Below are 72,089 nucleotides of genomic sequence, written 5' to 3'. Positions count from 1 at the left end.
GTAAAATAAACAATGTCTTGAATCTGCAATTGTACTGTAGTGCTGAAACTGTGGTAACAGGGGGATGATTCTTCTAAAGGTATCAAAGAAGGCATACTGTCAAAAAAGTTGAAAATAAAGAATTTATATTTGGCACGATACAAATTTGACTGAATTTGTTTTGTTTTTTTCGTACCGTTGTGTTATTAAGATTTATTGCCTGTAAGTGAACTTCCAAGTGCAATAACTGAAGTTTTGTTGGATCACCAAAACAATAAGATGCTAATGATACCGAAAGATTACATGTACAAGTGTAAGGCTTAAAACATTAGGAAGAATTAAGAATGCTATAACATCCACTGCACAATTACTTATGCACTGAAACAGACTTGGCAAACAGAATTCTTAATCAATTATGAACTAAATGAGTACTGTACAAAAAATTTAATTCATGGGTTTTAGGCAATCTGATTATGAGGTACGCCATAGTGGGGGTCTCCGGAATAGTTTGGACCACCTGGGCTTCTTTAATGTGCACCTAAATCTAAGTACACGGGTGTTATCGCATTTCACCTCCATCGAAATGCAGCCACCGTGACCGGGATTCAATCCCACAACCTTGTCCTTAGCAGCCAATCACCAAAGTACTACTATGGACCACTACGTATAAAGGAATGCCTACATCAGACAATGAAAAGGCCCTGAAACAGAATATTAACCCCAACAAACTCCAAGGAAGAACCTAGAAGTAATATATACATGAGCCTAGCAGAAAAAGATTTTTAAAAAATATTGTGTGCAAAAAAATATGCCATGGAAGGGACCAGTCACAAAGATGCCCCGAATAAACAGTAACATCGCTTATCGTCAAGTTGGTAGACGGTGGGGGTCACATGACACACTCCGTCCAACAGTGGCACACAGCTAGAGAGAGAAAGAGGGAAACAAAGTGTTATCAGCAATGAACAGAATCTGAAGCATAATTATCAGACCCACAGACACTGCTAAACACAATCAAGTTGTGAGCTGCATTTTAATTTTGAGAGTAAGAGAGTAACAACTAGTTCATGGTTTAATGGTGGCTATATAGTTGTTTTCCGAGCTATTCACAATACAAGACACAGCAAAGTAATACTTCTGTGTGCAACATGTGGCGACCTGATACAGCGTTTCCTGAAACTGGTTTCTGCTTGCACTGTACATATCTCTGCCCGTAATCTAAACACACAACCAAGATCAATGGTCAAATGCTGCTGTAGCATTATTTCCCTATCTTCTTATAATTTGAGCTGTTTCACGATGAGACATCATGTATTGCTAAGTCTAAAGATGTCAATGACCTTAACAAATGCATTCATAAATAATGTAAACTGAAGAAAAATATTACGCTAATCTCGCAGAGAAACTAAGCCCAAAATGTCTTCTTGCAGTGTAGAATCTGGCTCAGCTCAGTGCAAGCATCGCACTCAGTTGATTCTGGGGAATGCACCCAATAATATGTCACAGTATGCTATTGCCCTGTTACCCTCCCAAAAAATGCAACACCACAGGCATTGTCGAGACTAATGTAAACTACGTGTGAGTTGTTCGTCTGGAAATCCATCATCTCTCTCAATGTGCAACTGGGCTGATTAAGGAGAGATGCAAACTGGAAAATGACACTTTTGTTCTGCGAAATAATGTTTCTAGATTTTGATTCTGTATTTATGCTTCAACGTTCTACTTTTATGTGCAAGAATGTTAAGACATTGCTCGAGCAAGAATACTGCGAAAAATTATTCTAATGGGGGAACGGTAGGTTGAGGAGCTTCATAATTTCATACATGCTCTACAGATGAGGCTCACAACGAACACAACTACTGCCCACATCTCGAGCTTTCCTGGTGTAACAACAAGCGAGCACTAGTACTGGCAGAGTCGACAACAGTTGATTCTTCACTTTTCACTACTGCTCAGGCAAAGGCTGTGCTTCCTAAATGTGAGAGGCTGACGGGCAAAAACCTGCTATTTTGCTGCATTTAGGGCAAACCACAATATTTGGCAGACGCTTGCAGCAACAAGATTTCGTCGCTGTGGCACAAGCAATTGGCTTCACGCTATGGAGATAGCCACTTCTAAAGCCATACTGTTCTGCAACATTGGCAGGATAACCAACTCCTGTATAACCTCCTCAAAGCCAACTCAGGAATTGTTAGATCTGAGCAACTAGAGAAGGATTGAAAGAGTCTTGAACTCGCAGAGCTGAAGCTAAATTCTTATTATCAGAGTGCAGCAAAGAAAGCCTGGCTGGAAAGGCAAGTTCACAAGGGTTATCAGGATACTACTGACACAGCAGGAGAATGCTCACCTGGAAAAGACTGTTCTGCATTCTCTGCAAATTTCATGCAAACAGATCATATGCAACCAGTAGTACCATGTTATGAACTTTCAGCTTCATTTTCCTCTTTCTTTTCAACCTTACACTGTTTTTACTGGTATTTGTGCAATAAAAGTGGTTGTAGCTAGTGTGGCTCAATCTCAGCCAAATTTGGTGTGCACATGCACAGGAATTCAAAGGATGCAAGTGTCCTGGCATTATTGTAATTTGCGGCAATTTTGTTAGTGTGCATGGATGCCTGTTACCATAATAACATTTATCATTCAATTTGTTATTTAAGTGATACAGCATGAATAAATGCTTTTATTTTGCTTATATTTAAACATTTTTTATAAACTGTATAGCCTATCTTATAGCTCTCTCCCAGGCTTCATCTTAACCCCAAGCCTTGCACACTTTCCCCACTTCAAGGGACCACAAAAAAATAATCAGACAAAATATTGCAAAAATAATACTATGTTTAAAAAAAGAATAAGTTCTCTCTTGTGCATGGATTCAATCCAATTACTTTCATTCATACCAAAAACAAATGTTTGAGGCATTTCAAAGAAATATTACTAGAGAGAAATTATATGCCAGTGTCAGCAGAACTGTCAGTACCATAGCCGTTGCAATGTAGAAATGAAGTAAGCTCATGGATCCTAACGCTTTGCTAAAACCTTAAATTGCTGATAAGTGTCTGTCATAGGAAGTGCATTCAATGACAATAACAAACAAACTTTCCAGTGCCATCATACAACTTCTCTTGGAGTCGCCAATGGGATAAATGGCTAAACATGCTATAAGTGCAAGCATGGAAATACAGTAAGCCCTCATTAACTTGAACTTTGATATCTCGAAATATTGGTTAAGTTAAAATTTTTCCCTGCCTTGGTGTCAACACAACGTATTTAGCATATTGACACGTGTACATATTTATCTTTCTTGGGTGAACACGTTTCACCACTTAACAATTGTTAAGTGATAGCATTTAAATGCTATCATGCAGCACAGGACGCACCTGCATGTATAGGAAGTTTCTGGAATGTTATCAATGGTTCCATCCGCTGTCTGTCACTGAACGTTGTGTAATCTGATTGCATCTATACGCTACGTGAATAGCGTAGAAGTTTGTGGAAGACACGCGGGTCCCAGCGGTTCCTCTGGAACATTCGACGGCTGATCTATAAAAGCTGACGTGCTTGACCCACTGATCAGATTTTCGCCGATCGCCGACCGTGTTCGCCACTATCGTTGTGCGATAAGTGTAGCCTGTTTTTGTGGGCACAGGTTCACCCAATAAAAGTTAGTTTTGTATTTCACAGTATTGCTACTGTGTTCTTCAACGTCACCACCATGTGGCAATATCATCTCAGGAAATGCTCTAGTGCTATGCTCAGGTGAGGTATCTCAGTCTTTAAGTTAACAGGCCTTACTGTATCAACCATAACAAACAATGCACATTCATCAAACATGAGCATTTATTTCATGCACTAAAACAGGTTAAGCTAACTGAATTTTTATTCCCATCTATGAACAATAAATTACCACCAAGAAATGCTATGTACGCAAATGTAATGAAATGGCTGAAACAGAATAATACTGAAAAAAAGGTTTAAAAAATACACCCACGCAAGGAACTAGAAGCAATGAGAACATCAGCCTGATCGAAATAGCTCAGATCTCATTGTGTGCCAAACAACACTACCACAGGTAGCAATCAAACAGATGATGATCTGTGGCGTTTGATGGCACAAGGGCTATCTAACACTTCTTCCACGTGTGGCAAAGAGCGCCATGACAAATGGCAATGTTAGATCAAGTGTTGATGCCGTGGTCAATGTATTCTTCATGGCAGATGTGGCATGGCTGTAAAAGGGCATAAAAAAGTCTGTCGCTGCTAATAGCATAAAAGATAAAGCTACTAAAATAATGACACTGAATAGTTAGTGACATGGGGTATTGCAATTGCATTTCATGAAAACATAATGTAACAAATTTTCCTTTTTTTCTTTTGTAACATTTTTATATTATTTTTAACTTCCCTTGCCCGCTTTCCCCAGCAAAGGGTTGCCAGCCAGTCTGAGAACTGGCTAACACCACCACCACCACCACAGACTGGCTAACCTCCCTGTCTTCCCGTCTATTCTTGCTTTCTTCCTTCCTAATGCGAGAAAATGTAAGAGTGACACCAGAGCTTGAAAAGAGCTCTTGCATACAGGGGCTGTTAATGACACGCTAAAATTACCTGGATAAATGATTTTCAGAGTGTCTGTTTCAATTAAAACTCAAAGACGATTTGCAGATTAAAGAAAGGTTCATTGTTAAGAAAAAATGAAAGGTGTACAGCTATGTTGTTGCACTATGCACAAGTAAAATACTTTTTGCTTTCTGCTTCTACTGCAGGGCATTGAATAAGTACGTGGAGGACTTGGTTATCATTGCCGCACTTACAAGTTGAAGGATCCCTCCCAGTCAATAGGTAAGAATGAGTGCGGTAAGTGCGTCCTCTTATGAATTGGCAAACAAGTATTTCCTTGTACCATGGTGTTTTCTCATTTATCCATCTAGTTCTCCATAGGGGTCAGTCATGTGCCTGTAGACTTCTTAAGTTCGAATTATCTGGCGAAAGCTAAGCTTAGGGCCGAAATAACAGAATCTTGAACGCATAGAAATGCATGACCGCTGGTATGGATTCTCGGCAGGGATCAAATTAACCCCAAAAATTGAATTAAACAGAGTTGAATTAACGGAAGTCTACTGTATTTGAGAACAAGTCTCCAGAACTCGAACCTAATATTTTATTTCTAAACAGAATGACACGTAGCTTGCCTGGAATCGGCCTCCTAAAAGAAAGGCTTATGGACTGCATTTACATGGCTTAATTACAGACATATCTAAATGCATGCAACATTCTTTGCAAACTGACATACACTCCACTGCAGAGCTTGTAAATGAAAACAAACTGCCTTAAGTTACTTCGTGCACTGTGACAATGTCAGCAATGAATTATATGGAGAGCATGTCACCAGATGCACGTAGAATGTTGAGTTTCTTCAAGGAGAGAAGAGCAATGCCATAGCACTGCATATTATTTTGAAGGGGCAACACCATGGTGCAATTGGCTAAATAATTGCTTTGCATATGTCGAACCACAAATTTGCATACATTCTGCTAAAAGTGAGGCATGCAGAATGAACCAGTGGAAACCATTTGGCCAAATTTATATCTGCAATGTACATTCACTCAGGAACTGGTGCCACAACTGCAGCTCCCCTGCAGAAGTGTCATTTGGGACGGTACTGATTTTCATTGTTCTCTGTCAATTAAGACTCCAATAAGTAAAGTTCTTTACGTATTCAAGAGAAGTGAATATTATAAACTGTCATATCGAGACTTCTCAAATGGAATGCGAAAGGAGAAGCAGCAACTATTTGATTTCCGTTCGAAGTTCGAAATATTTACACGGCGCATCTCTAACATAATCTAGCATATTCAAAGTCACACTGCTGCCCAGTGTCAGGCATGCAGAGCATTAAGGAATGTGCTGATCCATTGATTACACTGCCATACTCAAGTCTAGAAAGGGTGGGCAAATGAAACATCTATTCTATGAACATCCAGTCAGAGGGCAAGTGTTTATTAGATAGTACTTAATTATGTAATTATGGAATTATGTTTGGCGATTGCAGCCATTGAGAAAAAATTGATATTTCCTAAATGCATAAAAAAAAAGGTTGCCTGGGTACATTATAAGCAAGTTTGGGAATATAAGAACACCAGACAGATCAAGCTTGCAGAACACTACTACGTGTCATAATGGTATTGTCACAAAAGACGACAACACGCCAAGCACGCTGACGGTGCGATAGTGGTGGAATTGGCGAAATCAGGATTCTGCCTGATTGAGCTGGATCGACTAAAATATAATTTGTGGACACCAGGCGCAAGCGTCTGTCTGGTTTTTCTTTGCCCACAAAATGGTGACTCGAGATCTCGTGTCATCGCTCTCAGCTCTGGGTGCCTCAGCTGCTTCACCGGAACTACCATCGCAAGGAGTTGCAGCCCCGTTGTCTTCGTAATCTGCCTTTATATCTTTATATCTTTATATAAATTTATATCTGCAACGTGCATTCACTCAGGAACTGGTGCCACAACTGCAGCTCCCCTGCAGAAGTGTCATTCGGAACGGAACTAATTTTCATTCTTCTCTGTCAATTAAGACTCCAATAAGTGAAGTTGTTATTTACATATTCATGAGAAGTGAATATTATAAGCTTTCATTTAGTGACTTCTCAAATGGAATACGAAAGGAAAAGGAACAACTATTTAATTTGCGTTCGAAATTATAAATATTTGCATGGCACATCTTTGACATAATCTAGCATATTCAATGCCACACTGCTGCCCAGTGTTAGGCATGCAGAGCATAAAGGAATGTGCTGATCCATTCATTACACTGCCACGGTCAAGTCTAGAAAGGGTGAGCGAATAACACAACTATTCCACACACATCCAGTCAAAGGGCAAGTGCTTGTTAGATAGTACTTAATTATGTAATTATAGAATTATGTTTGGCTATTGCAGCCGATGAGAACAAATTGATATTTCATGAATGCATCAAAAGAAAGGATGCTTTGAAACATTATAGGCAAGTTTAGGAATATGAGATCACCTGGCAGATTACATATTAAGCTTGTAGCACACTACTATGTGCCATAATGGTGCAGTCACAAAATACGACAAGAACATGCCCAGCACGCTGACGGTGTGAGAGTAATGGACTCGGCGAAATCAGGGTTCAGCCAAATTGAGCTGGCTCGACTAAAATATAATTTGTGGACGCCAGGGGCAAACGTTTGGTTTTTCTTCCACCACAAATTGGTGACTTGGGATCTAGTGTCATCGCTCTTGTCTCTGGGTGCCTCAGGCGCTTCGCTGGAGGAACAACTACTACTACTGCAAGGAGCTTGAGCCCCGTTGTCTTCGTCATCTGCCTTCTATGCAGTCAGCCATGGTCTCAAATTCTCCCGATCAGGTACTGCTGCCAGTGCTACTACCACGCGATACCAAGGTCTCCACTCTTAAGCTCCCAGAGTTCTGGTCATCGGACTCAGAACTTTGGTTTGTTACAATCGAATCCTTGTTTCGTAGCCACCGCCCGAGTTCACAGTTGGAGTACTTTCACCTACTACTGCTACGATTGTTCCCGATGTTCTAAACTCTCCGCTTGTCTACCGCCCCTATGACCATTAAGGTGGCGATCATCCAGCACACCTCTGAAAACGGAGCAGCATTGATTACAGCAACTTCTTACAGTGGAGGTGCTCGGTGACCGCAACCCTACCGACTTATTGTGTTGCATGAAAGCTTTGGCTGTAGACCTGGCTCCTTCAACTGACAGCACACTTCTCCGGGAACTTTTCCTGCAGCGCCTTGAACTGTAGGTGCACATGATCCTGACTGCATCTTCATTCTCAACACTGGAATCTCTGGCCCAATTGGCCGACAAGATCATGGATGTTCAACCTCCCTCCATAGCCACAGTACATTGTCGTCCTGACGCTCCGTCCCACGGCCCAGCCGCTGGCAACAGCTATGCACGTCTCTTCGAAGTTAACAAGGAGCTCTCACAGCAAGTAGCCCGACAGGTGAGGTCGCTGGCATCCCAACACGCTGGCCACGTTTTTCGTGATGGCCTTGCCGCCCCAGCCCCGGTCACTTTAACGATATTCTCCTCCTCCCGTTAGGCTTTGCTGGTACCACCGTCGCTATGGCTCTAGCGCAAACCAGTGCCACCAGCCCTGCTGCTACGTGGGAAACGGTTAGGTCGAAACCTGAAAGTCACCACTGTTCCCGGCCCCAGATCAAGCCACCTTTCACATGTCACCGACCATGTCAGAAAAATTCGCTATCTTGTCGACACTGGCGCCAAGATTTGCATCCTTCCTCTTATGTTGGCTGAGCGCCGCCATCCTCCCAACTCGCCTTCTCTTACCACTGTCAACAGATCGACCGTCCGGACCTATGGACAAAAGTCGGCAACTCTTGACATAGGCCTCAGACAGACCTTTCCCTGGATCTTCGTCATAGAAGCCATACGCCAGCCCATCATCGGAGCCAACTTTCTTTGGCACTACTATCTCACCGTCGACTTGCGGCGCAGCTGCATCTTGGACTCTTGAGATGAGCTTAGCCGTCAAAGGAGCTTCCTCTTGCACTCCACCACTTCGGCTTCTCCAAGCACACAGCTAATCACAACCCTTGGTCAAACGTCCATGCCGAGTTTCCAGATGTCTTCCGACCCCCCTCCTTTCAGTACTCGGTCGCTCACAGCATGACACATCATATTGTCATGACTGGCACTCCCATGTCACCTCAGGCTCATCGCCTCTTGCCAGATCATCAAACTCTTGCCAAAGAGGAGTTTGAACACATGCTTGACGTTGGCTTCATTCGTCCCTCCTCCAATCCTTGGGCCTCGCCACTCCATATGGTGGCCAAGGATACCTGTGACTGGCGCCCCTGAGGCAATTACCGTGCTCTCAACAAGGCCACTGTCCCGGACCAGTACCATATACCTCACACTCAGGGCTTTATGTCGGCACTGGATGGTTGCACCATTTTTAGCAAGGTCAACCTGGTGAGAGCCTACCAGATGAATTCTGCAGAACCCTCAGATATTCACAAGACCTCAATTAGAACACCCTTTAGCCTGTTCGAATATTTTTGGATGCCTTTCAGTCTTCGTAACGTGGCCCAGACCTTTCAGCATTTCATTGACCAAGCATCACGCGGCTTGACGTCCTGCTTTGCTTATCTTCACGACATCCTCGTCTACAGCACCCTTGTTCAAAGCTCCATCTGCATCAATGGCTCGCAAGACTCAGCAAGCTTGGCCTTGTCGTTAAGGGTCCAAAGACTGAATTCGGCATTAAGAGTTGGATTTCTTCAGCCATCACATCAACGCACATAGCATTTGTCCACTCCTGACCCGCATCACATCTACCCACGAGTTTCCTCAGCCATCCACCACCAGGCAACTGTGCGAATTCCTTGGCCTCTCGAACTATTACCGCAGCTTCATTCCTTTGTGCCAATACACTGCAGCCTCTACAAGACCTTCTCTCGGGACTCAAAACACCGAATACTCCCTGGAATGACGCTGCTGAATGCACGTTCAGAGGCATGAAAGAAGCTATTGCCGGTACGACGCTCCTCGTCCACACCAAAATGCGATGCCCCAACATTTTTTATGGTTGACCTATTACGCACTGCAATCAATGCAGTCTTGCAGCAGTTCGTTCCTAGTGCTTGGCAGCCCATCGCCTTCTTTTCCAAAAAGCTTGCACCCTGTGAGCGCCGCTACAGCACATTCGCCAGACAGTTGCACACCATCTATTTAGCTGTGAAGCATTCTTAACATATTCCTGAGGGACGCTCCTTCCATGACCTTACCGACCATAAGTAAACCGCTTACTACCACCAAAGCTACCAGTAGCACCTACTATGGTCCCCGCAATATCAGACAGCTCGCCTACATTTCTGAATTCATCAGCGCAATTCATCACGTCAGCGGAAAATCCAACGCCGTTGTCGACAGACTTTCTAGGTCGCGCCGCTCCCCATGCAACGGACCACGGCCGAGCTGTAAACGACTTCAAGGCCATGGCTACCGGCCAGAGTGTTGACACCGAGCTCCAGCTGCTTCACATGATATCAGCTTCGTCACTGCGTCGTGCTCCTTGTTTGTGATACGTGGACCGGACGTGTTTGTGATTACGTGCCTCACCCATACCAACAGGCCATCTTTGATGCCGTCCATTCTTTGGCTCATCCTGGCCTTCACCCAACTCATTGACGTGTCACTTCTCATTATGTGTTGCGCAGTGTCAACGTAGACGTTCGCAACTGGTCTTGCGTGTGCCTCAGCTGCCAACGGTACAATGTGCATCGCCACACTACAACTCCTGTGGGCACACTCCCGCCCCAGGACGCCTGCTTCAGCCATCTGCATGTCGATATTGTTGGCCCCCTTCCTCCCTGTGAGAACCATCTACCTGTCAACCTGCATTGACAGATTCACCAGATGGCCTGAAGCGATACCCCTGCTGGACAGAACGGCAGAGTCGATAGCTCGAGCATTCATTACACTCTGGATTAGACGCTACTGTGTCCCTTCCACCATTACGACGGGCCGTGGTCATCAATTTGACTCAACCTTATCTACCAATCTATCTCGTCTACTCGGCGGCAATCACATCAAGACAACCACTGACTACCCTATATAAAATGTGATCATCGAACGTTTCCATTGCCAGCTGAAGGCTTCGCTTATGGCTTCAACTTAATCCTTTATCATGGATTGAGCACCTTCCTTTCGTTATGCTTGGCATTTGCACTGCTCTTCGCAGTGGTTCATCCACCAACGCAGCCGAGCTTACATTTGGTACAACTCTACGAATCCCTGCCAAATTCATCGGCGACTCACCCAGTGAACCTGCTGGCGTTTCCGACTATGCCTACCGTCTACGCAATGCTATGTGTACTTTTCTCCCTCCCCCCAAATAACATTATTCCTGACGTGTATACGTCAACGCTGGATTTGAGAACTGCACGCACATCTTTGTGAGCCATGACACACAGCATCCTCCCTTACGACCTCCGTGTGATGGTCCGATCAAAGTACTCAAGCGTGTACCTAAAAACTTTCTTTCGCTCATCAACGGCCTGGAAAATGTGGTCTCCCTCGATAGTCTGAAGCCTGCCTACTTGGACTCGAACGCTTTAGCCACTTCTGCTGTCACATTTTCTCCCAACCAGCCCAGTCCTACTTTCCGTGTACATTTCGCACCACCGCCATCTGCGCTTGGCCACTCGTCCAAGCTTACGGCTTCCTCACTAGAAGATGGGCCCTGTAGTGCACTACTACCTGCCACAATGGTCCAGTCACAAAAGACGACGATGACACGCCCAGCATGCCGATGGTGCGCGAGCAGTGGAATCTGCAGATTCAGACTTCCGTTTGATTGAGCGAGTTCAACTAAAAATAGAATTCATGGACACCAGGCATCAGCATCTGTCTGGTTTTTCTTTACTCCAAAGCTATTTTTAGCCCTCAAGGTTATTTGCTATAATTGGGTCTGACTAGAGCCTAGGAATCGCAAAGTGAGATAAGATGGTGTGTACCGTTCGTGCATACTGCCACTACTGCCAAGTGTAATGTTTCCGGTAATGTTTCCATGACGTAGTTGATATTTTCCAGATAAAGGTATGCTTGTAAACAGATTGCAACAAAGTAATACACATTACTGTCACTTGCTTAACATATTTATTTTCTTATATCTCAAGCTTCTTCACACATTGCAAGGAGGCCATTTTCGCACATATTTTTTGTAGTTTATGCCCATGCCTATTTTTCGTTGTTTTGTGGTCTTCAGGAAAACGAATGCCACAGGGCAACAGCAATATAACAAAAAGTGCCCTTATCAGAAGCACACAGCACCCATTGTTCCCAACACAACACAAAATCAAGCACTCTGCAAGTCTAAGCCTCTGAATAACATAGTTATGGGCCCACACAAATATATGCACAAGGTGCCCTCTTTGCTTTTACCACGCACGAGTGAGTCCTCCTTCCACAGAAAATGTGATATTATGCATCCCGGGCAATTTTCGAGTATTGTCTGCTGTCAATAATTTTTGTTGCTCAGTTGGACCGCAAGCACGGCACACTACTTATATGACAGGTGCAAAATGCATATTTAGTACTGGTAGTATGACTGATCGGAGTTTATTGGTGCAAAGGCCAGATGTGGCCTAAGAGCACCAAGCCTATGATAATGGACTGCCATTGGAAAATGAATAATGAACATCGAGATGTGGATGAAACACGGCTGTATAGAGTCTTAAAAATATTTGTTAGAAAGTGTGCAAATATGTTCGTAATAAAACCAGACTATGATACATATGCTATGTATAAATGACATACTGCGAAGAGGTGATGCATTAAAAATTTTCCTACAAGGAGCACTACTGCCTCACGAAGGCCATTAATAACGAGGGCCTGGAGGCATGTTACATACAGGTCACTACTATCGCAGCATCAGCCTCTCGTAAGAGGGTGTGGTACGAATATCGTGGGTTTATAATGGACAATAAATCGACATCTTGAAAAAATTTGAAAATGATTTATTATCAAAAATTGGTTCTGCTTGAATAAACAATACCGGATGAAAGGGAATGTGGAATCTGTATACTAGACGAAAGTGCTAGTTTCGTTGAACTTCTGCTTCCCAACACTCCACCAAGATGTTAAAAACGGTCAGCCTCTCACCACACCTACTACAGAGGGAAGCTTGACTACCCGTCAGCAGACTAATATGAGTACCATATGCGTGTCCTATTCTCAGTCGACAGAACATGACATCAGTTTGTCGTACTTTTGTTCTCGAAGGCCAGTTTTGTATGTGCGGCTTAATTAAATGAAGTTTATTAGAGGTTTCACGGTCCAAGATGAATTGCCAAAAGTTTCGCACTGTTCTGTGCAAGATAGGCTTGAAGTCTGTGGGAGGGATAGCTATGGCTGTGTTACAGGCTCTCATTGTTATGGATGTATCAAGTTCATCTGCAAGCATATTGCCCACTATGCCTCTGTGGCCTGGCCCCCAACATGCTACAATGTGTTGGTTAGATGCATACATAGTAGTACTCAGGCATGAGTAAAGGTCATTGACTACTGGATTTTTATATTTCTGTAAAGACATTAAAGCTCTTACTCCACTTGGGAAGTCTGTAAATATTACAGCTTTTTATAGTTTTAATGCCTTTATGTGTTTTACAGCTGAGAGCAATGCCTAAGCCTCTGCCATAAAGATGCGCATTTCAGCGTGCAGAATTATTGAATTCCAAGAAGGATGGCCCAACTGCATGTAAGATACACAATTAGGTGAATTTTATGCGGCGGTATAAAATTCTGGACAGAAGTACTTTGACAGGAGTTCCAGAAAGTGCATACGGATATGCATCTCTGGAGCATGCTTTGCAAGTTTGACAAATCATGTGTCGCATTCTATGAGTTGCCACAGCCACGGTGGCAACAATCTTGTGGGGTGCACATGTAGTGGGATGTTTATTTCCTTGCTCAGCTTCCTCACGTGTAGTGAAAAAGGTTTTCTCATTGAAGGTCGGTTTTGTAGTGCGGCAGACGTCAAATTATTGATGGTTTTATAACAACAGTGTTCAGGATTAGATTTCACTTTGAGGAAGTAGGTGAATCTTATCTATGTTCTTTGCAGGTGGAGTGACCATTCATTAGATTCTATGTATAAACTCTGTATAAGACTCGTTATGAAGGTGGCTGTGGCCCGGCGAATACCTAAATGGTGAATGGGGTCCAAAATCTTCAATGCACTTGGAGTGGCAGATTGATATACCGCAGAACCATAGTCCAGACGTGACAGTATGAGGTTCCTGTACAGGTTAATTAGGCAGCCTCTGTCATCGTACCATGTCTGCGGCTGGCAGTGACTGTAATTTCATCCTCATATAGCCTGAAACACAGCAACCTACACTTTGAAAGTGATATGCTCATAGACAGAGCATATGAATGGAGCAAGACTCATGGCTTTGCATCATGGCTCTGGTAGTGGCCTGCATAACGCACTTTCCTAGGAGTTCCTTGGTCTCAGCAACGCGGTCATCAGTCAAACAGGATTCATCAAACCCATAGCTGTCAAACATGTCTCGCCCTGGTGTCGCCACACTCTGTCCGAAGCAACTGTGGGCCCCAAGAAGCGATTCGTCGCAGTAGGGCAGGAAAGGCTGGTTGGTCACTTCCCCCTCTGGCCAATCATAAGAGTACGTACGTGCAGCTATTCAATTAACCTTCCACATAGACATGGGTCACTGTAGGTGCGCGACTGGGTAGGTACTGCTGTTTGAAGAATGCCAGCTCGATGCCAACTTGGAGACCTGGGTATGTACCACTAGCTCAGTAATGGTCTTGAATGAATCTTTTTGATGCAAACTATGTTCACTAGGTATATGCCTATAGGCGTGTCCTTTTTCCTTTTTAATAATCCTTTTTCAGAAGGTTCCACAACGAAGCCAGCATCATTGCCATGCACGGCAGCAAATTGCTCTAAGTGAACAGACCAATGTATGAGTGCAGCTTGCTCACATTTTTCTGACTTGGCGCTTTCATCACAGCTTCCAATGGATGAAGTTTGTAGCTGGTGATCTTGTGTCCCAGATACGATACCTTCGGCTTCATGAAGGAACACTTATCCTTCCACATTTTGATGCCACATTCACAGAAATGCTGGAGCACTGCCTTGAGATTCATCCACTGTTGCGTTTCTCTTCCACCCCCAGGAAGTCATCCATATATGCTTGTATGCCTGTTGGAATGCCAAACATATTTTCCATGGTGTACTGGAACATAGCTGGAGCGAATGGCACTCCAGAAGTTCGGTGGTTGAAGGAAAGCAACCCTTTGTGGATATTGATGGTCATTAACTTCTTTCGCTTTTCATCCAATGGAATGTGGTCATAGGCATCGTGCAAGTCTACAGTGCTGAAGACGTCTCCCTTGCGCAGCGCAGCAAAAATACCATTGATGACTGGAAGCAGATTCTGTTGTGACGCATGCTGCATTCAGAGTTAGCTTGTAGTTGCCACAGATCCGTCTCTCTTGAGCACTGGCACAATTGGCATAGCCCATTCTTAGTGAGCGACAGGAGAAAACACACCTGATTTCACAAGCCTTTCCAACTTTTCAGTCACCTTGTTTCACATTGCATACAACAGTGGCCTCACCTTGACAAAGTTAGAAACGGCTCGTCCTTTGACATAGAAGAGAACGAGCGGAGCCCTGAACAGGCCTTGTTCTGGCTGGAAGACCTTTTGACACATTTCTCCGAGGTCCTTGCCATCTTGTCTGCTGGTACTGCTCAGGATCAGGACTGTAGCACCTGGTCTGTTTAGGGCTCGAATAAGGTTGCGACCACATAAACATGGCCCTGAATGATCAATTATGGTCATGAAGACCACATCTTGCAATTGCAGGAAACTGTAGGCGTAACCTTTCCAGCAATAGACAAAGTCCCCAGAAGCAAGATAACCTCAAGTCTGTCTTCTAGGTTTCAGGCAACATTGCGCAGTGTGTATTGTAGACATCACAGGGAATGACACATAATGGTGCACCAAAGTTTATTTTCATTCATGCCTCCACAGAAGAACATGTGCTGCACGGGACATATAAATTCGTTATTCAGCACCGATGCTCGACTTTTGGCAATAACGAACAGCTGAGAAGAACACGCCTCGATTCTGTTCAGGTTTCTAATTAAAGCGAAGGTGTTCCGATTCTTGCCACTTAGCCTACACAGATTACAATCCCCTTCCTGTCACACTCGTAGTGCTTTGCATTCTTGAACTTGCAAGCTTGTTCCAAGTGTTTTGTTTCCGTGCCTTCTCCACTCTTTACTTTCTTGCGTATTTGTGCTTCATGCTGGTTGCCTGTCTATCAGCTTACGCAGTTTGGTTCAGTCTTGACATCAACAGTCTTCACGAGCATGATGGCTTTACCCACAACTCCTACTGCCAGCACCATTCCCTCAGCTTCCTTCAACGTCAAACTCCCAAGAGAAACCATTGCTTCCTGTAACATATTTTTTTATTTATTTATTTACAAATACTGCAGGCCCTATTCAGGCCCAAGCAGGAGTGGGTACATACAACAACGTAATTTACAACTGCCAATTAGCAATTAAGAACACAAGAAAACATGTACATACATCATTGTAACACTATACGTAACAGAAATAAACATGAACTTACAGCAGTGCAATACGTAAACAAAATAACAATGAAAAAGCGTAACGCAAAAGAAACTGCTTTGATTGCGGCAATTTAGAGGTCAAAGAAAAGGTTATTTGAAAGATGAACAAACGATTCTGTTGTATTAGCGTTAACTACTTCTTCAGGTAATTTATTCCATAGTGAAATTGCATGGGGAAAAAGAGAATATTAATGGATGTTAAGGTTACTAAATGGTTGCTTAATTGTTTTGTTGTGGTTTGTACGAGCAGAGTGCATGGGGGGCTCAGGTAAATAACATTCACGCGGTATTTTGTAGTGACCATGGTACAGCTGATATAAAAATTTGATGCGAGATACAATTCTGCGATGAGCTAGTTTTTTTCATTTTCGCTCTGTCGCAAAGAACGGACAGGCTAGAAAAACGCGAGTATGTGGACTATATAAACCGCAAAGCTAAATTTTGCACTCTTTCTATTTTCTTGATTAAATATTTTCGATGAGGGCTCCAGATCAAATCCGCATAGTCTAATTTTGGCTTGACAAGGGCGTTGTATGCTGTTAACTTAACAGTCGATGAAGTATGGCGCAATTTTCGTTTCAAGAATGCCAGCTTTTTTAGCGCGTTGCTGCAAACATTTTCTATATGGGGTTCCCAACTTAAATTGCTTGTGAGCGTAACACCTAAATACTTCACTTGGTGGGTTTTATGTATATAAGAATTATTAATAATATAAGCATAATCTAAGGGTTCTTTCTTGTTGGTAAATGTAATAGCTGACGTCTTCGAAGTGTTTAGCTTAAGTCCCCATGTTTCACACAAGACGCTAATTGAGTGCAATGCATCATTAAGTCTTACATGGTCAGAGTGATGATTTACATTCGTATAAATAACACAATCATCCGCAAACAAACGGATCATCACAGGCGATTGAGTAGATAAATAGATGTCATTGATATAAACTAAGATTAAAAAGGGACTGAGAACTGACCCCTGTGGCACCCCTGAGTGCACTGCCAGTGTACCAGAAACGCAGTCTTTAACAGCAACGTATTGTTTTCTTGAGGACAAATAAGATTCTATCCAACAGATGATATTGCGTTCAATGCCCATTGAGAGCAGTTTAGTTACTAAATCGGCATGCGGAACTACATCGAATGCCTTGGAAAAGTCCAGAAATACTGCATTGATTTGACCCCTCATATTCAGTGCATTCATAAAATCATCCATTATCTCAGCTGTGTTATTGTGGATAAACCAGCCCTAAATGCATGTTGATTTGCATGAAGTAAATGATTATTCTCTATATGTGTTATAATCGCTTTAAATAAAATGTGTTCTAGCAGTTTACAAGTTGTGGATGTTAAGGAAACTGGTCTGTAATTATTTAGTTCTAAAGGGGATCCAGATTTGTGAATCGGAACTATTCTTGCAAAGCTCCAGTCATCTGGTATCACACAGGATTCTAACGATGTTTTATATACTACATATAAGTACTCTGCTACCCAGATAGCGTATCTATTGAGGAAAACATTAGATATTTTGTCCGGACCTGAAGACTTTTTTATGTCTAGATTACGCAAAAGACTAAGGATGCCGTTTTTGCTTAAATCTACTTCGGGCATCGGATTACGAAGCGTGTAACGTTGCAAGTGCGCGTGCGATGCGTTTATGGTAAGCACCGGTTGAAAAAAGGCATTAAATTCATTAGCAATAGTCAAAGGATCGTCAATGCTTGTGCCAGTTGCTCTGATCTCTGTGATGCCGCTTTTATCTTTAGATAAATATTGCCAGAATTTCCTTGGTTGCTCCGACATGAAAGAAGTCAATGTGGAAGAAAAGAACTAATCTCTTGCAGCGCGCACTTTATCTTTGAAATTGCGCATTAGACTTGCTAGTTGTTTCCTGTCACCACGTTTTCAAGAGCGTTTTATTTTGTGTTTCAGATGTATCAGATTACGATCCACTGCTATTGCTACACCATGACCGAGGGCTGAGAACGCAGTATCCAAGACACAGCAAACGTAGGCTGCCAGAGCAAGGATCATTTATTTTGTGGCAGTTGTCTCTTAATAGCCAACCATCAAAATTAGGCAAACAAATAGAATCAAGTAAAACTCGACGCATGCATAAACAAGCACTACCACGGACTAGCACGAATCTATTCACGCGTACTGGCAGCATAGTTTGCATTGTAAAAGTTTACTAGATGCATAAAAATACTCAAGTAGTAATGATGAAGGCATCCCACAGCTTGATATTTGTCTAACACAACCTCTTTAACCCTTGCAAAGGGCTCTTGAATGAGAAAAAAAATGTGCTGTTTCTAAAAAAGATCTCAAAGCAGAGGTAGCATTGAAAGGGTCACTTGCCCTTGTGATGCCTCAGGTGATTAGTTAGGTTGCTTCTATATGCATAGGTTTTACGGCATAACTGGCACTGAAATGGCCTCTCGCCTGTGTGAGTGCGGAGATGATTTCTCAGAGTGCACTTTAGCGAGAAGCTCTGAGGGCATGAAGGGCACTGAAATGGCCTCTCGCCTGTATGGATACGCAGGTGATCAGTAAGAGCGCGCTTAAGTGAGAAGTCTCGAGGGCATGAAGGGCACTGATATGGCCTCTCGCCTGTATGAATGCGGAGGTGTACATTGAGATGAGTCTTTTGTTGGAAGCTCCGAAGGCATGAAGGGCACTGAAATGGCCTCTCCCCTCTGTGAGTACGCAAGTGTACCTTGAGATCGTACTTTCGTGAGAATCTCTGAGGGCACAAATGGCATTCAAACGGCCGCTCGCCTGTATGGAGCATAGTGTGTCCTTTCAGATGAGACATACTATCAGTCTTATAGTCACAGAAGTTACAGTGGTGACGGAGTCCCTCATGTGACTTGTCACTTTTCGTAGTTGCAGCTTGACAGCTGGAGGGCCTTGATGCTGCGAAAACAAATTAGAACAGGTTACCATAGTAATGCTTTTACTTTGAAAACAAAATTGTAATTATGAAATGCCAATGAAAAAACACAACATACTAATACTGACAAGTGCTTTTTTCTTCACTGAAGAAATACTGATCATAATTTCAGATTAGACCAAACATTTGCTGAATATGAATTTTCCAGTGTATAAGTCACTTTTCTATAAATCGCACCCCCCTCAAAACGGCAGTTTTTCTGAACAATATAGTATATGAGTTGCACCGGTGTATAAGATGCACCAGTTCAGTTGGTAAGCGACTTAAATAAAAAAACAATATGATGACATTTCACTTCCTGAATGCAGGTCATGCGCAAGCATGATATTTTACGTATTTCTGCCATCATGGTCGCTGCGATCTACTGTATGAAGTCCAAGGGCAATAACATCGTCCCCGTGCGCTATCTATGCTGTATGTGCGACAAAGTGTGCGACAGTGAGCCAAATTGTGCACAAAGGTGGAAAGCAGGAAAGCGGACAAAGGAGGAAGGCATGTACTGTGGTAGCAACTGTGTAGATTGTGCAACGACTTCGGAGTCGGTTGACACAATCAAATGCTAAAGGTGCCAAAAGATCACATCTTACAAGTGCAAGAATTAAAACATCATCAAAAATGAAGATGCACATACATTCAACAGACACTGCAACTTTAAACTGAAGCAAATTCACCAAACTGAATTTCTAATCAAGATTAAACAGTGAATACTATTGAAAGAAATGCTTACATGCAAACATAATGAAAAGGCTGAAACAGTATAATAAACAAAGAAAGTGCCAAGGAAGAACCTACAGGAAAAGAATACGTGAGTGTAGCAGAAGAATATCGATCATATTGTGTAGATCAGTAACACTACTGGAGGCACCAGTCACAAAGAAGCAGGAAGGTTTACAATGTACAGCCACGAATAAAAAGTAACATTGCATATTATCAAGATGGTAGATGGTAGGGGCCACAACATGACGCTCTTCATCCATCAGTGACATACACCTAGAGAGAAAAAGAGGACGGCAAAGTGTTATCAACAATGAAAAGAAGCTCAGGCATAGTTACCAGGCCAAGAAACATTACAACACACAATGCAGTTGTGAGCTGCATAATTACAACTAGTTCATGGTTTAATATGGTGGTTAAATAGTTGTTTGCTGAGCTATTTACTATATAACACATAGCAAAGTAAATTTCTGTATGCAACACATGGTAACCTGTCCCAGCGTTTTTCTGAAACTGGTTTCTACTTGCACTGTACACACCCCAAATCTAAACGCACAACCAAGCTCAATGGCAAGATGCTGCAATACTGTTCATGTACATTTTCACAACTTGAGCTGTTTCAACACGAGACATCTTGTATTACTAAGCACAAACAATGTCAATGACGTTAACAGATGCATTCATAAATGAGGTAAACTGAAGAAATAAATTATGCTAACCTCGCACAGAAGCTAAGTTCAACATCTTTTCTTGCATTGCTTGCATGACCTGGCTTAGCTCAGTGCAAGTACCGCGATCAGTAAATTCTGGAGAATGCAACTAATCATCTGCCACAGTATGCTATTGCCCTGTTACCCCTCAACAAGTACAAGATGGGAGGCATTGTACAGCTTAATGTAGACTATGTGCAAGGTGTTCATCTGGAACTCCATCGTCTATCTCATTGTGGGACTTGGCTGATTAAGGAGAGGTGCAAGCCGAAAAACTATCTTTGTTTAAATATTTAATGTTTCTAGATTTTTATTGTATATTTATGCTTCAACATCGTATTTCTACATGCAAGAATGCTAAGACATTTCCCCAGCAAGAATATTGTGAAAAATGAATCTAATGGGGGCATCGCAGCTGTAGGAGCTTCATATTTCCATTCATGCCCTACAAATGAGGTTCGCAACAACCACAGATATATTGGCGAGATCACAAGCTTTCCTGGTGCAACAACAAACGAGCACTGGCACTGGCTGAGTCGACACCAGCGGATTCTTCACTTTTCACCAGTGCTTAAGCAAAGGCTGTGCTTCTTACATATGAGAGGATGATGAGCAAGAATGTGGTGCTTTGTTGTATACTGCACAAGCTCCAAAACACGACAAATAATTTCAACCACCAGCAATTGCCTTCATGCTGTGGAGACAGTCACTTATAAAGCCATACTGTTGTACAACATAAGTTTTCAGGAGGTTCTACAGGAGTTGGTAATCATGCCAACTCGGCAACTATTAGCTCTGGGAAGCCAAAGAGACAAGAACCAAATAATTTGGTGGAATGCATGTTATCGCTAAATTCTTTCATCAAAGTACAGCAAAGAAAGCCCGCTTGAAGAGCGAAGCTCACAAGGGTTATCAGGATACCACCGACACAGCAGGAAAATGTTAAACTGCAATAGACTGTTCTGCGTTCTCGGCAAATTTCATGCAATGGATCACATGCAACAGTAATACCAAGTTTATGAGCTTTCACCTTCATTTTCATCTTTCTTTTCAATCTTTGTTGCTTCAATCATTCATTATTTTTACGAGTACTTGTGAACAAAAGATGTTGGTCGTTAGCAAGGCCCAATCGAAGCCAAATTTTGCGTGCACATGTACAAGAATTCCGAGGATGCACGTGTCTTGCAATCATTGCATTGTTTAAAGATACCAATTATGAATGCTCTTGACAACTACATGTATGATTAAATGTTTTACTTAGACGATACAGTTAGAAGAAAAGGATTTTCTTGGCTGATTTTAAATATTCTTTATTAAACTGCATATAGAAATTATCAAAAATCTCTACTAGGCTCCATTTTCAGCCAGAACCTTGCACACTTTTCCATTCCAGGGAGCACACAAAAATAATGTTCAAGTTGATGTCAGGTTCTTATGAAGCTGTATAGGTTCAGATTTGTGTTAAAATGATAAATCCTTGTTTGTGTGTCCCTTTTATTGGCTGCCTAGTAGTAAGGAAAGCATTACTGTGGATTTGCAGGCTGCAACAGAAGCTTTAAATGAAGTGTTTATGGTCGTCTCTAAAGTCTTTATTCACCAAAATATTACTAGTGCTAGCGCAAACTTCAACATTATGGCATCAGTGCAACAGCTAATAAAATGTTAATGATATGGGATTCTTACTCCTTTTATTAAATGGTACAGACACGAACCTGCAAGAAGAAAATACCAGAAGGGGTGTTTATGAATTTACATAGATATGCTCAGTCTATGGGCATCTTGCGCTGGAGTTTGAGGTATAGTAGCGGTGCCTGGTGGCGGCGCACTAAACATTATCTGGGTAGTATCGGCTTGGGTAGTATTAAGCTCTGGCTGTTGCGAAGCACGTTTCTAGCCTGAGTTTTGCGTCGATTCGCACTTTTTTCTGCCCTGTTGTGAGTGCGAAAAGGCTCGTCACTTCTCACAGACCTCACCGATCACGCTGCGAGCTAGCAAAAGCCTATAGTTTAACGAAAACGGACTCTCCGTGAGACGTAATGCTGGAAGCAGAAGGAATCGGCGACACCGATCCGGAGAGACCTAGATCAGCCTTGAAAAAGCGTCACCATCGTTACTTCTGCGTCGTGGGCTCCCATGAACAAAAAGGCCTGAATCCCAATACAGATTCTACCATTTTCCTTCTAGGCCTCGCGAAACGGAGTGTCGGGCGCGCTGGATAGCTGCAGTTCGTCGCGCTGGATAAGCAAAACTTCGTGCCATGCTGACTGTTTCGCCTGTCTCGAAGCTTGCTTGATTATCTGCGTTCTAAAATTCGGTCTTTTGCACCTACAGTCCCGACGGCAGACCAACATAGCAGCAGGCATGGCTCGTGATTCACGATTCGAGACCTGGCCACAGTGGCAATTAACAATTCGACTAGTGCGAAGTGGTGAAGTGACCAGGTGTGTGCAAATGACCACAAATGGTTGGGCTGATTCGGTGGCAATTCGCTACCCCACTACGAGCAGCACAGGTTAGATAGTTAAATGTGCTCATCCTTGACCTCAAGCCAGCACGTTGAGGCAGCGCAGTAAGGTAGTATTGATTGCAGCACATCGATGTTCGAGCGCTGTCATTAAAAGCTTCATCAAGCGAGCAGTGCACGAGCTCGTGCTGCAGCGCGATTTGCGCATACGTTACTGCGAGCTCATCAGTTATTTGTCAGTTGCTAAAGGGACAGATCGCCGCTACTACATTTCAGGCATAACTACTTGTATAGCACATGCAGTCAACAAAGATTGCAGGAGGCCCACCGTTTCGTGGCATGTTGAAAGACCGCTACCATCGCAGCGCTTATGATGCTGCCCTCGAGCAGTTTGTACATCGCGGCATGCTGAAAGACCGCTGCCGTCACGGCTTGTACCGTCGTGCGCTCGAGCAGTTCCGTACACATGATATCTGCTTATCGCTGCTGTGAATTCATTTATAGCAAGAGTTTCCTCGCATTTGTGAGCCTGAATCTAGCACAAATGCACAAACACCTGAAGTTCAACTTCGTACGCGACTCGCTTCACTTGTGATTGACACCGCGCTAAGACCTCGCCGCTTATTTCTTAAACAGCGTTACATAATTTATTGCCTTTACGCAGCGTGCCACCCCTGAAAAAATCTTCGGGGCGCGATATTCGCTGCAAGCCATGGTACAACAAAACCGAAAGTGGCTAGTCCATATTGTAAATGTGCTTTCCGAAGCAGACGACAGAGCTTGGTACTACCCAGCTCAGGACAGAGGGCGCTTTTTAGCACCATTTTCGCAGTATCCCCTGGGCAGTGCAAGAGGCCCATGCATGTATTACGAAGTGTAAGTGATGACTGTTCTGTGTTGCGAAATGAACAGTATGCAATAGTTGCCTGCAGTGCTAACAGTAATATACTGCAATAAAAACACATACACGGAAGAAATAATGCTTGTGCTCAATTCGTACCATTCCAGGGAGCACACAGAAATAATCAGATAAAACGTTGAGAACCTATTATCATATCTTTAAAAAAAGAATAAATTTTCTCTTGTGCATGAATTCCATCTAATTAATTGTAATAAAAAAACTACTATTTTATGTATTTCAGGGAAATATTAGCAGAGAAAGATGACGCGCCAGCACCAGCAGTACTGTCAGTAGTGTAGTTGTACCAATGTAGAAAAGGAGTAGGCATATGCCCATTAACACCTGTCTAGAAACTTAAATTGCTAATAAATATTTGTCATAGCAAAACTTAAATTGCTCATTAATAGTTGTTATACCAAGTGCATTCAATGGCAATAACAAGCAAACTTCCAAGTGCAATCGCTCAGATTCTCTTGGAGCAGTCAACAGGGCAAAACAGCATACGAAACTGAATAAGTTGATTACATGCTATAAGTCCAAGCATGGAAATATAGTAAGCCATCATTAACTGGAACACTGATACCTCAAAATATCGGCTAAGTTGAAAATTTTCTTTGGCTTGGTGTCAACCCCATGTTTTTTTTCAGTTCTTCTCTAGAGATCCTCTTGTGTAATACTCTGGAGAGGTATCTCGAATCTCTGAGTTAACAGGGTTTTACTGTATCAACAAGAATAAACAATGCAAAGTCATCAAACACGATAATTTATTTAGTGCACTAAAATAGGTTTAGCTAACTGAATTTGTATTCTAGGATATGAACAACCAATTACAACAAAGAAAAGCTAGGTGCAAAAAGATAATGACATACTGCCGATTCATTTGGCAGTAGTTGCCCGATTTTACCATGGCCCCAATTCAAATGGATGCACACTTTCTATGTTTGCAAAGTAGAACACGGACGTAGAAATGACATTAAAGCTCCTTAAGAAAGGAGAAATCTAATGCGTGCCCAATTTTTTGGTAAGAAAAATTGGTGCACAATGGTGCCCAGTTTCTCCAAGTGGGCTTCGCCACGCAGTTTCATACAGTTATCTTTGCAGCAATACGGCCACGTTTTGTGGTAAAACATACAAATGTTGCAAATGCAGTTTTGGTTTATTGCGCGATTGCAGCGTGCAGGCAATTTTCGGCTCATAATTTTATTCTCAAGAATGAAGGTAGGCACGCATCAGAATCGGCTAATTACTGTATTAGGGCATTGTGAGCTAGGCTTATTGCTTGACAATTTTCCTGGAGAGAGAAAAAAAGTGGCACTTTCGACTAGCGATGACGTGTGTTCAAAGCAACAATTTCCTCATAAGCTCCGTCAAGACAGACGCTCCTACTAAAGGGGTCATTATTGGGATCTAAGTAGGGGTCAGTCGCCTGCCTGTTCACTTGTCAAGTTTGAATTATCTGGCAAAAGCTAACCCTAGGATCGAAATAATGGAACTTTGGTAGCATAGAAATGCATGGACGTTGGTCAGGACTCTCGGCAGGGTTAGAAATAACCAAAAATTGAATGAACCGGAGTAGAATTAAGCCTGTCCATTGTGTTCAAGAAACCAATCTCAAGAAATCAAATCTAATATTTTATTTGTAAACACAATGAACTATAGCTTGCTTCGAGCTCAGTTTAAAAAAAAAAAAGGCTTATAGATTGTATTTACATGGCTCAACTATAGACATATCTAAATGCATGTAACATTGTTAGCAAACCAACATACATCCCACTGCAGAGATTGTAAATGGAAACCAACTGCTTTAAGTTATTTTGTGCACTGTGACTATGCCAGGAATGAATAACAGAACAGCATGTCACCCAATGCACATAGAATGTCGAATTCGTTCAAGAAGACGAGCAATGCTATAGCTCTGCATATTGTTTTAAAGGAGCAAGACCATCGTGTGATTGGGCAAATAATAAATTGTTTTGCCTACGTCGAGACCACGAATTTGCATACAGGTTGCCTAAAAGTGAGGCATGCATAATGAACCACAAGGAACAATTGGACAGAAATTATATCTGCAACGTGCATTCAATCAGGAAGTGGTGCAGCAACTGCAGCTCCCCTACAGAAGTGTCATTAAGAACGCCGCTCAATTTAATTGTTTTTTATCGATTAAGACTCCAATAAGTGATGTTTTCCAGATATTCAAGAGAAGTGAATATTCAAACTTTGCAATAGTGGCTTCTCAAACAATACGAAAGAAAAAAAAGCAACAACTATTTGATTTGCATTAAAAAATTTTGAATATTTACATGGGAGTAATAAATATCTTTGAAGTATTCTCCCATTTTTCAAGTCAAACTGCTGCCCAGTGCCAGGCATGTAGAATGTGAAAGAATGTGCTGATCAATTGATTACACTACCACAGTCCAGTCTAGAAAGGGCGACCAAATGAAACATCTATTCCATGCACATCCAGCCATAGCCCAAGTGTTTGTTGGGCAAGAGTTTGAGTATGTTCGGCGATTGCAGCCATTAACCCTTTGAGGGTCAATGAAGTAAATATACGGCGCCGCGAACAAGTCTAAAAATGGTCGATGCCGTATATTTATGGTGCCGTCTGTATGTTTAAGAAGCACACCAATTTTCTTAACTTTTTCTTTTCTATCATGTGCTGCCACTGTGTGGGAATACAGCGAATTTTTCGTTTTCTCAGTTCTCAGTTTTTGTTGCATGGTTTTAGAGCTAGTTTGCTGCAGCACATCTATATTGACACGTGAACTCATTTAGCTTTTACGGGTGAGCGCTTTTACCGTCTAAGAAATGTCATCTCTCGGCGCAGGACGGGTCTACATGTATCGGAAGTTTCTAGAATGTTATCGATGCTTCTATTCGCTGCCTGTTGTCGACGAACCTTGTGTAATTTGATTGCATGCATGCACGATGCGAATGGTGTAGAACTTTGTGGAAGTCACGTGGATCCCAGCGATTACTCTGGAACATTCGACGACTGATCTATAAAAGCCGACCCACTTGTCTCGCTGATCAAATTTTTGATGATTGCTGATCGCGTTCGCCGCTGTAGCCATTCTTTAAGTGTAGCCTGTTTTTGACGGCACAAGATTGCCCAATAAAACTTTCGTCTTTCCCAATTTGGCAGCTTTCTTCACCATCACTACCATGTGACATCTGGTGGATGTGCTTTGTGTTCATGTACTGGACGCCCCCACAAAGCCGTGACCCAAGCCTGAATGTGGAAGACAAGACCAACGTCGCCAAGAACCAGCGAGGTAGCCGCAGGCTGCAAGGACTGTCCCCAGAGCACGGACTTTTGCCTGAGACGACCAGGAAGATCGTTGCCCAGTCAGCCCCAATGGCAGCCCCAACGTCCCCCATCATGCTGCAGCAGCCAAGGCAGCCTCCGACGTTCCGCGGTTCAACATTCGAGAACCCGGAAACCTGGCTTATGACGTATGAGAGGGTCGCTGCATTTAACAGTTGGAACAGTGACGACAAACTTCAACATGTCTTTTTCGCATCGGAAGACGCCCCCAGGATGTGGTTCGAGAACCGAGAACCCGCCTTAATGACATGGGACCTGTTCCGAAGCGGCTTCTTGCAGACATTCACAAGCGTCGTATGCTGAGAACGAGCCCAAGCACTACTAGAAACCCAAGTGCAGCTGCCTAATAAGACCACCGCGATTTTACAGAAGAAATTAGCCACCTATTGCGCCATGCCGACCTGGAAATGTCCGAGGAGAAGAAAGTCCGCTACTGATGCGTAGTGTAAAGGAGGAACTTTTAGACGGAATGGTATGAAGCCCACCGAAGACAGTCAACGAGTTTCTTCGCGAGGCCACCAGCACTGAGAAGACACTGGAAATGCAAAACCGGCAATTCAACCGCCACACGAACTCGACAAACTATGCTGGAGTTCAGTCACTTGCCACCGACGATCTGGTCGAGACTATCTGAGCGGTTGCACGGGAGGAGCTACAGAAGCTGTTCCCTTCAACACAGCCTCAAGAGGCTTCAATTGCTGACGCTGTCCGTGAGGAGCTCCAACAACAACTCGGAGTAGCCCCTGAATTGCCGCAGCCTCAGCTGCAAGCAATGACATACGCCGCTATAGCCCGCCATCATGTTCTGCCTCCATGCCCATATGGCAGGGCCCAGTGACGAGACAGTTCCGTCGTCCGCCACCACCCCCACCGCCAGCACGCCAACCCTTCACCTCACGCAGCGGTCCAAGGAAGACTAACGTTTGGCGCACCCCCGACCACCATCCACTGTGCTACCACTGCAGAGAAGCGGGTCACATCTACCGTCGATGCCTATACCGGGAGATGGGACTCCGAGGGTTCGCCGTCAAGGAACTGAGACCACAGCTTGGTGAACGACCTCGCAATATTGCCGACTACCTCGCCACCACTCAGCGGAGCCCTCGATGACCGCCCCGTTCGCCATGACCAGGCCGCTACCAGTCACCGCAGCGCTGACCATACACTGGCCCAGCCCGGAGCCGCTCTGCGAGCCCATATCCAGAAAACTAATAGCAGCAACCGATGGAGGGTGCGGTTACTGTTTGTCGAACTGAAGATCCTCCGCCACCGACGAAGACGCCAAAGAGACTACCTCGACGACATGACACACCACTGTCCTGATGAAGTCCCGAAGCAAAGAATACGCCAATGAAAGGCAACCTGACTACGCCACGTACCAGCCACAGGTCAATGCGACGCAGCTGTGATCCGATGCCAAGACCTAACTGTAACGCAAAACAAAGAACCACCGAATTCGATGTGCTTCTGGACGGCCACGCCGTCAACGCCTTAGTAGACACAGGAGCAGATTACTCCGTCATGAGTGGAACCATCGCCACCCAGTTGAAGAAAGTTAGGACTGCACGGGAAGGAAGGCCCTCAAATTTGGACCGCTGGAGGACACCTCATCACGCTGACTGGAATCTGCACGGCAAAAATTACTGTTCATGACCGGACTTACCCTGTCACCTTCGTTATCCTCCAACAATGTTCACGCGATGTCATTCTCGGCATGGACTTCCTTAACCAACACGGCGCAGTCATCGACCATAAGTCAAAGTCGATAACCCTGTCGGAAGATCAAGCGATACCACCGGAGAGCTCTGGTAGCCACCATGCCTTGATCGTGCTCGAAAATCAAGTCAGCATCCCGCCCCGCTCCAGTATTGTCATTTCCAAAAGACCTGCCGACGCAGAAGGGGTCATCGAGAGTGACCAACAACTACTGCTAGACAATGAATTTTGCGTCACAAGAGGGATGGCTTGACTGCACGGAGGAAAAACAAAAGTGTTGCTGACAAACTTCAGCCAGGAGTTCAAGCACATCAACAAGGGCACGACGATCGCGTACGTCAAGGAACTTCTCAAAACCAGCAAAGCGTTTGTCCTTTCGGATTCTGCCGCTACTACCCCGACGACCATAGTTCCTGAACCAGACTTCAACGTAAATCCAGGTCTCACCATAAGTAAACAGCAACAGCTCAGATGTCTTCTCCAACGATACAAAGACTGCTTTTCCACATCATCGAGGATTCGACAAACACCAGTTGCAAAGCATCACATAATAACCGAAGAGTGCACTCGACCACTCCACCAGAGCCCTTACCGAGTTTTGATGCGAGAATGTGAAGCTATTAGGGATCAAGTCGACGAAATGCTGCGCGACAACATCATCCAGCCATTGAAAAGTCCGTTGGCATCTCCTGTACTCCTGGTGAAGAAAAAGGACAGAACTCTACATTTCTGCATCGATTATCGTCGATTGAACAGGATCACGAAGAACAATGTACACCCCCTTCCACGTATAGACGATGCATTCGATCGGCTCTGCAACGCTAAATACTTCTCGTCGATGGACCTCAAGTCTGGCTACTGGCAAATAGAAGTCGACGAGAGAGATAGCGAAAAGACCGCCTTCATCACGAGAGACGGCCTCTACGAGTTCAAGGTCATGCCATTTGGACTATGCTCGGTGCTTGCAGTGTTTCAGTGCATCATGGACACGGTGTTAGCAGGATTGAAGTGGCAGACGTGTCTTGTTTACTTGGACAACGTCGTTGTCTCCGCCAGAAATTTGAACGATCGCCTTAGGCGGCTTGCGACAATATTAGAGGCCATCAAGCCATCAGGGCTCACTCTGAAGCTAGAAAAGTGCTGCTTTGCTTACGGTGAGCTTCTGTTTCTAGGCCACGCCATCAGCAAATCTGGAGTACGCCCCAACCCGCAGAAGACAGCTGCCATCGCAAAGTTCTTGCAGCCCACCGACAAGAAGGCAGTGCGTAGATTCCTTGGCATGTGCGCCTACTACAGGCGCTTTGTCAAGGACTTTTCTCACATCGCTGAGCCACTAACACATCTAGCCAAATGTGATGTCGTGTTCAAGTGTGAAACACCTCAGACAAATGCATTTCAAATGACACATGCAGACACCGCCGGTACTTGCACACTTCGATGAAGACGCTGATACCGAAATCCATACTGACGCCAGTAGCCTAGGCCTTGGTGCCGTCCTAGTCCAGAGGAAAGACGGCCTTGAACGGGTGAGAACTTATGCTAGCCGGTCACAGTCAAAAGCGGAAGGCAATTATTCTACGACTGAAAAGGATTGCCTCGCGATCATTTGGGCTACAGCAAAATTCCGCCCTTACCTATACGGCAGGCCATTCAATGTTGTCAGCGACCATCACGCGTTGTGTTGGCTAGCTAAGTTAAAGGACTCTTTAGGACGGCTGGCGGGGTGGAGCCTCAGACTGCAAGAATATGACGTCACGGTAATCTACAAGTCCGGACGAAAACGCTGACGCCGACTGCCTATCATGCGCCCCCATCGATCCCCTGCCGCAAGACGATGAGTACAAAGACGCCTTCCTCAGAATAATAAGCGCGGAAGCCTTCACTAAACAGCAATGAGCAGACCTGGAGCTAAAAGGCCTCGTTGAGTATTTCGAAGGAAACAACGACGTTGTCCCTAGAGCATTTGAGCACGGACTGTCTTCAGTCACGCTAAAAAAAAACCTGCTCGTGAAGAACTTCTCACCAGTCCACGCCAGCTACCTTCTTGCTGTTCCATCAGCACTGCATCCAGAAGTACTCCATGCCATACATGACGATCCGACCGCTGGGCACCACAGATTCTCCCGGACGCTGTCGAGGATACAGGAAAGGTATTACTGGCCGCGTCTGACTGCCAACGTTGCCCGTTACTTCAAGACATGCCGAGACTGTCAGCGACGCAAGACACCACCGACATGGCCAGCAGGATTACTACAGCCGATCGGGATGAATTTGCTAGGACTGTTTCCAACGTCAACATCCGGAAATAAGTGGATCATCGTGGCGACGAGCTATCTCACCCACTTCCCTGAAACTAAAGCTCTCCCGAAAGGCAGCAAAGACGAAGTGGCGAAATTTTTCGTCGAGAACATCCTGCTGCAACATGGTGCCCTAGAAGTCCTCATCACCGAGAGACGAACGGCCTTTACAGCAGAGATAACCTAAGTCATTCTGCAATACAGCCAGACAAGCCACAGGAGGACAACTGCCTACCACCCGCAGATTAATGGTCTCATGAAGGGCCTGAACAAAACCCTCGCCGACATGCTAGAAATGTACGTCGACGTCGAACACAAGAACTGGGATGCCGTCCTGCGGTATGTAATTTTCGCTTACAACACGGCGGTGCAAGGAACAACACAGATCAGGCAGTTCAAGCTGGTTTTGGCAGGAATCTGACGACTACTTTTGACACCATGCTGCCGCACATCTGCGACAAAGAGATTCTTGACGTCGCCACCTATCTCCAGCGCCCTAAAGAAGCCAAACACCTCGCCTGCCTGCGAATCAAGAACCAGCAGAGGAGCGACAGCCAACACTACAACCTTCAACGACACTACGTTGAGTACCAGCCCGGCAAACGTGTTTGGGTTTGGACTCCTATACACCGACGAGGACTGAGCGAGAAGCTTTTACGCCGCTATTTCGGACCATACAAGATCATCCGACGCATTGGCGCACTCGACTACGAGCTCATGCCAGATGGCATTTCACTTAAACAGCGGCGCCGCTCACGACCTGAAGTAGTTCATATGTTGCGACTTCAGCCGTTCCACCAGCACTAACGAACTTTGGGGACGTCGCATAGCTGAACTTTGGACTTCTTTTTGGACTGTGTCACCTTAGACTTTGTTTCTTTGTTGTTTTGTTACTTTGATTAAAAAGTGCCCTTTTTTTGTTTCACCTCCCCTTATGTTTGTAGCAGCGGGACGTTGCCTTTTGAGAGGGAGGAATTGACACAGGAACTCGTTTATCTTTTATGGGTGAGCGCTTTTGCCGGTCTAAGAAATGTTATCGCTCAGCGCAGGACGCGTCTACATGTATCGGAAGTTTCTAGACTGTTATCAATGCTTCTATTCGCTGTCGTCGCCAAACCTTGTGTAATCTGATTGCATGCATGCGCAATGCGAATGGCGTAGAAATATGTGGAAGGCACGCGGGTCCCAGAGATTACTCTGGAACATTCGACGACTTATCTATAAAAGCCGACGCGCTTGACTCGCTCATCAGATTTTCGATGATCACTGATCGTGTTTGGCGCTGTCGCCATTCTTTGAGTGTAGCCTGTTTTTTAGGGCACAAGTTTGCGCAATAAAACGCCGGTTTCATCTTTCCCAGTTTGGCTGCTTTCTTCGCCATCACTACCACGTGAGAATATACTACCGCTCGTGCGAGTAGGCAGCGGTGTGGCTTTTGTTTCGCAGGCGGTTTCGGCTTCTTTCGCTCGCAAAACTGATGGCTATCTCGTTACTAATCACTCAAAGGGCTACCGCTTCTTTCTTGCTCGTTTAGTGCTCACAAGGGTGTGCACAGGAAGGATGCAAAGGATGTGCATAGGAAGGATGCATGCACAAGGGTGCATGTGTTTCCGTTGTTTTGTTTTTTTTGGGGGGGACACTCACGAAAACTAATTGCCTCTGGTTGGTGATAGGATGAAAATTAGCGGAAGTTTGTCACGTTTTGCTTTTTTGACGGGCACACAACCATAGTTTTCTTGAGTGTGCACACCTACGCAGTTCGATTACGCTATGGATGCACATATTAGTTTAGAGCAGGAACATTTGAGTCTTGCGAAATATTCTCACATGTGCATTTTCAAAGCCTTGAACAATGTGAATAACAAGGAATCAAATTTTTCATTCTTATAAGTTTATTTCCTTTCTTATTGTTCTTATTCATGAATGAAGAGTACATATATACCAATGCAAAATACTTTTTTCTGACTTTATGGTCACCCTAAAAAATATTACGGTAACTTTTTATAAAAATAAGTTTCTAAAAAGAATCGGAATCTGCAATAAAAAAACATCGACCCTGGGTAGTCACATTTGGCGAAAAAAGATCGCCCCCCAAAGGGTTAAGAACAAATCAGTATTTTAGAATCGCATAACAAAAAAAGCTTATCTGGGTACGTTATAGGCGAGTTTGTGCATATCGAATCACCTGATAGGTCAAGCTATTTAAGGTTGTTCGCTATAATGGGTTTTGGCTGTATATTTAAAAAAAAATGGCTAAGGTTCAGTTCTTGTAAACCTAGTCATCACGAGCAAAACGTCTGGTTGGCTTCGTTTTGCCAAAACTATGCATATAGTGTTTTCGTAAAGTTAGGCCGCAGTCTTTCACACACGTTCCTATGGGTGGAAAGCATAACCTGGACGAAAGACGAGAGGAAGTACACAATATGCTCATATTGCGCTCGTACTGTGTACTTCCTCTCGTCTTTCATCCGGGTTGTGCTGCCCGCCCATAGAAACCTGTTCCATCACCAACTCGCCCAGCTTGCCATGTTAATTCTTTCACACACGTTACACACATTGCGGAACAGGTTGTCCGTAAAGTCAGTGAAACCTGGTAATCGCAGTCAAGCTTCCTGGGTGCCATTGCTGAAATTGATGGCTTCGTCTCCTTCTCCTTATTTTTCGTTGTGTTGCTGAACTGCGGTGGCAATTTCAGTACCTTTGATCTTGGTACACTTATGGGCTTGGCAAGATTCTCTATAACAAGCTACTCAGGCTTCCTTTTGCACCAGAGTTTCAGCAGGCAACTTAGCATTTGCTAAAAAAAATTGCAAAGCGATTTGTGCTCTAAAATTGCAAAGCGAGTTGAGTTGGTGTGTAGCATTCGGCCATACAGCCACTACTGCAAAGTGTAATGTTTCCACTAATGTTTTGATGACACACTTCATATTTTCCAGATAAAGGTATGCTTGTTTACGCACTGCAACAAAGCAGTCTACATTACTGCCAGTTGCTTAGCATATTTATTTTCTTATATCACAAACTTGACAAAAACTGTCTGCATCCAATGTTGGCACAAGTTATCTGTAGTTTACGCCTGAGCTCAGTTTTCTTTGTTTTGTGGTCTTCAGGACAATGAAGGACACAGGGCAACATAAATATAAGAGAATGTGCCCTGATCAAAAGGACGCAGCAGCCGGAGTTCCCAATGCAATACCAAAACAAGCACTCGGCAAGAATAGGCTTCTGAATAACATAGCTAGGAACCCAACAAACATATACACAAGGTGCCCATTTTGCGTTGACCATGAAAGAGCGAGTCCTCCTTCTTTATAAAGCCTCAGACTATACATCATGGGCAATTTTTCAGAATTGTCTGCTGTAACTAATCTTCGTTGCTGAGGTGGACTGCAAGCACAGCATACCACCCATATGAAAGTTGCCAAATGCATATTCAGTGCTGGCAGCGACTGTATTTTCAGTTTGACATAGCCTGAAACACAGCAACCTCCATTTTGAAAGCATAGGTGTACAGCCTATCATAACGACAAATTTAACTGTCCATGGGCAGCAAGGTATGTACAGGGTTTTTATAGAAACATTTTCCAGACTCTAAACTGTACCAACATTTTCACAACCCTTTTCAGGCATGAATAATCTGCCAGCAAATATTGCTCATTAAATGGAGATAATGATTTAGGGAATTAATGACACAAATCCTACTAAGGCCATAGCGGGCCAAGATAATCATGATTGGTTGGCTCTAGATAATGATAAAAAAACAAACAGTTAATCCATGTATTAAAGCAGACTAAACATGCTGGTGTATAAGTCGAGAATAAAAAATATTGACTCACTATAGAAGCCCCGAGGAAATGAATGCCCAGCGAAACTCTTATAAAACCATCAGTACAACTGCTAAGGGCACTATGCAAAGCTTAATTTATGGTTGAGGTGCTTGTTTTGAGCTTGTACTTTATTTAAACGTATGCTGTTCTGTTTGTTGCACAAGACATTTCAATGATTGTTTGCACCGATCACTTCACTTTGCCGAGTGCTTGTAGCCTCTGCGTTACGCGGGGGACGAGCCATTGCCAATGATAATTTATGCTCAAGGCCAGACACTGAGATGCTAACAGCTTCGCTGTAAAAGAAAAAGAAGACAAAGATTTCCTTAAAAACACTCTTGGGGACAAAATGTGTATGTCCCATGGTTAAAATAAATACAATTGGAATGACAAAGAAACACTCACTGGTCCTAACATGGGGAATGGTCAAACTGATTTTAATTCAGCAGTCATGCTTGTGTGCAAGAAATTTTTTCCAGTACTGTTGTCAACTAGACATCCACCCGAACGTGCGCCAAATATCTAGCCTCTAGCCTTGCTCTCGCAGTATATAGCCCGTGACATAAACAAGGGTGAGGGTGTTAGCTGTATTACTCTGCACAGTGTGCTATAGAGTCTGTAGAATATGTGCGAGTTTATGGACTAAATGCACCTTGACCAATTACTCCTTTTTTATTTTCGGACGCACACATCTCGAAGTTGCTCTTCATTGTTTAAAAGGAATTGGAATTTTAAATGTGGGGTACACTAAATTAAAACCCAGGTCTTATTCAACTCTTTGTGATGCAAATTGCATTCCTCACCTAACAAAGGATTTGGGTTGACTTGAGTGCTTTAACATTGAGGGGCGATTTTGCGTGCAGCTCAAAGTATACCGCATGTCATTTCACCTATGATGAGTTATGTTCATGGAGATGTCTGGCTGAAAAGCTGCTTGAATTTATCCCAGTTTGCAACACACAGACACCACCGCTTTAAACATTAGGGACATGCATACTGTTCGATTCCCTCTAGTAACACTGGGACATTACCACTTCTAAAGAGGCATTTTAATCATCAGCCATTGCATGCAAGGAAGTGAGCATGCAGAGGATGTGACGACTCTTTAGAAGAAACTATTATGTACACTGCTAGAAATAAGTAGACTACTTTGTATTATACTTGTCCCATAGGACATCTGAAAATTCTCAATAAGTTCACCAATAATATCACATGCCGACCAGCCCCACAGTGAGCTTTAAGTGCAGGTCTCCAACAAGGACGTATGGGGAAGGACACGGACAAACCAGGCTTTCAAAATGGCCTCCAAGTTGGTGATCTGTGGTGTATATTAGAACACACAGTTATTGTCTTGTTAAATAAAATAGCTCGTATGGATACAGCTTAAAGTGACCTATGCATACTCCCATATTGACTGTACAGCAATTGCCATTACATCTGGGGAATGTGGAAGTACTTCAATGTTGTCAGTATTTAATAAGACATCTAAGATTTCAAACTTCAGGACACTGATAAATTTTTTCATTATTCTGAAAGACTGTTATAGTGAAAGCCCCAAAATTAACCATTCCACCCATCAGCCCATTAGTTCATAAGGTGTCAGCATATGAGCTATCCACGAAAACGTCGCTGTTGGGTCTCAACACGCGCTGTTGCAATTTTCCATGGATTCCGCTGCCACGCACCACCGAAGCACAATATAATAAGAGTAACGTGCGCAAAACAGATGCTGACGCTGAGAAAACTACCGAAAAAAAGGTAGCTTCACGTCACCTCCGAAGTGGAATGTCTCTTGCTTTTTGCTTATATTTGACATTTCTTGGGGTGGATACCGCAACTTTCTAGCTCAAGGCAGACACCTGAACTATGTCAAAATACAAGCACGTCTGGAAAGTGCAAAGTGTGACTGTGTGGCATCCCCGCGAGTACGGAGGTTACATTTCACCACATGCATAGCTAGCATTGCCACCAAAAGAAGCATGAAAGAAAGAAGGGTGCGTAGAAAGAAGGCTGAAAGAAGAACGAGACGCGGTTCCATTGCTAGGCAACACTTTTCTGGGTGGAGCAAGCGCTTGCGAAACCTGATGCACAGTCGCCTCCACTCGCCCACATTTCTTTTTTCTTGGGCACTCTCTCAGGTTTTCCGAACTCATGCGCCGCTACGTCCGCTCTCTACCCTTGTTTGCTAGCCTACTGCTTCGGCTGCTTAGAAAGATATATGAAAATCATCATCTTCATCAGCCTGGCTACACCCACTGCTGGGCAAAGGCCTCTCCCATACTTTTCCAACTACCCAGGTCATGTGCTAATTGTGGCCATGTCCCTGCAACCTTCTTAATCTCATCCACCCACCTAACTTTCTGCCGCCCCCTGCCAAGCTTCCCTTCTCTTGGAGTCCCATTCGTAACCCCTAATGACCATCAGTTATCTTCCCTCCTTATTACATGCCCTGCCCATGCACATTTCTTTTTCTTGATTTTAACTAAATATCAGTAACTACCATTTGCTCCCTCACCCAATTTGCTCTCTTCTTATCCCCCCCTTAACGTTACACCCATCATTCTTCTTGCCGTAGCTCGCTGCATCGTCCTCAATTTAAGTAGAACCCTTTTCGTAAGCCTCCAGGTTTCTGCCCCGTACGCAAGTACTGGTGAGACACAGCTGTTATACACTTTTCTCTTGAGGGATAATGGCAACCTGCTGTTCATGATCTGAGAATGGCTGCCAAATGCACCCCAGCCCATTCTTATTCTGACTATTTCAGTCTCAAGATCCGGATTGGCGGTCACTATCTGCCCTAAGTAGATGTATTCCCTTACCACTTCCAGTGCCTCTTTACCTATCGTAAATGGCTGCTCTCTTCCGAGACTGTTAAACATTACTTTAGTTTTTTGCAGATAAATTTTTAGACCCACCCTTGTACTTTGCCTGTATAGGTCAGTGAGCATGCATTGCAACTGGTCCCCTAAGTTACAAAGCAAGGCAATATCATCAGCGAATCGCAAGTTACTAAAGTATTCTCAATTAACTCTTATCCCCAATTCTTCCCTATCCAGGTCTGAATACCTCCTGCAAACATGCTGTGAATAGCATTGGAGAGATTGCATCTCCCTGCCTGATGCCCTTCTTTATTGGGATTTTGTAGCTTCTTTAGGGAGGACTACGGTGGTTGTGGAGCCGCTATAGATATCTTTCAGTACTTTTACATACGACTCATCTGCTCCTTGATTTCGTAATGCCTGCATGACTGCTGACTTTTCGATTGGATCAAATGCTTTCTTGTAATCAACGAAAGCTATATATAAGAGTTCATTATATTCTGCACATTCCTCTATCACCTGATTGATAGTGTGAATATGGTCTATTGTTGAGTAGCCTTTACAAAATCCTGCCTGGTCCTTTGGTTGACAGAAGTCTATAGGCTGTTTCACATGGCTCGATTTTCAGTCAGCGACACAGCGAATTCCGTCGTTCAGCGACCGCCACGATGTCGTAGGCTCTCCATGACTGGATTCCAACAAGTTGGTCGCGCCGTCGCTCAGTTGCAACAATCGGTGCGATGTGGGAGAGGCAATGTGTGTTTTACAGTGCGTTGTTAACTGTGTGGAGCATAGTCGCGCATCAGTTCTTGCTATATTTAGGGTGTACCCACCAGCTTTTGCGGTTTAGGAGCTTCATAAACATTTTTTCTTTTCTTGCACTTACACAATTCGTTTGAAAGAAGCTGCACGCTATCCAGGTCGGGAGAAGGACGCTGCTTCAACATAAAACACATACACACTTGACACACATCAACCTCTTCATCCCTACAAATTGCGCCAGCTGCTTATATGCATGCACACTTAACAGCAGTTTGTTCTTTTCCAAAAGCAAATACTCATCCAGGAAAAAACATTGCGGCTTCCATAGTAACAACGAAACTAGAGTGTACTAAACAGAACCAGCCCATTGATGCCGCACAAGCCGCACGCTCATAATACTTGCGGTGTTGTGCCGCTCCTCACTCACCGTATCTGCAAGCTGTCATAAAGTCTCAACGCTTTTAAATGTTAAAAATGGTGTACTTATTCTATTATCGAACAAAAATAGCAAAATACGAATATTTGACTAGTTTCCATGCTTATTTTATTGGGACAATGCAGGCATGGATACTTCGTGAGCAGGAGGCAACCTTGCGCATCGCTGCGGCAGTAATCGCGCTGCCGCAAACGCATGTGAAAGCTGTCAGCGAAAATCACTCTATGACGCGCGCGGCAGAACGATTTTTTTCGCCCCAATCGCACCATGTGAAACAGCCTTAAGGTGTTCCTGATTCCATTTGCAATTACCTTACTGTCATCTTACTATCATTACTGTCATCTTACTCTATCATCTTACTGTCCATTGCCTACAAAGGTAGGCAATGGACAGTAGGGTGATCAGTCCATAATTTTTCAAGTTTTTGGCGTCCCCTTTTTACAGATTAAGATTATGTTGCCATTCTTCCAAGATTCCGGTACACTGCAGGTCATGAGGCATTGCGTATACAGGGTGGCCAGTTTTTCTAGAATAATCTGCCCACTGTCCTTCAACAAATCTGCTGTTACCTGATCCTCCCCAGCTGCCTTCCACCTTTGGATAGCTCCCAAAGCTTTCTTTACTTCTTCCGGCATTACTTGTGGGATGTCAAACTCCTGTAGACTATTCCCTCTCTCATTATCAAGAATCAAGAAATCAGGAATTCTCAGATTTCTAATTAGCTCATGATACTGAAGCATTGTTAACCTCACAGGGAAACTGAATAAGGATCGTTATTCTGAAAAGTTCAGTATTCTGATGTTTGGAGTACTGAAATACTTTTACATTGAAACTATAAGAAGTCAGCAGGAGATTTCTGAAAACTTTGTTAATGTGGTATTTGTAGTAACGAGGTTTAACTATACTTCAGTCGGTAATGCTAGATGATCTTCACCTCATCTGTACAAGAGGGGTCTTGTGGTTTGGCATGAGTCAAAACAGCTTACCTCTATAGGCTTGGGCAAAGCACTGGGAGCGTTGGTGAGTTGGAGGAGGAGATGGCTGGTCGCTCCACTACAGTTTCTGCGGAATTTTTACTGTTCCAAACCACGCATATGCAGTGGGGCTTACCGTGGGTGGAGAATAGGGTGTGGTCAGCAAAGATATACTGTCCTCCTGTGGACACCACATGCTGCCTCGCAACCCTGTGAGCTGTGACAGTTAATGCTTGAAAACTGTACGTGCCTTGTGCACACTTTGGAAAGATAATTAAACCTCGATATAATGAAGTCGTTAAAATTGGCAATGTGCTTCATTATATTGAAATTTCATGGTACTGAAACTACCTTTATGCAAATAAGTACAGTCACCAGGACTTTTCTTACATGGAAAGGGGGCACAGAATTATCCATATTATCGGGCAATCGAAAAAAGTAAATTTGAAGAAGAAAACAAATCATTTTGATGAATACTGAAAAAGTTTGCACGGAGACACAAAGTCAATGCTGAGAAATGACAGGGACAAGCGCTATTGACAGGATGAGTGCATTTTGATGAATTTGGAAGTCGGTGATGAACAATACCGTTTCATGCCATGACATCTTCAAGTCAGCGGTACAAATTAAACGAAGCCAGCCACACTTTCGCGTGCACATGGCAGATGCCGTGGCCAGTCTAATGAATGGAAAATATGCTGGAAAAGCGGTTTCATTGAATTTTTGCCTAACGGAATTATCTTTTCTAGTGTAGTCAAATTACAATCCGATGCTATCATGTCTGTACATTGTGTGCAAGTCGTACATTTTGATTTTTCTATGTATTTTAGCTTGAGAAATTCAATTAGTTCAGTAGCTTCCTTGGGCCACAGGAGGGTCTTGGTATGTGCGGTTCGAGAATTTTTTTGCTAAACCGACGTCCGATGCTAGATTTTCTGTGGCACAGGGCCCTTAACGCTATCGCATTAATAGCCGAGATGGAAATACTTCAGTGCCATGAACCCATTATTTCAGCAGGCGAGTGCCACTGCAAAGCGACCCACTATCTTCACTTGCCCTGTCTAGCCTCCGCAAGCAAAATTAATTCTTAGTGTTGTCACATGCCAGAGCTCAAGAAACGCATGTCGTATACGTCACAGGCCCTGCCTTCATTTTTTTTGTCACATTTTTATGGTGCAGCACACTTCCACTGATGGTGTCGCACACAAGCTGTAGTGATTGTCTCATTTTGTGGAGCACACGATTTTTCATGCTGTCCACGAGCATACCTGACTAGCGGTATAAATAAGTGCTACACGAACACTGAGGCAGACACAAGCGGATCACAGAGCAACATTGCGCTGGAACACAGTAGAAAATTACAGTTTCGGTGTCTGCGCGCAGCTCCATGACGTGGGAACAAGCAGACAAAATGGAAGTAAACCTCTCTTGCCACAGTGCAAAGTAAAATAAAAAAACACAAACATTGAGTTCGTGTGTTTTATTATTTCTCTAAAGTTTAATTCGTCTACTCAAGCAACAGATTACACAAATAACAGATGTTGCCTTAAATAATTCTCGAGGTCACGTGTCACTTCGAGTGACTTCACAGCACAAACACGTGTGCGTAGCCACACTAGTATGTGTATGTCACCTTCAAGCTTGAAGCATGGCGGCCGCGACGGGAACGGCAAACAGCGTTCGGTTTGAAACTTCTAATCTTTCCGTGGCACGAAGCAAAGTAATATTTAGCAGACAAGATTATTAGCGCACAATGTGTGCAATGTGCTTGCCAGGTCAGAATGCCCCGACCTGGAGAGGGGCCCTTGAAAGCAAACAGTGTGTGGGGAGCGATAGGATCTTATTGCACTTGGACTTAGTACGGAGAGCTTGATGCGGCTCGAGTTCGGCAGTCCCTTTTGTTGCGCTGCACGTGACTTGAGAAGTCAGTTTTGAAAGAAGCCGCTTGTACTTCACCTTCCGGTCTATAAGTCGCACTCCCCTCAAAATGGCAGTATTTCTAAGAAACAGCCATATATAGGTTGCACCAGTGTATAAGAGGCACCTGTTCATTCGGTAAGCGATTTGAAAAATAAATAGTGACATTTCACTTTGTGAACGCGAGTCACATGCAAGCAACGATATGGACACCCCAGGCACATTTCTGCCGTCGTAGTGGCCACGATGTACCGACAAAGTCCAAGGGCGATAAAATTGTCCCCGTGCGCCGCAGATACTGTATGTGCGAGTGAACGCGTGCCGTGGTGAGCCGAATCGTGCACAAGTGTGGAAAACGGGAAAGTGGCAGCACGGGATACACTATGGTAGCAACTGCTTAGACTGTGCAATGATGCATGCCTTATCTTGACAGCAATCTGCAGATGCGACGACTTCAACTCCACAGTGCTGCTCCGTCCTCCTCGCACTGCACTCAGCAACTTGATCACGAGAAAAGCCCCGTACCTCCATAGTGTGCACACAACCTGTAGCAACTGCCAGAGGGGGTCAGCCAAGTGCATTTTCGGGAGGCCATAGCATCCAATGTCATCTTGACAGCAGTCCTTTAAAAAAAAAAGCCATATATAAGTCGCAGCAGTGTATAATACGCACTGACGAAAATTTCAGAAAAAAAGATTGTGAGTTATACACCGGAAAATACGGTAATTCAATAACCTGACCATCTGTGTCTGCGGAAGTTTCTATTTACTGTCTCGACATTCCATTGCGGCGGCAGTAGATTTTCTTTATTGAAATAATATACACACACTTCGTTATATTGAGGTTTGAAATACACGGTGTTCTATAAATAGGAGGCCATGATTGTTATATACTTTGTTATATAGAGATTTTTATGTTAAAGTTCTTTATATTGAGGTTTATGTATATGCTTTTTGAAGCTGTAGCAGGATTATCGCATTTCCTTTTCTGAAAATGATTCGTGCATGATAGCAGTCAGCATGTGGACCACTGCCAGTTAGGGCACTTCACAAATGCGTTCGCGTGGTTGTCCAAGTTGTGTTCATGTTCACTGCATTAAGCACACACGCAAGTTTCCCATTGCAAGACTGTGAGCTGTGCCCACACTGCTGGCATTTGGAGCATATCGGGTTTGAAATGTCCAGTGTCACTGAATGCTGAGGAAAGCTACAGTGTCTTTCGTAGACAGACACATTCGGTTAAAAGTGAGGACAAGGTATGGTTTTCATATCTCTCCTGGCTTTTTCATTGTGTGCCAAACCACAGTACCTGCTTGGCCATGAAGCTTATCTAAGCTGTCTGCGTCGTTGCCGTGTAAGGCCGTTTAAGAACTCTCTCTCTCTAAGAAGAGACTTCGACTTCGCCCTGCCATCTCCTAGCTGCCTGGTTGGCTCAGATGGTAGAGCGGCTTCCATGGAAAGGCGGTGGTCCCAGGTTAGAGTCCTCAACTAGTACAAATTTTCATTCAACTGTGAGCCTTTTCTTTCAAGACACCCATATGGCTTTCCATTATAGCAACTGCTACGATTGGGTGGATTCTGATTTTCCCTTCATGTGTTTACAGACAGAACCCCATAGGTTTATCAATGGCGGCAATGCGAAGGGAAAAAAAGCACTTTTGTACAACGCAGAGATGTGCCGCACTCGAGGCGCAGCGACTTGGTCACATCAAAATGCATGAGCATTCTGGCATGATGGAACACTATCTTAGATTGTTGAAAGAGCTGTTGCTGTTTTGAAGAGAATTTCGAATGGCAATTCTTCTTCCAAAGGTCGCACAACGAAGCAAGCGCCATTGCTATGCTTGGAACAAAATTGCTCTAATAAGTGAGCAGATCTATGCAAGAGTGTAGCTCGCTCACATTCTCCTGACTTGGTGCGTTCATCACAGCTTTCAGGTTCTTCTCCGGTGGCTGAAGTTTGCCGCTGGTGATTTTGTGTCCTAGATACGGTACTTCTGACTTTACGAAGGAACACTTATTCTCCCACATTTTGATGTCACATTCACGGAAATGCTGGAGGACGCCTTGAGATTGATCCACTGTTGAGTTTCCATACTGCCACCACACAGTCATCCAAATATGCTTGTACACTTGTTGGACAGTCAAGCATATTTTCGATGGCGCACTGAAAGATAGCTGGTACATACAACACTCCAGAAGGTACGCGGCTGAAGGAAAGCAACCTTCTGTATGTAGCGATGGTTATCAACTTCTTTGACTCTTCATCTAATGGAACTTATTTATAGGCGCTGGGCACGTCTAAGCTGCTGTAGGCATCTCCCTTGTACGGTGCTGCAAAAATATCATCAATGACTGGAAGTGGACACTGTTCAATGACACATGCTGCATTTATGGTGAGCTTGTAGTTGCCACAGTTGTCATAGATCCGTTGTTTCTCGGTGCTAGCATTATCGGCTCAGCCCACTGAGTGAGCGACAAGTGAATGCAAGCCCGACTTCATCAGCCTTTCCAGCTCTAATCGATGTGTCTTGCATTGTGTACAACAGTGGTGACACCTTGAATAACTTTGAAACGGCTCCTCCTTTGACATAGAGATGGACAGGCGCTGTCAAATGGTGGCACTTGTTATGGCGTTGCACAAGTAGCCAATCCCTTGCGTCTAAAAATGTGAGTACGTTTCTCATCGCCATTGCTACACCATGCCGGGGGGCTGAGCGCAGCATCCAAGATGCACTGAATGTAGGGAGCTAGAAGAACAATACTTGTTTATTTTTGGCAGTTATATTGTAATATCTGCCAATCAAAATCAGACAAGCAAGTACAATGAAATACAACTCAATGCAAGTGCAAACAAGGGCTATGACAGGATAGCCCAAAGCTATGCATGCGCACTGACAGCACACTACTTTGCCACAGTTTACTAGGAGCACAAGAATACTCCAGAAGTAATAATGAAGCTATATTTTCAATGCTAGATCCACAGCTTTATTGTTACCTTACATGACTTTGTTTACACGCTAAAAGTGCTCTGGAAGGACCAGTCGAATGACCTGCTAGAAAAAGCTCTAAAACCAGAACTATCACTCAAATAGTCCCTTTCATTTGTGGTAGCACAGGTGCCTATTTAGCTGATTTCTATGTAAAAAGATATCTTGACATAGGTGGCACTGATAAGGCCTCTTGCCTGTGTGAGTGAACACAGGTGACTATTTAATGTGGACTTATGCAGGAAGCTCTAAAGGCATGAAGGGCACTGAAATGGCTTCTCGCCCGTGTGAGAGCGCAGGTGATATTCAAGAGCATTCTTTTCTTGGAATCTCTGACGGCATGAAGGGCACTCAGATGGTCACTCCCCTGTGTGAGTGTGCAGGTTCTTTAGTGTAAAGCTCTTAGGGCACAAATGGCATTCAAATGGCCACTCGCCTGGTGTGGACCATAATGTGTGCTTTCAGATTACACAATCTATCAGTCTTATAGCCCAGTAAGTTACAGTAGTGGCAGCGTTGCTGATGTGACTTCTCACTTTCTGAAGTTGCAACTTGACAGCTGGAAGGCCTCAATTCTGCATTAACAAACTAAAACAGGTTACCATAGTAATGCTTTTATTTTGTGAGCAAAATTATAGTTGCGAAATAAAAATGAAATAACACAACATATGATTATAATACTAAAGGTAGCTTTTTTATTTTATTCAAGAAGTATTGATGGATAATATTGCATCGAACCAAGCAGAACACGGCTGGTTGACCATTTTTTATTTGCCTAATATACCGATGTGTGATTGCTTAATGATCCAGTTAGTGAAATTAAACAATTTTAGTTTAATGTTAGTGCAATAGTGGGGTTACGGGAAATAGCGTTAGTGTTCTGCAAACAAACTTAGCAGAAAACAAGTTTTAGTATAGCATGGAAGCATAGTTTACGTGCACGACGTGGCACTGACTAACATTTCCAAGGTTAGTTCTAGTAATAACACATAAATACCTAAGAAAGTGGATGGGGAAATGGCACCGCGGCAGCTCAAGTAGTTGGAGCATCACACGCATAATGCAAAGATGTGGAATCGTTCCCCGCCTGTGGCAAGTCATTTTCTCATCCACTTCCATTGCCATTAATTTATCATTTCTTTATTTCAATTAGTAAGTACAAGGTTATCCACTACGTTGTCCTTGGTGTCTTTGTTTGCTGACTTCTCATGATATAATTAATAAAAATCAGGCCCCTCGATTATTTCTCTTTCTTCTCGTTGGTGCATTTGAGTGATTGAAAATAAATGTGCATGTGAAGTACGAGAGATGCACCGCAATGGAAGCCAAAGTTTTATTTGTACTTTCCATGTCCACTGATATGCGGCAAAACAGAAGTACAAGCTGTCTACAAGAGCCTCCGAAATCTTCTAATCTCAGCGGCCATATGCCATCATCGCGCCTATCTTCCAACTTTATCCGCTGCACTGCAAGCAAGGTTGTAGGGGTATTACTCAGGCTCGCGCGTGCGCACCTGACCCTTCTCTGGATCGCACAGCGCCGATGGAGCGGCAGTCGCTCGCTAGCACTTTCGCAGCAGCCCTAGCAGTCAGAGCTGTGACCCCTAACCCCGCGGTTCGCAGTGAGTTGCGACCACGGCGGGTACAGGCCAGGGGGGACAGGGTGAGTCTCGACCTAAGGTGTTTATTCACCTTAGAGTACATGTATACCAACTGGCAACAACAGCCACAACACATACAAATACAACACAAAGCAAAACCACAGCGGCGGAGCATTCCGCACGTCTGGGGTGAAACAAACCGCACAATGTGGGAACCACAAAAGAGGCTGATAAGAGTTCAGCTCACCCAGAGTGGATCCGCGCTCGGGCCCTGGGGCGGTCAGTTGCACACAAAGGCCGGGCGCAACAGGGGGACGGTGTGCGGCGGTCTCAGCGGCTGAATTGAGATGCGGCCAGTTGCAAGCTCGTCAGCCGAAAGACAACGGGGCATCGGGGAAATAGCGCTTCTCCCCGAGCGGCGGAGAGGGAGTCTCCCCGGTTCCAAGAAAGGGAAAGGAGGGAACGGGGTGCCTTGGCTCCAGCGTCGCGGCCAGGCGTGAAGAGCAGCGGGAGCGGCGAAGGTGCTCTCTCCCCGCTACCCTCCGCGAGCGAGCACGTGATTATCGCGTGATAACCGCGTGGCCGCTCCGGAGATATCGGGATGTGCGTGCGATCCCCACAAGGTATTTTTGTCAAACAAGCGAAACGAATAAGAAGAATCTGTAGTGAAGACAATGATTATATCCACCACCTAAATCAACTTAGTAGCAGAATTAAGAAGTAATGCTAGCAAAAAGAAACAATCCACAAATTCCTCTCGACTAGGCTTATGACACCGCATCAAGACTGGAGTGGCAGTCGGAATTAGCTAAGAAACAACCTACACCAGAATCTCAGAATGCCAGCCATTATAACAAAGTTTTCTAATGCACTCCCAAGCATAAACACCATACAAAAATACCACCCAATATTATCAAGTCCTGAGCGTCTGAGAAGAGTCTTTCCAGCTGTGCCAAAGGTTATCTATCGCTGCAACAGAAACTTCAAAGGTATGTTAGCGCATGCTGAAGTAAGCCAACCTCATTCCCCATTAATAAAAGCATGTTCTCGGGCCAGGTGCAAAACCGGCAAGCACTTTCAAAGTGATGTTAAAATTGAAAGCAACGCGAATAGCTATACACAAAAGTGAAAACTAGCTTTAGTTGCATTAGTTCCAACGTAATTTATATGCTTGGCTGTTCTTTCTGTAAGAAAGAATATGTCGATGAAACGGGACAATCAATGAATGTGACATTAATCAGAGTTTCAGTTTTTCCCTAGGATGACATAAAAAAATCATTCAAGGGTTATTGCAACAGTGTGGACATTGCGTGTATCACTTCGCAAGGCAACAAGTGCGAGGAAGAAGCTGCGGTCGCTTGGTCGTTCCGTTCTTCAGTGAAATGACTGGCTGCTGCATGCCCATGTGCACAAAGAACTCCATAAGTGGTTGGAAACTTTACTGTTTTCCGACAAAGCCCTAGAGAAAACTGCAATGGATCAATAAGATTAGGCAGTACCTCACTGACATGTCAAAAGGTAAACAAGAGTGTGGAGAAGTGGGGGCAATGTCATCGATGCCTCTGAAATTTTATTCATTGAAGAACTTGAAACAAATCAATATCCTTTCCTACATCGGCGGTTTACATTTAAGACAGATGCTGCCAGCTGTTCTCAGATCTGAGCAGTGCAACACTGCCTTGTCAGACTCAGGTGACAACGGGCACATACATGACTCTTAAAGAATACAGACGAGAAAGTGGCAACCTTACATATCCAAGTGGGAATGTTTCGCTGATACTGAAACCATGCAAAGATAATTTCAGGAGCATCATAAGTTTAACTGAGAACTTGTTTCACTTGAGGTCCCCTTTGAAGGCTGTGACTGAGTATTTGGGAAAATGGTGCGCCCTTCCGTGAAGTCATGCCACAAGCCCAGCGAGTCTGTAGAGGAGCTCCTGATCTCGAGTTATGCAAGGTTGAGGTTGTTTATACATTTATGCCACGTGGGTGGAAACGACTTCAAAGAACATGACCTCCATTGACAAAAAAAAAAAAGACTGGACTGGTTTTGTACTGTGCGCATTGGTAGACCTTTTTTTTTTCCTTCAGAACAATTTATTGTTCTACTATATTATTTTGCACTCAAAGAGATTGCCCTTACTCATAATAGAATACCATATGCACAAATAAAAGCAGCATTGTAATCTTTGAGCTGATTAAGGCCCTGATTTTTGGAAGGGAGTTATTCTCACCGCAAATGACTGTCAGAGTGATAGAAGATAAATTGTCAATGAGATGGAGTGCATCAGTACGCGATAGCTGAATGCCGATGTTAAATGCGCTTTTATATATAAAGGAAGTTCAAAAACACAGGAGCTCTACAAAGTTTCTTTGTTTCGTTTTTTTCCCTCTAAATGGTTGCGCAAAAAAATGCAACATTCATCTATGTGAACGCAGTTTCACACTCTCGATCAGTTTAAAGAGAAAACGAGTGATCTAATAAGCCTAGGCACTCCCTCTATCAATATTTGTGAGAGCTATGGGGTACACACCGTAGGTGAAGTAAGAAAGCAGGTTTGAACTGTGTAAGATAGGCCCCAACTGCACAGTAAGAAAATTTTGGAGGACGCTTACCCTTCGCCTTTAGGAGCAGAATGCGATAGCATTCAAAGATCCCTGACTGCTTCTCATGCTTCCCGGCAACTGCAGCGTATGTAACCATAATGTTTACCGGGAAACGCTCGTGGAGAACGCTATGCCCGAAGGCAGGTTTTCTGGAAGAAACTCGTCCATTTGCGTGGGCCCTGATGGATGGATGGATGTTATGACCGTTTCCTTTGGAATGGGATGGTGGGTTGCGCCCCCAAGCTCTTGCTATAGTACTGCCTAATGGCCCACCTACGTAAAAAATAAAAAAACATGACTCCCACAACCAGATTTCCTGACCCCCTACTGTGAACTTTGCTTTTGTACGTCTCCGTTTTTTTTTGTCATTTCCCTACTTTTCTTACACCAATCTTCTAATCACCCCTTACTAATCTATTGTGGCCACGTTTACTTTTCCCCTGCTCCCGCTGAACCAAAGGCATTCAGGAGGCCAGTTATGCCTAAATCGACCACTGGGCAGATGTCTTTACATTCTAATAAAACATGCACCATCGTTTCCCTAGCCTTACTGTAGCAAGCACATGCTTCTTCTTCCTTCTTCCTTGTTAAATCTCGCTTTATAGGTGCATGTTCTAAGGCATCCTGATCTCGCTTCGAAGAGTAATGAGCTTCCCTTTGAGTTATAAATTGTTTCTTTCCTGATTTCATTTTTTCCCTCTTAAGTAGTTACTCATGGCAGGTTTCTTTTTCACTGCCACCACCCATGAGATTATTTCAGCCTCTCTGAATTTCCACTTGACGTTCTTTGTTGCTGTGTTGCCCCACCCTACAGGCCGCATACTTGCTGGTAGGCTTCATAGTTCTTTTCCTCCCCTGTGAATCAATGTTTTTCCTGTACAGATGCCTCAACACTCTCCCAGCCCATTTACTTTCTATATTCCTCAGTCGTTCTTCATACTCAATTTTACTGTGAGCTTCCCTCACTTCAAAACAAGTCCAGCCCATATCCCTCTGCACAGCTGCATTTGTAGTCTTCCCATGAGCGCCCAATGCAAGGCGTCCCACTGACTAGGGTGGTTGCTTGGGATAGTTGGTAATTCATGATCAAAAATAACGTACAGCGCAAAGGACAAGGACAGCGATAGATGACATACACAGCGCTGTGTATGTCGTCTATCGCTGTCCTTGTCCTTTGCGTTGTACGTTATTTTTGGTCCCACTGACCTTTGGTTCCCGTAGTCTGGATTGTAACCTTGATTTCAAGCAAACAGCCGCATTTCCAAACGTATGTCCTGGAACGATTACACCTTTCCACATACCCCGGGGTACCTCGTACCTATTGTATCCCCATAGTGCCATAATGACCAGTGCTTCATTATGGCTGTATTTCTCTTCCCCTTTACTGCTAGTACATTTCCTGTGTTTCCATATATCTATTGCCTTCGTTTATTCATAAACCAAGTTATTTCCCATTTCCCATTTAATGTAAGCGGTATTTTCTAGGTAAACCTCTCTTAAACGCTGTAGACAATTGTCACCTAAGCCTTCCCATTCCAGAATATCCCACAAAATGTTGCGGTCTACGTTGTCATAGGCTCCTGTAATGTCTAAAAAGGCCACATATAACGGTCTATTTTCTACTTTTGATATTTCAATACACTGAGTAAGAACAAATAAGTTATTATCCAAATGCCTACCTATTCTGAAGCCATGCTGAAGTTCTCGCAAAATGCCATTATTCTCTGGCCATGCTTGCAGCTTTAATTTGATTGCCTGCATTGCTAGCCTGTATATTACCAATGCAATCGTCAATGGTCTAGACAAGTGAATTCTATTTTTCTGCCCTTTACCTTTATAAATTAAATTAATTCAACTTTGTCGCCAACTGTCTGCTATTCGTCTATATTTTAAAGTTTTTTCCACTGCTTTCACCAGAGCTTCCTAACTTTTTGGTCCTAGTTCATTAATCAGCCTAACGGCAACCTCCTCTAGCCCTGTTGCTGGGCACTTAGAAACTTTCTGTTTGGCTTTTTTTCCAGTTGCAATTTGTCAGCACCAGCTCATTTTCCATCTGGTTCTCTTTCATGCTCTTTCTTTCTTCAAATCCACCATCGTCATTGCCTTGGAAAGAGTCACCTGCTATTTTTCGGATGTAATTAATGTCACTTCCCGTTCCAGTTTGTTTCCATCTTCTAAAAAAGATGGTTAAAAAATCTGCAAATCAAAAACAGAAGCAAGCTCAAAGCAGGCAAAAAAAAACATGACTTTGTCACTGCCACAGAGCCCTGAAAAGCATGTCCATTCGCCACAGAATCTCACACCACAATTGGTAAAGCTCCTTAATCTTCGTAAAGCAGCGCCACGCTTTGAAGAATGCCGCCTCCTCCTCGCGCGCTCTGGCTGAGGCCGACGCCGCGTTACTATTGGCTTAATGGCGTCACTTGAGCCCTGGCGCCGGCTTCGTTTGTCTACAGTCGCACTTCAGTGACATTTTCACTTGAGAAGCACCTACGTAGGGGTGAGGTGTGCATGATGGTGCCTTTCCTGTTCTGTGTTGTTTTGGTTTGCGAATGCCTTGAATTAAGTTTTGTGGCAAGTGCAACATCGCTTCATGGCATTTTTTATCACAATAACCTGCTGCGCCTTCATATGCCAAAATAGTTTCAGCAAAAAGAAGAAGCTGCTCTCTATACCATCCGGTAAGTGCTACGGGTAAGAAAAAAAGACATGGATTCATTGAATTGGGAGGAAGAACTTCAGACCAACATTCTCAACATGACTATAGAGGTAGCTGAGAGTCTCTCATAGTATAGTATGTGTCAGGCTTGCGTAATATTGTTGCGAGCCATAACGTAGTAAATATTGCACAGTTAGCTCACTGAGGAGGTTGCGATATGTCTGCACACTTTAACACAATTCCTACGTAATGTGCACTTTGTTGATTTAAGCAGTACATGGTTGCATTTGGTGCGCTTAATCATATTGTGCGCCAGCAAGCTTGAATTCTAGGCACGCGAGACTGCATGCGAAAACGCGATTACAAATCCTTTAGGATTCAGCACATTCCTTTTGATAAAATTTGAGGCTCAAGCATGAAAACTCATCTTAGGAAAGGAACACTCTGCATTTTGTGGTTACTCACTAGCCTTCTTTAGAGCAAATGGCTTTATTCGCCTCTTTTATTCGTGTTCATCATTGGCAGTCGCCCGGTGGATTTGCAATGTAAATGAAAAGTGTGCGTGCTCTCCCAAAATGCGTTCGTCACCGAATGACAGCATCATAAGTTTATGAGACATACACGGTAATTCTTGTCAGCTTTGAAGTGTGCGTAGGTTAAGATGCGGCAGTGGAGCACTTGCAAAGAGAACGTGTGGTCACTCGCTGGCTGGTTTAGTCGTCATTCGCTGGTTCGTTTAATTGTTTGCTTACTCGTTCGTTCAACTTTTAGCTTGTTCAAACACTATGTCTCTGAAACACATGTAATGAGACAACAAATGGTGCCTCAATATGAATGACTACATCATTTCACGTACTGCAATATCGGCCATGTCATAGCGCAGCAATACTTTGCGCGGTCATCACTTCACTAAAGTCATATCTCGCAAATGTTATTTGGAGCAAGCGCAACCATCCTCGACATCACGACTGCGTCATGACACAGCATTAGCACTCGTTCAGATACTCTAAAGAGTAGCTATGAAAACAGAAAAAGAAAACTGCCGTCACTGAATTTGCATAACCGTCGGCTTAGAAATTCTATGCTGAACATGAAATTACTCGGAGCTAGAAAGCCAACGCAAATGCTTAAAGCATACTGCCTTGCCATGCGTGCATTCACTCTGCAAAAGGCTGTCTGCTACACTCGAGCGGTGTAGGCGGCGCCACGGTCGAGGAGCAGAGACGAGGAGGAGTGAAGACAAAGGAGAGTGTTGCTACTTTACGAAGATTTAGGGGCTTTAAAAATTGGCGGTGACGAGCACCATCTGTGTTTCAAGGAAGCAAGCTTGCTGCTACATGGTCTCCATGAGATCCCCGAGTCGGTGCGCGCAAATGGCAGTCGGCAGTCTACGAGTTCTAGAAAGGTTGCAAAAGGGGTTAGAGTTTTCGCGTACGCGAATTACATTTTCTCGTATAGTCACAATAAAATGCAAGATCCTATCATGTCTGTATGTTGTGCGTAAGTCGTAGTTTGCTATATTTCCGTGTATTTTACTTCGCGAAAGTCAATTCAGTAAATTCCTTCCGTCACATGGAGGACCTGGGTATACGCAGCTCAAAAATATTTTTGCTGATGGGACATCGGAAAAAGCCACTAGGGGGCCGTGGAATACAGAGGCGCTTCACATGGGCTCCCACTTCTCATGCCTCTCAACCAGGATCACAGCCAGCTACCAACCTAATTTAGCAAACTGCATAACCAGCAAGATGAGAAGAATCAGCGGACGCTAACCACCATCAAGTGAGTGCCCATTTACTGATTTCTGCAATTGCTGCACACTCGCCTGGCTAAGCCTGATGCCGAACGAGCCACTGTAACCACGTGGCGCGTGCTGGCACCAATCGAGCGTATCTGTGGGCATAGCACAGGCGCCTACCCAGGCAGCAACTAAGAGTTCTTGAGATGAGCGAAGCAGCAGTAAAAGCAATCAAAATACCAAGAGAACAGCTAGACGATACAAACACAATGCAGATGGACCCGACTGAACAATGCAGAAAACGCCTGGAATTATGACGCAAGCAGCGGAAGAACTATTGAACGAGAGAGCATCTGGATTACGAGGGGCAGAAAAGGCAAGAAGGGTGCAGAGAATCAAACGACACAAGAAAGCAGTCCAGCTAAGCAACAAACAACTAAAAAGCTACCACCACCGCAACAGCAAAAGCCCCGAATGCCACCTCTACCAGTCGACAACTACAAGGTTGTATTCCGCCCACAAGCAGGCTTCGAGCTTGGAAAGCGGAACAATGTCGCTATCATGCACGCCATCGAAAGAGCCAGCAGTTTCTCGGTGCATGACTGGCGAAAAATGTGAGTTCAAGTGCAGAGAATCAAGAACGTTATTATTGCAAGCACGACCAACTAGGAAGATGCGAAGAAACAAAAAAATATCAGCAGAATACAACTCGGTAGCCCTTTCTTCGCTGTAAAAGGCAACATGAGAACCCCGGACGATGTATCCAGAGGCATAATAAGCAAACTCTTGCCCTGCATAAGTGAAAAAGAACTCAAGGCAAGTCTTTGCGCACCAAGAAGGTACACAGTCCTCCACGCTCGTATGCTCGGGTAATCGTCCGTAGCCGTGACCTTTTTCCAAGGACCACACATTTGTTATAACGTCCGCTTCCAGAGTCTCGACTTTCAATGCCGACCCTACCACAGGTCGGTGCAATACTGCAGGGTCTGTGGCAACACGGGACACTGCGAGGATGTCTGTCCAAGATCATTGCCAGCCTTTTGCGCTAAATGTGGCAAAAGCAATCAACTACCCGACCACAAATGCAAACCTGCATGCAAGTTATGTGGAGAAGGGCATGAAACCGCAAGCAAAGATTGCAAGACTGAAAACCAGTCTGCCACCATTCAACATATGACAGCAACGCATGGACAGGCTCAAAGTGAGAGACAATCGCTGGAGCTCAGTCAGCGAAGAATTCCCAGAATTAGGAAGCTCAACCACCAGCTCGAGCAGCAGTGATGGCAGCACCCCCAAACGAAGTAGATCTACACCTTATACTCCAATCGCCCTCCCGATCACGCTCACGCTCGCCAAATGCGTGAGCTACTCGGATGTGGTAAGCAGATCGAGAACCATGAGCAGCTCCAAATTCTTGTCAGCCAAAATTGCAGCTTTTCAGGCTCTAAAAAATGGGGTACAAATTCAAGAAAACATGTTGCATAATCAAAAGCCAACTACAAAGCTAACAGGCAGTCATCAACAAGCTCATCCAATGTCAACAGAAACAGCAAGACAACATAAACAGGCGCCTACAGAAGTGCTAGGAGCAAAAAGACCTCCCTGACAAACTGTAACAGAGATGTACGAAAGTCCAAGAGAACATTGCACAGCCGCAACCCTCACTTCCCAATGCAGATATTGAATCCGTAGTTGACGCACCAAGAAACTTTCATGAAAAGTACCCACACCACAATTGAGAAAATCGTCCAGGCAGCAATAACAAATTTCGCTGTACATATATATAGCCAATAAGAATACCGCGCTAGACACCAAGGTCAAGGGACTTGCAGCACAACAAAACAGTTTCATTACCCATGTCAAGAAGACTTCCGTAACAAAACAGCACCTTGACACATCACTAAATGACATTCAGCCCGAAAAAAAGCGGCCGTGAGCAAACGGCCGAAGTGCCTCGCATTCAGTTTCACTTACCCGCGAGCGCCAGCAGGGAACAGAATCAAGTGAAGATGGCTGTTCCTAATTACAGGATTACAAATGCACTTTCGACTCTCCATATATGGCAGTTGAACTGTCGTTCCTATAGACCATGGCATGCTACCTTAAAAGAATTAGCCAAACAAGACCCTCCCGACCTCGTAGCGCTGCAAGAAAAATACACAAGACGTCCAGCTACAAGGGTACAACACCAACGTACAAACAAAACGCACGGCAATTCTCACCAAGAAGATTCTCGCGGTACAGGAATTGGAACCCATCAACACACCGATTGAACACACCCTAATAGAAATCATACTGGAGAGGAAATTGCTCAAGAGCGTATTCATGGTGAGTGTGTACAGCCCTCCTAGAGACCACCTTTCAGACTTCGACCGCCTGGTTTGAGAAATTAAGAAACGTGCTGATGGTCATTGAGTCGTTATAGCAGGGGACTTCAACGCCCCACACATGGCTTGGGGATACCAGACCACGACGAAGGAGCCCGAGTACACGACACTGCACAACAGCACAGACTCACCATGTGGAATGACCCGCTCGTAACAACGAGCATAGCGAATAGTGTGACCAGAGACACCAACCTGGATCTCACCTTCATGCTAAACGTGCACTCAGCAGAATGGAGCCGATTCCCAGAAACCCTGGGCAGCGATCGCCACATCCTCCAACTAACCGTGGCTCGCACTCACAAGCCCGCTGGGTAGAACGGCCCGGGTAACGGAGTGGAAGTCATTTAGAGACGTGCAAAATGTCGAGACCGCCATCGACAACATAGATGACCGGCTGAAGAAAGTCCTCAACACGGCACATTGCCACGCCAAAACAATACAGCTGAATGAATTAGTGACAGCCGTCGACACACACCACCTCCATCTCTGGGAAGCCAGAAGAGCTCTCCTCAAAAGATGTAAGAGACGAAAGCTAAACAAGAAATTAAAGAAGCAAACTGCCCTCCTATAAGAGCAAGCACAGGCATACACGGACAGATTAGGAAGACAGAACTGGCAGGCATTTTGCAACAAACTCCAGGAAACCCTGAGCACAAAGACAACGTGCCCCCCCCATCTTCTGCACACCCTTCTCGACATCGGACCTACGAAGACGCAGCTGAGACAGCACCTCTGTAGGCTCGTGCACAACCATGCTGGATTGGAAGAGAACCTCCTTTGAGAAATTCAGAAGAAGCTGTGCGGCCACCCACCTGTTAATATGATGGCACATGACAGCAAGTCAACGGTGGGAAACTAAACTCCGAACTTGATCAACCCTTTACGCATGCTGAACTCTCTGCAGCACTATCGATGCTCACCACAAACACCAGCCTGGGCAAAGATCGGATCATCAACAAGCATCTCCTTCCTCAGCAGGTTAGCGCAGCCCTACTCCAGTACTTCAATGCATGCTGGCAGAAAGGAGAGCTATTGGCTGCCTGGAATAAACAGCTCAGCATCGAGAACTTGCACCCAATTTCCCTTACCTCGTGCGTAGGGAAACTTTTCAGCATGATACACAACCAGGTAACCTCATGCCTCATGACAACGGATATTTTCCAAACACTTATGTCCGGTTTCAGGCAGAATCTGTTAATGCAAGATGTCTTCCTCTTACTCAAGCAAGACCTCATCGACCACCTGAGCCCCAGAAGCAAATAATCGATTTTAGCCATCGACATAAAGGGAGCTTTTGACAACGTCAGTCATGAAGCTATCCTCTGCAACCTCGAAGACCTGGGCTGCGGGTCTCGGACATATGAGTACGTCAGGCATTTCCTCACGGGCCGCATGGCCACAGTTGGAATATACAACCTGCGCACCGACAGCTTCCAACTACCGAGCAAAGGCAACCCGCAGGGTAGGGTCATATCGCCGTTGCTCGTCAACGTCGCCATGATCAAACTACCCAGCCTCCTCGATGCGATACCAGAGCTAAGACATGCTTTTGACGCAGTTGACATCACGTTATGGAGAAGGGCCTCAAACACCGGAATGCAAGAAACACGCCTACAGGAAGGCCTAGATACGATCGAGAGCTACTTGCACAAATGCAGCCTCCGCTGTGCTCCCGAGAAGTCTGAACACCTCGTCCTCTAGTCAAGAACGAGAGACAGACCACCCGGCTACGATGAACCTGATCCCAATGTCACCCTCAATGGAACGCCCATTCCAAAAGTGGAAACCCTACGAGTTTTAGGACTACACATCCACAAGGACGGGTACGGGGCGGCCACCCTCCCGCGACTACAGCGAACGCTATCCCAGCTCACGCATCTCGTCAGGAGAGTTGCAAGCCATCGAAGTGGACTTAAAGAACATGACCCGCTACGCGTGATGCAAGCACTCCTGACCAGTCGAATAACATACGGCGCACTCTACCTCGTGCTCAAGAATGCAGAGGTAGAAAAAATTAACATTAAAATACGCAAAGCCATCAAAATTGCCCTAGGCCTACCACCTATGGCTTCAACTATGAGACTTCTTAAGATGGGCGTACACAACACCTGGCAAACTAGCTGAAGCTCATAAAGTCAGTCAGAACGACTGAAGCTCACGCCCACCGGAAGATGAGTGCTGCAACGGTTGAGCTACGGTGAAAGCTTTATAACCGCTACGGTCTGAAATGAAAGAATTCCTCCAAACATCCGCGAATCCCTGTGCATAGCACCAATTCCACGCAACATGCACCCCACATACCACAAGGAAAGAAGACAAGCCCAAGTGGATGCCATACGGCGAAGACACAGGCAAGATCCGGACACCAGATACACCGACACAGCCCAGATACCCGCAAAGAAATGCTTACGCCCTGAGTGTCGTAGATTCTCAGGGCAGAGAGCTAGCGTCTGCCATAGTCCGTACACAAAACCCTGAGACTAAAGAAGAGACGGCAATTGCCCTAGCAACTACCACGTGCATGGAAGCAGCTGCAGTCTTTTCCGATTCTGAAGCAGCTGTCGGGAACTAGGCTAACAGAAGCACTGGACAGAAGCACTGGACACATTGAAGCACCGCAGCACTCCGATCCCTTACACCTGCATGACATGGGTTCCAGGGCACGAGGGGCTGGAGGGGAACGAAGCGGCACACGCCGTGGCCCGAGGCCACACCTACTGGGCCAACCCTTCTTACTCTCGAGATGCCTGGTCTGCGTCGGCGGGGGCAGAGACCGTACCCATCACCTACTCAGCGATCCTTCAACATCACAGGCTGAAACGCAGGGTGTACCCAACGCCTCACCCAAAGCTCACCAAAAAGGAAAGTACCACACTTAGAAGACTACAGAGTAACACTTACACCCACGGAATGCTCATGCACAGACTATACCCAACGCTACAAGGATACCACTGCCCAATGTGCGGTGTACCGGACACCTTGGCGCATCTGATCCTCGGGTTTCCATGGCATCTAGATACAGACGCATCGCCTTCACCGAAAGAATATAACGCAGACAAGATAGCGAAGACCTCATTGAAGCATGGGAGGCCAAGCTCGTTTCCGAGGGCCTAGAGCAACGACGACGCCTCGTCGCCAGGGCCAAGGAGGCAGCGAAGGCCAGAGAGTTCCTGGAATGAGACGTCCCACCTAAAGTATAAACTGAGGCTAACCTCGGAATACTGTTTCAAAAACAAACGTTTATTCCTCCTCCTCCTGATGGGACGCCCAACGTCGACACCGTATTTTCTGCGACACAGGCCCCACCACCACCGAGAAGTTGCGGTGACAGGAGACCGTGTGCGAGAGCTAAATTAATGTAACTTAAACCTGCAAACGGTGTATGAGCACCGACATGCCTATTATGACCAGCCTCTTTTGCGCGAAATGTCTTTGGCTGCAAAAAACTCATGGTATACGCGCACCGGCAGTGCGCTCCGTAGGGAGCGAGACATGTCATGATGGACGTCAGCGAGCTATTGCACCGGAGATCATTTAATAACATGGTAGTGACTACAGTGACGGGGCCCGGTACTTTAACATCTGCACTACAGTGACGGGGCCCGGTACTTTAACATCCACACTACGGTGACGGGTCGCCATCTGTCGGAAGCGCCTCACATGCGTCGGCGTTAAATATAGGGTAAATAAACGTACTACGCGGCAGCCCTCCTGAACAATTTTGCAAGTACTCTCGAAATGGCAGTATTTTACCTTTAAAACAATCATGTTGGACAAACAGAAAGCACAGAATGGTTTACAAACGCTATCTCTTTGCCTACTACGTACAGTAAGCTGGGACACTGCGAGCGGTCGCCGCAATCGATTCCACCGAACCGATTTGCGTGAAACGTAAGCAATTGCTGAGAAAACTATGTGAAATATGTTCTTATAGTGGGATGGCTGTCTGTGTAACTAAATGTAGCATAACAGAATGAAGCTGCAATGCAGCGATCGCACGGGTTCGCGGTGACCGACTTCGCGTCCGCATGCATGTCCTCGCGCAATGTTTCGCTTTCGCTCCGAGCATGTTTTTGCACCGTGCCGTGAGCTTTATGCCACAGCATATGAGCATTTGACAGTACGCAAGCAACCATTGTTGCATGGACACTATCGGAGCTGTTCAAAAATAATTTCATTATAGCTAGGGTCTTCGACGCCTACAGCGACTGGTGATATGTTCCGTCGCGATTATTCAGTCTTAATTTTCTTTTTGTTTTCTTCTAAAGTCTTGGAAGCTTCAATATCATTATTTCTCAAATTTCATCTAACTGCATGTTTATCGGTCTTCTAAGCGAGCAATACCTGCTGCTTATTTTTCTTAATTCAGTAGAATATTCATTGTCTGGTGCTACACAAGCAGGAACATGTGCCGTGCCTTTTTTAATGTGTTTTTACCGTTCCCCTTCCATTAGAGTGAACTTTCTTTCTTTATTATAATCATTATAGGTGTTACAGTGCATACGCAAAAAATTGTACATTCGTGGACAAGTACCCATTGCGGTCGTTCGATCCGTATGTGTGCAATCAATGTATTCCATTACTGCACGGAAGTTGCTGACATCGTGAAATTCACGTGGTGTTGTGGACAGTACTGGAATAAAATACCGCTGTTCGTGAAGTGCTTGGCATCCCCATAGGCGCCAGCACCGAGAAGCTCATGCAGCTGCGGGTCCACAACACCTTCGATAAGGTTGGGTCACGGAAGTTAGTCCAGGTTGTCAGGCTCGCTTCCTCGCCTGCGGGGAGGCGGATCCTGGAGGCGCTGGACTTTAACCCGTCAGGGAAAGACGGTGCGTGCTCGACGCGTGGTCGCGGGAGGCCGTCACGGTCTTGCCGTTCCCGCGCCACGTGCACCCGCAACGCAATGTAGGCACACGCCGGGCCCGAGCGCCCACACTTGTCGGATCCGTCGCCGACGATCCACGATCGGTCGCATTCGTCGACGTCGCCCAATACGGTTCGCCCGACCGGTTCGCGGCGGCCGTGGTGGATCACAGGGGCAACCTAACGCCGCGTCCGTGCGGGGCAGGTGTCCGGATTGCGGAGATCCATTCCGCACTTTAGAACACATGCTCTGGCGGTGTCCCTCGTTACGGGACCACGGTCATCTCACCACGGAAGAAGAGTGGGAGGAGGCGGTCAGGCACGGCCTGCCCGTCCCAACGTCGGAACGGCTCGCGGCGGCCCCCTCCCTCTTAAGGGGGTTTCGGAGTCGCTCCTCAGGACCTTAATAAAGTTCACTGCCTGCCGTGAAGTGCTCGAAGTTGTTTGCATGGAATGTTTGAAAGAAGTGCGGCCATTGACGTCGCTACAGTGTTGACGTAAAGTGCCGGTCCCGTCTGTGGTTAAGGAGACGGGCCCCGTCACTGCAGGGCTGAGGTTAAAGCGCCTGGCCCCGTCACTGTAGTGTATATGTTAAAGTACCGGGCCCCGTCACTGTAGTACAGATGTTAAAGTGCCGGGCCCCGTCACTGTAGTGCGTATGTTAAAATACCGGGCCCCGTCACTGTAGTACAGATCTTAAAGTGCCGGGCCCCGTCACTGTAGCCACTACCTAATAACATACAATGACATTACCAAACACTACTGTTTAGGACGCAGGCGATTCCCATTGCCACATTCAAAACTGAACAGGGCTCAGGCAGTTTCACTGCGCTTATTGCAAAAATGTATACATATCCCACACCGTACACCATTAATAAAATATATCCAGAGAGGGAGATTAAGATAGACTTCAACGGTTGTAATGGCATCATCGGAATCAGACATATGCTGGCGGGCTGTCCCGCGACTCTCCCCAACCTCGTTGAAGAACAGGTACGGTCATGGTCCTTAAGCCCATTGCTTCAGGACCAACTACGGGCCGTCTAGAGGGCCCATGATGTCGCTGACTGACAGTGCCAACGTGGGCTTAAGAAGTCGAGCCTCAGGACCTCATTACACTAAATGTTTTCACACACACACACACACACACATTTGAATTGAAAAAAAAAAATACAGGAGGCAATGTTCTTACCATGTGTCGCGAATCATGGTATGCGGCAAGTCAAACTCCGACGCATCGCACGACGGATCGCACGTAAAACCTCAGCATGTATCGCGCGCTGAATTTACATGTGACACTTTGACACTTCGCCAGTTTCACTATTGTGCCTAGTATACATTGGCTAGTGCACCGTGCACCCGCTATTTTGAATGGATGAGCGTGGCGCCGCCTGCAATGAATGGCCACGGTGGCCGGCAGACGTCGCTGCCATACGGGTGGGTGCAGACTGCGCGTGTCGTCTGCCTTCGTACATCAGTTTCGCAGCGGTTGTGTCGGTTTCTATGTTTGCGTTTTCTGTCTTAATACACCGTTGCGTGTTTGTTCTTGGTGTTGACAAAGAGCTAGTGCGTGGCTGCTGTGTTTGTGTACTTGCCATTACGAGAACTATGCGTCGGCGGTGAAAAAATGCCGAAGCTAGAGTGCAAGGAGAGGACCTGCTTTGTGCCGTTGTATAGAAGCGGTTATCGCTCGAACAAAGGGCGCGTATCCTTGTTCACTCCACCATCTGATACGAAGCGGTAGCAGAATGGGCAAGAATGACCAGGAGAACGGACAGAAGGCTGGTACCTTCTGTGATTTTTGTGAAAAAACATTTACAAAACAGTTAAGTCCAGCGTGCGTTCTCTATCACTGTGAACGGCGTTGTCCACGAGATTCCCCGCGATAAAACACGCCTGAAACCCTACGCCATACATTTCCTGAGTATCCCAAGCACGCACCTTGTGAGTGCCAGAAAAAAGAAAAACAAGAAAGAAGCAACAGTAGCATTTGCTTTGAACTGCTATATTACAGGTTATGTTGCACGAAAGATCAGCTGCCAAAAATTCTTGACCACAGTCATCATCATCATCAGCCTGGTTACGCCCACTGCAGAGCAAAGGCCTCTCCCATACTTCTCCACTAACCCCGGTCGTGTACTAATTGTGGCCATGTCGTCCCTGCAAACGTCTTAATCGCATACGCCCACCTAACTTTCTGCCGCCCCCTGCTACGCTTCCCTGCCCTTGGAATCCAGTCCGTAACCCTTAATGAGCATCGGTTATATTCCCTCCTCATTACATGTCATGCCCATGCCCATATCTTTTTCTTGATTTCAACTAAGATGTCATTAACTCGCGTTTAATTGTTCCCTCACCCGCAATCTGCTCTTTTCTTATCCCTTAACGTTACACCCATCATTCTTCTTTCCATAGCCCATTGCGTCGTCCTCAATTTGAGTGGAACTGTTTTCGTAAGCCTCCAGGTTTCTGCCCCGTAGGTGAGTACTGGTAAGACACAGCTATTATACACTTTTCTCTTGAGGGATAATGGCAACCTGCTGTTCATGATCTGAGAATGCCTGCCAAACGCATCCCAGCACATTCTTATTCTTCTGATTATTTCCGTCTCATGATCCGGATCGATACCTGCCCCAAGTAGATGTATTCCCGTACCACTTCCAGTGCCTCGATCGCTACCTATTGTAAACTGCTAGCTGTTCTCTTCCGAGACTGTTAAACATTGCTTCAGTTTTCTGCAGATTAATTTTCAGACCCACCCTACTGCTCTGCCTCTCCAGGTCAGTGAGCATGCATTGCAGTTGGTCCCCCGAGTTACTAAGCAAGGCAATATCATCAGCGAATCGCAAGTTACTAAGGTATTCTCCATTAACTTTTATCCCCAATTCTTCCCAATCCAGGTCTCTGAATACCTCCTGTAAACACGCTGTGAATAGCATTGTGGAGAGATCGTATCTCCCTGCCTGACGCCTTTCTTTATTGGGATTTTGTTGCTTTCTTTATGGAGGACTACGGTGGCTGTGGAGCCGCTATAGATATCTTCCAGTATTTTTACATACGGCTCGTCTACACCCTGATTCCGCAATGCCTCCATGACTGCTGAGGTTTCGACAGAATCAAACGCTTTCTCGTAATCAATGAAAGCTATATATAAGGGTTGGTTATATTCCGCACAAAAATGCGCCTTCTGCTCTACGCCCAATACCCTCTACCACATGGTATGGAAATGTCGACAAAATCCATCGACACCGCCCATCACCGGACCAACCGTCAAGCAGAGGGATGCCCAGCTGATAAGCTCGAGCCCTGAAAACCAGCATCGCCTGGTGAGCAAGGCCAAGCTATCAGCTCAAGCCCACGGCATCCTGGACTAATTCAACTAATAAAGTTTATTCCTCCTCCTCTATCACCTGAGTGATAGTGTGAATATGGTTTATTGTTGAGTAGTCTTTACGGAATCCTGCCTGGTCCTTTGCTTGACAGAAGTCTAAGGTGTTCCTGATTCTATTTGCGATTACCTTAGTAAATAGTTTGTAGGCAACTGACAGTAAGCTGATCGGTCTGTAATTTTTCAAGTCTTTGGCGTCCCCTTTCTGATGGATTAGGATTATGTTAGCGTTCTTCTAAGATTCCGGTACGCTCGATGTCATGAGGCATTGCCTATACAAGGTGGCCAGTTTCTCTAGAACAATCTGCCCACCATCTTTCAACAAGTCTGCTGTTACCTGACCCTCTCCAGCTGCCTTCCCCCTTTGCATAGCTCGATATCCCATGGCTTTCTTCTTCCGGCGTTAGTTGTGGCATTTCAAGCTCCTCTAGACTATTCTCTCCTATTATCGTCGTGGGTGCCACTGGTACTGTATAAATATCTATAGAACTCCTCAGCCACTTGAACTATCTCATCCATATCGGTAATGACATTTCCTGCTTGCCAATTCCTAGTTTTTTCTTCACTGCTTTTAGGCTTCCTCCATTCCTGAGAGCATGTTCAATTCTATCCATATTATACTTCCTTATGTCAGCTGTCTTACACTTATTGATTAACTTCGAAAGTTCTGCCAGTTCTATTCTAGCTGTAGGGTTAGAGGCTTTCATGCATTGGCGTTTCTTGATCAGACCTATCGTCTCCTGCGATAGTTTACCGGTATCCTGCCTAACGGAGTTACCACCGACTTCCGTTGCACACTCCTTAAAGATGCCCACATGATTGTCGTTCATTGCTTCAACACTCAGGTCCTCTTCCTGAGTTAAAGCCGAATACCTGTTCTGTAGCTTGATTTGGAATTCCTCTATTTTCCCTCTTACCGCTAACTCATTGATCTTCTTATGTACGAGTTTCTTCCGTTCCCTCCTCAGGTCTAGGCTAATTCGAGTTCTTACCATCCTATGGTCACTGCAGCGCACATTGCTGAGCACGTCCACATCTTGTATGATGCCAGAGTTAGCGCAGAGTATGAAGTATGAGTACGCAGAGTATGAAGTCTATTTCATTTCTAGTCTCGCCTTTCGGGCTCCTCCACGTCCACTTTCGGCTATTCCGCTTGCGGAAGAAGGTATTCATTATCCGCATGTTATTCTGCTCCGCAAACTCTACTTATAACTCTCCCCTGCTATTCCTAGTGCCTATGCTATATTCCCCCACTGCCTTGTCTCCAGCCTGCTTCTTGCCTACCTTGGCATTAAAGTCGCTCATTAGTATAGTGTATTTTGTTTTCACTCTACCCATCGCCGACTCCACGTCTTCATAGACGCTTTCGACTTCCTGGTCATCATGACTGGATGTAGAGGCGTAGACCTGTACAACCTTCATTTTGTACCTCTTATTAAGTTTCACAAAAAGACCTGCCACCCTCTCGTTAATGCTATAGAATTCCTGTATGTTACCACGTACCTATATTCTTATTAATTAGGAATCCGACTCCTAGTTCTCGTCTCTCCGCTAAGCCCCGCTAGCACAGGACGTGCCCGCTTTTTAGCACTGTATATGCTTCTTTTGACCTCCTAACTTCACTGAGCCCTATTATATCCCATTTACTGCCCTCTAATTCCTCCAATAACACTGCTAGACTCGCCTCACTAGATAACGTTCTAGCGTTAAACGTTGCCAGGTTCATATTCCAATGACAGCCTGTACCACACAGTGTGCAGGCTTAATTCCTTTGCGTAAGTAAAGCTGAAGCTAGTGCCGACGTTGCTTTGCACAACCGCTGTGAAGGCCATAAAAGAGGCTTTTACTGTGTTCTTTAGCAAAAGCAACTTACATGTAGCGAGTCTAGCTGATTTTTTCAGGTCAGCTCCAGACACTGGCATTTCCACAACTAGGGTGCCCAGAGCATGAAAAACAGGCTTTGACAGCAGTTGTAAAGTTCTGTTTTCTTGGGGTTTCGGTTTTTGTAAAAGGCATCAACAAAGAGAGGGACGCGCAAAGGCAACGGCAGAAGCAAACTGCGTCACTGCCACTAGATCTATCTTCTCCATGTATGTGTACATTATCTCATATCTAGTGCTGTCTTGTACCATGCGTTTGACTGTTGTTACGCTTGAATTATAAAATATTTGTTACGCGCAAATAAAATATCTGTTTATTATTCTTGTTCGCGTATATTAGAAATAAAAAGAAATCTGTACGTATTTACCTAGTATAAGAAGATGTATGGTACACAGAACACCACAGTTCATTTTAGAGGCTAAGTTATTTTACTCATTATCATACCCTCGGGGCCAAATGGGCGTTATGAGGGGATGGTTACACGGTTTACAAACAATGAAAAACATTCAAACCTACGAGGACAACAGTATGATAAATAGGCAGAAACAGCAGCAAATAAAAAAAAGAAAGAACATCGAAATTCGAGTCATTTCAAAAGATGATTGGTTACAACGGCCTTTAATGATTATGCATTAATATAACATTAATAGAACAGTAACGTAAGCTTAATATTATTTTACTTTATTAGAATAAAAACTGCAATCTAAAGCTCAGCCTTAAAAAAATTACGCTGCCATCATCGCTAGAATAAAAAACAAGTGTCCTTACCTATCGCCTGAGACATCAAGGCGAACGACTTGTGAAGCCTACTGTAATCCACCCTGATCCTCCTTTATCTGCTCTAATCTACCTTAATCCAACCATTAATCAACAAATAAGTTTTGCTGATCATTAATTATCTCTTATACACGGCTGGACATGCTTTGGTTCGCCCCTGGCCTTTCTTGGATCGTGTGATATGTTCTGTACCTCACAACACGACCTTGAAACATGGAGATCTAAGGCTTCTGCCTTAAAAATTACGTTTTCTCTTCGTCAGCATAGAAACGCATGAGGTTTACCGCTCGAAGCCGCCCAAGCAACCCTAGCCGACTGTCATTGATTGCCCGATTGTTGGGAAATAGTCGGCAGCCGGCTTCACTGGCCCACCCGACTTCCGAAAACAGTCGGCCCGACGCCTTCTTCCAGCTACATCGGCACGCGGCCGGCCGCGCGGGCTGGGCCTCCGTCAGAGCACGACTGGACGCCGAGCGCGCCAAACGCTCGTCGGTGCGAAAAGCCGGCAATGCATCGGGCCGGCTTTAGTTGCCGACTGAACTTTGGCTCCACGTATTTGTTTGTTGTTGTTGTTAGACAGCATAAAATGTATTGCACTAAGTAGATAACTACAATAATAACGAGCATTTGCATGCTGCCACAACTGATGCACACTGCCGAAGCACCAGACTGCAACTCTGGACCTTTCTTTAAATTATTTTTTTTATGAGTTCGCTCGTGTTGCTGCTTGGTTTCAACTCACGTTTCGCTAAAAAGCGTCATTTTTTGTTTCTCCGCATTGGTGAAAAGCTTTTAAACTGGTTCGTTCGCAGTTGATTCGGTTCGACTGGGTAGGAGGTGTCTTTTGCGCATGAACCGTGGCAAGCAGAGATACTAATTAAACACTCTGTCAAAAATGTGAGAAAAATGCGACCTCATTGCGAAATTTGAGCGCGATCGAACAAGCAATGTAAACGCGCATGCCTACTTCCAACGACAAGCTGATATAGCCTCTGGCGACTCGGACTAAGGGGAAAAAAAAGTAAAGGAAAATGGTCCAGAGGCGGGGAAGAATGCGGGCAAGAAGGGAGGACCGAGCCCAAGGCCGAGTAGCGGGGCCGGGTAACCGCAGTATGGAGCTAAGAGGGGAAAGAAAAAGAAGAAAAATACAAAACGTGCGCAACCAGGGAAGGCAGGCGGAGAAGCGCGGGAAACATTTCTTTTCGGTCGCTGTAGGCTGCGCTTGAGGCCGAGAAGACAGCGGTGTCTGTCGTCAGTAAATTTCGAATAAACGGTGCGATCTATCTGAGCCCAAGATGAGAAATTCAGAAACGCACCCAAAGGAGCACCACAAAAGCACTTGCATGCGGAATAATTAACATGGATACATACGCTATAGTGCGTACGCAACAAATGTACAGTTTAATTGTAATATTTTTTAATCAGTATAGTTTTACGTATACAGCTTTGCCTAATATAGTTATAAGTTTCTGGCTGAAAACATGTAACGGCTTACATTAGGCAATATTACATAGGTTTATTTTTTCGTGTCCATCAATTGCTGCTGTCAAGTTTAAACGTTTTCACGTATAGCGCTTTCATATATCGCTCTTGCGCAAGAGGAAGGGCCTTCTCGACAATGGCACCACTTCCCAAATGGCAGACTGCGCGCTGCATGCAGGCGGCCACGTAACCTATAGCTCTCATATGAAATAAAGCTTCGTCATTACAATATATGACTCATGCATGTACTGCCTCAGTATAAGAAATCGCATCCGTCGGAAGTCTCATTGTGGATATTTTACATATGAACGTCCGGTAGATATCCCGCAGTTCTTCTAGCTGGCACATATATGAAAAAAAAAAAACAGTCGTTTGACGTGATCGAACTTTCGGTTTCCGCGTTCGAATATACATGTTTTCTGGTTTTTATATGGAGCTATGATGCACTTACGTGACAAATCGAGACCGCCGAACGTCCGAAATGACGTCTAATTGATAACGACATATACCATAATGCATAAACGAGGTTTACGCCTAAATGAGTATTTGTAATTAATGACATAATGTAGCGAATGGGTACAACCACACACAGAGACACACGTAGCTGGAGTGCCTGAATGCTGGTGTAAGTTGGCCATTAAAATAATTAAATAATATTACTATAAAAGGAGGTGTTCTTTACTTGCTGCTACCAGCATGAGCCAGAGAAGAGGCGACACATGAGAGATACGCACCTAATATTTGCACGAATATAGCGCGAGATTATTCCCCGAAATTTCAAGCCTTGGAACGCGCCTCGCATTATATTCGGGTTCGTGACATGAACATAACGTGTTCTATTTTTCTTTTTACTTTATCTAACGCTAGCTGACATTTCACCGTGCGCAAGAGCGCGCGAGCTGGGAGTTCTCACTGTTCATTTCGCGCCGCATTTATCCTCCCGGTGTAAAACGCTCTTAATGCCGCATCAATATGGTTACGGCGTATTCATCGAAACCTTGTGCAAGACGATCGGCGGTGATGTGCAGGCGCGCCAAGGGAGCGGTCTTCGAAGTCGCCCAGAGAATCGTCGCACAGTGCCTTCGCCGCATTCGATTCCATTACGGGTATGTCTGAAGTGCTGCATGCCGAATAACTTTGGTCGCATGGGGGGCAGAAACCGTCATCGCCGACGGTGACAAAGAAGTCAGCAGTAAAAACGAGTAATTGTGCAGGCACTCGTCCTTTCACGGCATTTTGCGACGGCAGTTCGCAGTAACGAGGAATGACTTGCGCCTTGCGAGCACCCGCTTTTATACGTCGTTTCCTGTTTCCTTGCGGCATCACTTCGCGTAATATATATATATATATATATATATATATATATATATATATATATATATATATATATATATATATATATATATATATATAGTTTTTTTGTGACACCGAAAGTCCCCTCTCGCGTTATATTAGTGGTCGCATATACGCTAAGTGTTTAATTGGTTTTTTAGTGACGTGCCACAAGGGACCATGCACAATGTCCGACAGCCGCTGAGCCAATTCGTATATTTAAGAAGCTGTGTTGATGCAGCTTAGTCTTGCAGAGGCCGCCGAATTTAATGTCTTGTCATCGGTCACAAGAAAAGCGAGCATAATAAAGTAACGTGGCGCGAAAGGTCTTCACGAATGGTTCAGGCAGCAATTGCACAACACTTTGAAATTGAGCCTTCAGGCCATGCGTTCACACGCGCCAGTGCGTTCAGACAGGCTGCGCAGTGCTTTGAAGAAGTGAGGCGGCAATTTTTTGTTGTTGCTTTTGCGTAACAAATGTTGATGGACGACGGAATATATATCAGCTATGCAAAAGCGACGACGGCGGTTCATCACACGGGGAAAAACAGCAACCATCACATACAGACGTTAGTGACAGTTCATCTGGAAGTTAATAATAATATATGGGGTTTTACGTGCCAAACCCACTTTCTGATTATGAGGTACGCCGTAGTGGGGGACTCCGGAAATTTTGACCACCTGGGGTTCTTTAACGTGCACCTAAATCTAAGCACACGGGTGTTTTCGCATTTCGCCCCCATCGAAATGCGGCCGCCGTGACCGGGATTCGATCTCGCGACTTCGTGCTCAGCAGCCTAACACCATAGCCACTGAGCAACCACGGCGGGTCATCTGGAAGTTAGATCAGCTTCTGGCTCAAGGATGGTTCTGTGTTTTATTCTGGACTGATCGAACTCTAGTAATTGGAGTCAATAATGAAATCAGAATCAAATTTATTTTCGCCATATATGCGGGTGCGCATGCAACGACCACTATTATGAGAGCAAGAGTACGTGGAGACCAATGTGCAAGTCGCAAGAAGAAGACATATCGCGTAAGTATTACATTTGCTTTACCAAAAAGCACAAGATTTCAATACTTCAAAAACGGATATGTTTGCAACACTATTGTATCGTTCATTATTGCTTTCTTCTTTTGTAGTTAAACTATCGAGAAAAAAAAACTATTTAACGGGGAACAAAATTTTATCAAGTTGATATGGCATTAGACAGTTCTCGTAATAGTCATCTGAACTGCTGAAAGAGTCAAGCGAAATTGTTCGCGAACGGCTCGCGAGCCTGTCACACGGCAAATCTAATGTCATTTCCAACAAATAACATTTGTTGCGATTAATGTCATTATAACAGCGCGCTGTCATACGGCGAGAACTAATGTCATTTGAAAATGATGACGATAGTAAAAAAAAAGACGCCGCAAACCCACTTTTGTCCAATAATTGTTTTCCAATATGCTAAATTCCACTAGAATGTGTGATCGTTGCTTTCAAACCGTAGCGTTCGATCGCTAATTTGTCGACATTACCAACGAAGTCGAGTCAAGCCAAGCCATAGCTAAGGCAAGCAACAGGGCGAAGAGAAAGACTCAATTAGGCGCAGGCGCGACCTATTAAAGAATTTAACCTGACTCGCTGACAATGACGCCGCGCAAGGACGGCATGACTGAACACAATCCAGCGAGGCGTAACAAGACCACGCGAACGAACCTACGTGAGCCGGCAGAAACCACAGGGATTTAGCAACAGCACCTAGCAGCGTCTTTCCCTAGGCGTACAAGTACCTATCTGGGGGCAGGGAGTACGCCACTGGCTCACGTCACATCCGGTACCGGATACAGCCGGCCTGCGGAGAGACGCTTCTGAAGGGAACGATAGGTGCGTCCGCTGCGTGTGCTAAAGTGGTACGAGAAGGGCAGTTGCATGTCATCGCTGTTGTGATGTGCATGCGGGCTCCTAATATCCTCATTCTTGGCGCGTGCCACAGGAAAACACGCGCATGCTTTTACGCCAAGTCAATTGAAGCGGCCGCGATCGATGCTCCGGTGCGAACCCACACGACTGCTGCAGCGAAAGCTAAAGACGGCTGTCTGGTCACTGGATTGAAAGTAGTTTTCTGTATTTACGCACGTGATGGACTTCAATGTCGTTAAAACAATAATTAGGTAATAAAATTGATAGAATAATAGTGATTTTTGTTAAAACAAATAAGAAGCATGTACTGTTTGCGAAACACTGGTACACTCGTGGTGGCGAGGATACACATTCGGTTCCAAACGAATGCGAATGAGTTTGGCGAACTCATTCATTTGTAAATGTCATTTTCGACGAATGTCATTACGTTTTACCGTGTAATGGCAAACAAAAACGATCTAATAAGCGCAGGCGACTCG

General features: G+C 44.8%; 1 long non-coding RNA gene across 1 annotated transcript; it reads right to left on the bottom strand.

Annotated features, from left to right (window-relative positions):
• Positions 1-15,995: 15,995 nt before the first annotated feature.
• Positions 15,996-62,173, bottom strand: LOC135910251 (uncharacterized). Its single transcript, XR_010566960.2, has 3 exons — positions 62,034-62,173; positions 42,416-42,618; positions 15,996-19,087 (listed from the first exon to the last, which is right to left on the bottom strand). It is a non-coding gene; the product is annotated as an uncharacterized lncRNA (long non-coding RNA).
• Between the last annotated feature and the right edge of the window lie 9,916 nt (positions 62,174-72,089).

Source organism: Dermacentor albipictus, chromosome 10 (genome assembly GCF_038994185.2).
Source record: "Dermacentor albipictus isolate Rhodes 1998 colony chromosome 10, USDA_Dalb.pri_finalv2, whole genome shotgun sequence".
NCBI lineage: Eukaryota > Metazoa > Arthropoda > Arachnida > Ixodida > Ixodidae > Dermacentor > Dermacentor albipictus.
The sequence above is the reverse complement of the archived record's forward strand: the minus strand, read 5'-3'. Positions and strand labels throughout refer to the sequence as shown.